The sequence below is a fragment of the Anarhichas minor genome, unplaced genomic scaffold, assembly GCF_050575085.1.
Source record: "Anarhichas minor isolate MPS153535 unplaced genomic scaffold, ASM5057508v1 ptg000045l, whole genome shotgun sequence".
Classification (NCBI taxonomy): Eukaryota; Metazoa; Chordata; class Actinopteri; order Perciformes; family Anarhichadidae; genus Anarhichas; species Anarhichas minor.
The window spans coordinates 2,177,454-2,249,542 of NW_027466491.1; the positions used below are offsets into that span (position 1 = coordinate 2,177,454).

The following is a 72,089-nucleotide window of genomic DNA, read 5'->3' on the forward strand; positions in this document are numbered from 1 at the left end:
TTTACTTGCCGTAACATGACAGTTCAAGGGTCAGAGCCAATTTCAAACAGCCAGACAGTTACAGAGTGGTGCTACCACCATGAGGTAAAAAGAGGAATTGCATGTTGAATTTGTATGATTTATTCATTCCGTTTTGACTGTGTTGGCGGGCCATAAATAATGCATTTTAAGACAGAAGGTGCGGGCCATATAAAATCTGACCTCGGGCCGTGATTGGCCTGCGGGCCGGACTTTGGACTACCTTAACTCTCTGTGTTGGACTCCATTCCACTCGTTTCTGACTTGATTTTGTACGTGGAGAATTTCCTCCACTTCCATATTGATATGCATCTTTGTTCAAACTGTTTCAACTTGACCCTGTCTCTGGCTCTGAGAAGGGCATGTTTCTCTAGAAAAGAAAACAACATCTGACATCATTGAAGTCCTGTTAAAGTGGTAAAAACTTCCAACAGTTGTGCCAAAAAAAAGGAATAAACCACAACACCGATGAAATACACAGTTTTTCTTGTTTGACATTACACACAGCTTTATCTGAGACAATTTCCAATTTATTCTTGGTGGATTTCTATTTTTGCTTTCCCTGTCTTGCCTCACAGGCTCATCAGTTCTAAAGTCTACATCGGTTAAGTAGCATGTATACATCAATGACCTCGCTTGCTGGGTTTTGCTACCCTCATGCAATACACCAAGAAGGATGATGCTGTCCATTTATTTGTTTCACAGTCAAATTCCTCCTCATTATTCTTCCACATACATTCAACAGTAAAAAAAAAAGAGATGGCAAGATACAAAAGCTTGAAGAGAACTTGAAACTGCCAGCGTTATTTCAGAGCCATTTCACTGGATGACTTGCAGTTGTGCGTTGAGGCAAAAAGCTACCCACAATATCGTTGTATTGATTCACCAGGGCCAGAGACCAGACTGTGACAAAAGGTTTTTTTTCACCATAAAGCTACTTGAGTATAAATGATGAGGGAGCAGAATAGCAAAGGTAAAGGGCTGCTGTTCAAAATATATCAAAGAGTATTAAAAACATGAAATTGAAGTGCTGAAGAAAATCCAGGAAACACAAGATGAATTAGTGTCTGAAGTCGAGCATAGAATTACAAAGTTTGATGACATTCGCGCTGTTTACTTCTGAAATGAAAAATAAAAGTCAGACTGGCAACACTGTGAAAGCAGCAACCCAAAGCACACTCAGTCAACCTAGGGAGGACGACAAATTAAACTCTCCAGTACACATAAAAACAGATATGGGGGGGGGGATAGCAATTAAATCAGGGTATGACACAATACATCGATGGAAATGATCATGCGGGGAAAAGAAAATGATTTGTTTGAGTCTGTCACAAAAGGTCTCCAGTGATGTTAAAGCTGCAATAATCAATATTTCATATTTACAACGTACCATATGACGACATGTATGCAAAACCCCCATTAGCTAGCTGCCTGGCACCACATGGTATGGTATGACCAGTATAGCTGATAGTGGCCATGTTAAGTCAACATTAGTAAGCTTTAGATACAACATGTTGGGTATACCTGACATTACTGAGTCATTCTACTTTTCTGCATTTATCATTATCATCAACTGGGGTCACATGGGCTGACTTTAAATTTAGAGCAGATAAAGGAAAATATGCACCAATTAAAAACTGGTGATGTCATGCAGAATTGGAAAACACCAGGTTCCAGTCATCTAATAATTACGTTGGATGTAGACATAAACTTTGACACGATGCAATGCGATGCTGCGTGTCAATTCCGCCACTTGCTTCTAGATATGGGGGTAGTTTGAAGACATATCTGATGTTTTCATGGCAGTTCATTTTTCTGGGCTCTAAGTGTTGAATGCTTGTAGACACAGCAGCATGTTATGACTCTCAGCACATCATGTGTACCAGGATCAGCACCGTGTCAGTCCTAAAGATGCAAAGTAGAAGAATTTCTTACTGTTTGCGAATGGAAAAAAATAGCTGAAATGATGGATTCCAGGACACAAACCATCTGAAACACACAGCAACAAATATATATATATATATATAGAAAAAACAGCATTGTTACAAATAATAACCATGGTGCTTTCTGCTTTAGTTTGGTACAGTTTGTTTACAGGCATAATTCCCCATGAAAAATACTGTGGTTGACAATATCTTGAGCTTCAAAAGTGTCTGGAAGGGAAAATAGACTTGCTAATAGACAGCAGCAGGGCCAATAGTCATTATCACAACTCATCAGACAATGATACGGAGGAAATTCAAAAGGCACTTTAAGCCACAATGTATTACACTAATAAGCTTCAATGTCACTTGAGCATCAGTCTATTGTACACTAACTGCAACTATAAAACACATCATGACGGTTCAATGACTGAAATGTTGTGCTGAACATTTAAAAAGGAGCTGTTTTGAAGATGTTGTACAAAAATGGGAACCTTTGCCCTCGGAGCAGAGTTACCATGGTGACGAGGAACTCGGTTGGCATGAAAGCTCCCAATGAGCCGCTGCATGAAGACTAATAATAAGTTAAAGGCATTTTCAGTCTTCATTCTCTAATTGTAAATAAAGCCCGGCACAGCGGTGTCAAGGACCGGTCAAAGAAATACTTACGTTTTAATACCGCCAATTTATTACAGAGGGATTTTATTTCAAAGCAGGGCTCAGAGTCGAAAAAGATGAAACATAAAATATACAGCCAATATAAAAATCAAACACAACAAATGGCATAAAATACACACACACACACACACACACACACACACACACACACACACACACACACACACACACACACACACACACACACACACACACACACACACACACACACACACACACACACACACACACACACACACACACACACACGTGTGAGAATCACATATAATGAAACTAATCAGAAACATGCTTCAACAGACAATGATCACCCTCATTAAACATGATATGATAGATGCACTCTGATCTATCTTCATCCCTCATTATGTAAGATATTACTTCTACATTATTCGAATCCATAGTGTAAGAATTTGTTTATACAGGAAGGAAAAAAAGAGGTTGAAACAAAGTTTATTCGATCGCACACGCATTGGATTTGCATTTCCCAGACTAATACTCAAACCAAGGAGCATGTCTTGTGTCTTCTGCGTAAATCAACGAGCATAATCACATTATGAGAATCAGGTTGATGAGGTGCTTCTCCCTCGCTGCCAGAGAACGCAGGAGAATGTGCTCCAGTCAGGAGAATGTGCTCCACGGACACACAATCAAAGCTCAGCTGATGTGCTATTTCAGGTGCCAGGAAATGTCGGTCGCGGAAAACATAATGAACGAAATCATAAGTCTCCGCTGTCACGTTGCCTCGTTCACTCAACATAAGATGTTAACCGCATCCAATGAGAGCGGGGCGCTCCTCTCAGCCAGTCAATGTGTCGCTATGACAACAGCTCTTGACAAGGGAAATCGGGTTTGATGTCTTGAAAAAAAAACAAACAAAAAAAACCCCCATCCTCTCAGCATCAAACGGGTCCGCTAACTGACCGAACTCCAACTGAAAAGAAGCCCATCCACTCTGCAGCATGATGGAGCTGGTAAATGTAATTCAGATCATCGGTTTCCACTTTGTCAAAGAGAGAGAGTTTATGAATAAGGAGTCTCGTTGCTTATTCAGACACGATGAGCATCAGTGTCAATGGGATGTCAGTGGGATGAGTTTCCCGTCATATATTAACCTCTGGACGTGTGTGGCAGTGAACCCGAGACCCCCACAACTCATCGTTGATGCTTTCTAATTAGTCTTTTGGTTCTCTTTAATCCCATATCTTGTTATTCACCGCTGTGGCTCCTGTGCCCTTTTGGAAATGATTTTCTTTTCATGCTGTGATTTACAGTTGTTGTGTGCCGAGGCCAGGCTAGGTAATTTGGAGATGAAAATGAGCCGGGACAGGAGGAGAGGTCCAAGTCTGTAACTCATTTCCACCTTCACTTCTTCCTTCTCCTCCTCCTCCTCCTCCTCCCACATGTGAAAGTAATAACTCAGTCTTTGTGTCCTCAGCAAGCCTTCGTTAGAGCGTCACATCGCCAGCCATGTTGGTCTCAAGGTTGTCCTCAGCGCAGCATATGAACCTCGGAAAAACAATTGGTCCGCGCATATCTCAGCCGAAGACAGCCGAGCTCTGGAGGATGCTGAGCTGAGAAATGTACACATTAAAAAAAAGGCATTGGAAACATTTCTGCTCAGGTAACAGCAGTGCGTTTGCACCACATTTCAGTCCTCACACCGCAGGCACTTCTCAGATGCAATTTTGCTTTGAAAACGTTAGTCTAATAAAAAAAAGATATTGAAAGTAACCTGCAGAGAAGATCAAATATAATTGAACCAGGTAATGCGACCATTTCCCAGCATGGTATTATTCGTATAACTGCAGAATGACCAAAAGCATATTTTGTCCAGAGCAGAATCACTGTGATGAAAAAAGAAAAGAAAAGCTATAAAGCCATGTAGGAGGTGTGCTTTTGTGTGCATTTCTTTGCATGTTTTTTCCCATAGATATTCAGTGTGTATAGTAACAAAACCACTTCTTCAATGGCTCCAATAGCTTCTCTTCGCCCTCTAATGATCCTGCAAAATCCCGACAGCTACCTCCCTGAAGTGGACATCAGCCTCAGGGCCTGTAAGTAAAGCCTTACACCTGGCGCGGTGGGGGCCAGTAAACAGAGATGATTTGCTCCCAAACACCTTGAAATCACCTGATCTCATCCCTGAGGCTGCCGAGGATAGCGTGTGTGTGTGTGTGTGTGTGTGTGTGTGTGTGAGAGACAGAGAGCAAAGGGTTGAGAGAAGACGAAGAAGAGGTGAGCGAAGGAGGGCAAGGATAGTTTTGGAAAATGTTGACAATTGTATGTTTTTGGGGGATGTCAAGAAGAGAAGGAAAGTGATGCATTCATCAGTGTTGTGAGTGTGTGTCTGTAAGAAAAAGGGCAAGAGAGAGTGGATGGAAAGAGGCCTCTACTAAATTAGTTTTGGTTGCTCACCCGGTTTATGTTTAGTGTATGTGTGTGTGTTTACGTATGGGTTGATTACTCAGCCGGTGAAGTGGTTCTAATCAAATAGTAAGAGGGAAGAACACCTGATCCTCTGTAATTGCATCAGCTTCTAACTGGGCTCGACACACACACACACACACACACCCCTGACTCCCCAAACACAAAACTTGGCCTCAGACAACCTACATCAGAGGATCCCAACCTTTTTCTCTGAAGTACTCCCAGAGCCGTGTCAGATGAACCACAGTACCTTCATAGACATCACCATCGTGTTCTAAATGTGTTCTTTTGAATTGATTTTTAACTGGATTTTATAGTTTTTTCATGCAGTTGAACTTCAAATGTTGGTCAGTTTGGTCATTCACACTTATACCACTTCAAAGACATCAACCATTTATTCTTATTCAAAATGTTAATGGTTTATCCACTACTTTCATCTTTTTTTATGCTTTTAAGTAATTATTTCACTTCAAGCAATCCATTTCCACCATTTATCTACCAGCCTACTTTAATCCAACAATTTTCAGCATTTTTTCCACAACTGTCAGTTATTTTGAGAATGTATCCACTACTTTAGCTCTTTCAGGATTTTTAGCTGCGACCAGCACCTCTGTTGGCCGGTCAACAGAGGTGCTAACCATTGAAATGGGTTAGCCCTGTCCCCTATACTGAAGCCACGCCCTCTTTCATAACTCCTGAACCGTTTGTCCTAGAAACTAGTGGGAGGCATAATTGATCTCAGCAGAGAGTTCCTTTTTCATTTTGCCAAAGAGGTCAAATGTCTGTGAGGTTGTGCGAAATGTGTGTGTGTGTGTGTGTGTGAGTGTGAACGCATGGATGCACGTGGTGACAGCTTTTGCGAAGTTATGCAAATTTTCTGACTCTTTTAAATTATCATTTTAAGTTGCTTTAAGCTATCTATGCTATTTAACTATTTATACATTGGCCTACTTTTCTCAATTATCAACCATGTAACCACTGTTATTAAAAGTAATGAATAAATGGTTAAAATAAAAGGTACATTTATAACTTTTAACTAACCTTTTCAATCATTTTCCTGTTACATGTTAACTATGGACTACTTTGCTTGCTTGTTACTTTTCACACACTTTTGGTCACTCTCAATCAAGTTAGTCAAAATCAGTAAGTGGATACACAGAAATGAGTTGAACTTCTCTTCAACCTTTACAAGCACTCCTTGGAAACTGCAGAAGTCACTGACCTACAAGGACGGTAACATAAAAGGATAGAGAAGAAATGTCAGAGGAGGGAAAGAAGCCTGTTGTGAGCCAGCAGTAACCTGAGAATAATCAAAGTAAGAGACAGCGTTCTCCTCACCTGGCTGGATTCAGGACAGTGGTCATGTCCTTATAAAAAACACTGATCCATCTACAGTGGAATTACAGCCTTTGCTGTGAAACCAAACCTGGCCCGTGTGTGTGTATTGGAGAGGAGCAGCCTGCCAATACTGCCATCAATATCCATTCATCTAATAAATGCACAATCTTGCAAAATAAAATTGAGTTTCATTCACCGTCGCCAGCGGGGCCATATTGAAACCTATTGATTGCCTCCGCTTACGCTTGCCTGCAGCCGCGGCGGCCAAGGTCTCATTGGTTTTGGGATAAGATGTGATCAGTGCAGCTGCCAAATGAGAGCTGCGACAGCGGCGACACCGGCAGCAACTCAGCAGAGATTTCGGTAGCACACTCGCTGCCACTTAACCTTGAAGCTGTGTTCAACTCACGATGAATAATGCCCTTGAGGGGGGGAAGGGGAGGTGTGGGAGTGCGGTGGGTCGGACGACAGGAGGTGTGGTGGAAGGGGAGGTAAGGTGAGAGAGAAATACAACGAGAGAGACACTGGCAGGGTGTGCATTTAAAGAGCCGCAGAGACTCTGGGAAGGTTCTATAGGAGAAATGTGTGTGTGGAGAAGGAGGGAGGAGCGGAGTAGGAAAGGATGCCAGAAAGGTCACTAGGCAAAAATGATGAAGTCATCTGTATTAGATTTTCTGTGGCTGCAGCTTGGATGAAAGCTGGCTGATGGCCAGAGAGGTGAGTAGCCTGTACCTGCCGCCAGAGCTCCTCGGGCATTAGCAGCTCATCAGTTTTCTGGATACACAGAGAATTTTAATCAATATCTAGAATTCTGAGAATTCATACTGCCTCTAAAAAAGGCTCCTTCTACAGGGCAATTTAAGATTTTTCTTGAAATAAAAGCTCTTAATGATACTATTTATGGTCTACATTTTTTGCTGCAAAAGCTATTTAATGTATTTACATTAAGTAATGATGTCTCTATATAGAGTTCTGCAGGGATGACATATTTTTTGGCTAACCGCAAAAGTTAGCATCGCACTGCATGGTTCCCTCAACAAAAAGCCAATGGGATTTTTTCATTGGATTATCACAGAAAATAGGATCTGTGGCAAACACAAGTTTATGATACTTTTGTTTTGTTAAGCAAGATAATCTTCACAAATGAACAACACTTTTATGATTTTGGAAACGTGAATACAATCACCGGACGTAAAAAGCTAACGATAGGCTATAACCGAACCACACCACGGTGGCATGACCTCACGACACCACCGCTAAGCTAAAAGGCGGACTAGTGTTTGGCATGATGATGTTTTGTAGTCTTAATTAGCCACTTGTTAGCAACCACCTTTTTTGAGACACTTAAAAGCTTCAAAACTTTCGAGAGGGGTATTTACAGATTTTTTTATGTCGAACAAAAAACGTTAAAATGTCTTAAACCTGTGTTTCAGGCACCAAAAAAAACATTCAAAAAACCCATTGACTTTGAGACAAGGGAACTGGAAGTGTAGCAATACTAACTAATTTCCGTGTTTTACGACCTATTACTGCAGCACTTTATAGTAGTTTTTATTAGTAGTGGCGGAGTCCACCATTCTTGTGCTGGAGTCAGGTTGAAATCAATGCATACATGTAATCCAATACAATGTTGTCATTGATATTAGCCTCAGTGTTTACTGTTGGCCAGCTTTGCAGGTTTGTGTCAAAGCTGTTTTAAGTTACATAATACAAAAGGAACTTCCAAATCCCCCCCCCCCCCCCACAAATGCAGACAATTTCCGTCTGGCTGTTCTCCATGTCTGTCTCGTATGTCCACTGAGCCACTTTGTAAAATTTCAATAATGGCTCCCAAAAAGTTTGGAGACTGTGTCTTCCTCCAGGGCCCTGCATCCACTCCCCCTACCCTCCTCTGCGACTGCTAAACCACTGATGCAACAAATAGGCAATCCACTCCCTGTGGCCCAGGACAGCTCTAACTCTGTAGCCTCTGCAGCAAAGTCCTTTTCCACTGCTCACAGATGCTTCCTCTGTCATAGACAATGAAGACAGGACTCGACACTCAACAGCGTCTGGATTTCAAAATAGATCAGATATTTCTTTGCTATTCCGAGGATGGATTTTTGGAGGATGCAAGCAGAAACCCACGCTCAGTCATAAAACACAATTTTCCCAGAGAATCAACAGTTTCTTTCAGTTGAAACCCCAAGTGATTTATTGGTTTGTGTTTAAAGGGGAAAAAAGCTTTTTGACTGAAGAAAAACACTATTGTCAATGCATTAAAGTCATGACCCCAGTTTGTTCTGTGGTGGAGTTTTCTTATTGACTGGACAAATGTGGACGACATGACCTCTAGTCAAAGTAATTACAGTGCAGATGCAACAAAGGTTTATTTCCGTCACCTAAAATGTCAACATCAGGTATGGCCTTGGTGCCAAACAATTGAACTACAATTTTGTAGATAAACTATGTTGCTCTGACCCTCAACAGCAACACAGGGGTAATTGGTTGTGAAAAAGAAAGAAACACAAATGTCCCATCTGACAGAAACCACAATGTGAGCAGATGATCATGAAACAAGACGTGTGGTCTGAGCAACTGGTCTTGGGGAGTATATGCACTGGGGCTGATGATTAACGGGGAGCAGGTGTGCAGACCAGGAGATGAGTTTGAGCTGCAAACACACTGAAAACAGTTGTTGGGCAAGTGAGGAATAGCAAAGTCTGGAGCCACAGGAAGTGTTAGTAATGCACAGAAAAAAAGAACAGTAGTGTTAGAGGAGGATGAATCACATGAAACCATGAGCAAGCTTTTTGGTGGATTTTTCTTTTGAAGGCCCTACACAGTCATAATGCACCCACACAGGTGTTTGCAGATTTTCAGCAGTTTGGTCAAATTTAGCATATTCTACCGCTGCTGTTAGTTCGTAGTTGGTTTTATTTTTTTTAGAACCGATGACTGTACATTTAGGTTGTACGGAGCCAGCAGTCGAGGTGACATTTGGAGCATGTGGCCAGATCTTACACTCCGCTTCTTTAAGTGCGAGCTCAGCAGACTCATCAACCTTTGGTCCATTTTGACCTGCAAATTTGCACTCAGCCAACAAAAACAGTCTTGCATTGCAGTTTGTGTGCGAAAATGGAGGAGTCACTCTGTTTTTTTACAGATGGTGCTCTGCTCAACATTTCTTTATAACTCACATAAGACCAATGACATTTTGACAGTGGTGGGCCGTCAGGGCAAAATATTTCCCCCATTATCTTATTTTCTCATTGCACAGCTCCTGTCTTCCTCAGTTGCTCTGCTTCCAGTGCAGCTTGTTTTAAGTAGAGCTTTTATCCAATCAGATTTCACCTCGGTGTCTCTAAGAACCGAGGCCCTAGGCCTGCAGACTCACAAGTGCATCCCTTTGCAGTTTAAGTGAATGGGGACGATATTGTTGATTGTCATAGTCTTCAACCAATCAGATCTTTAGTTTGACATGTTGAGCGTATTTTTTAACGTGCCAGAGCCATTATTACGAGATATTTCAGCTGCAGGACAGCAGTGAAGGCCCAGGTATAAAATGCACGGCCCGCCACTGCATTTTGAGCAGTAGAGTGCATGGAGTTCGGGGATGTCATGTACTTTCCTCAGCTGCACCAGACTCAACCTGAGTGGAGGTCTAATCACACAACTCAGAACATCTGTGTGGGTGTGCTTTGATGAGTTGAGATCTATCCTTGTAGAAAATCCAGTCCACAGCCCACCTGTCGGCTACCCAAACCTCAAATAGCAACTTTCCCCCTGTCCTATTATGTCAATGGGTCCAAAAAGATGTTTTAAAATCAACTGTCGAGTTGTGTTTGCGTCCTTTTTTTTTACAGGAATAGATTGATTTTGGGAAATACACTTCAGAGTTAGACGAGAAGATTGATGTCACTCTCACGTCTGTTCGATAAATATGAAGTTACAGCAGAAGACGGTCAACTTAGCTTTAAATAAAGGCACATCTAAAGCTCACTAATTGATAAATAGATAATAAATAGCTTATAGAAAAACACGCAGAACAGTGTGGCGACATTAAAATGTTTTCTCTTTGTTAACAAACATCTAATTTTAAAATGCTACATAATGAGCTTTAGATTTATTATATTTTTACTTAGAAGAGAGACAGGCTATCTGATTTCCCTGCTTCCACTCTTTATGTTAAGCTAAGATAACCAGTGATTTGTGATCATATCTAACTTTTGTCAAGAGAGAGAATTTACACATTTTCCAACTATTGCAAACTATTTGGTCTGTGAGTTTCGGCCTATGCTCACATTTGCCAATTTCAATGCGAAGAAGATGAGTAAAGTGCAGAGTAAGGACAGTTTTGTCCAAATGATAAAATAGATGTTGATGCCAATGCTATTATAGGAGCTGACACAGCATATAGCTTCTCTATACATATTTCAAAAGCGAGAGGACAATCGGCTTCTGCTTAATCACCCGTTTTAACACTCGCCCTTAGCTGTGATCAAGAAGCACTGCGAGGGTGTGAGCACGAACTGTTAGTGTACATCTGCCATCAGTCAGCTTACTCGGAAAATCAACGCAGTCATGCCTCAAGTGTAGCCTCAGAGGAAGAATATTTCAAAGTTTTAATAATTGTGATTCAACTGATCGCGACCTGCCTCCCCTACAGTTTGAGCTCTTCACATTTCTAAGAGCTCTTTGCATAACTCGGTGTGATTGGTTGTGATTTCTCAAGCAGAAACCCCGAGCGTCTGACAAGCCGGTGCGACATCATTGAAATTGTCACGGCGGGTCAATCAGCACGCTGTCAAATAGAAGCTACCAATTACGTCGCAACCAATCACACAGCGTGCAGGTTTGCATGCAGATTAGTGGAATTTTCTTTTTTTTCCCAACACCAAATGTTTTTTTTATTTGTTATTTATTCATTGCTGCCTCGGAAACTGAACGGGTTCTCGTGAGGCATTGCAGGGAGCGCAGGGTTGTCTCCCTTCCATATCTTAACGGTTCGGCTACTCTGATAGGCAGAGAGGTATATATATATATATATATATATTTGGCTGTGTCACGCTGTTGCTCGGAGTGAAAAGTACCCTTGAGAAAAAAAAAATTGTGAGAGCGAATTATTACAGTGCTCATAAATGCTATGTGCGTGGCAAGAGGGGAGTATCGGAGTGGAAGAAAGAAATGTGAAAGAGGAAGAATATGGAAATGCCAGTCCACCAGTAGACCACTCCATCATGCTGTTGGAAACCTCTATTACAAGGACTGCCTGGGATTTCTGCACAGATAAATCACCTCTCTAATATAACCGTAGCGTTGTGGTTGACCACAGGCAACTAACCACCACAAAAAAAGAGCAGAAAACACTTACATAGAAACCCCACCCTCCCCCATCCCACAGTCCAGTTGTACTGACCCGAAAGGCAGAAAGCAATTTCAGCCGCGAGTACAAGCATTATTGCAGGTCTTGATTGAAATGAATGGTGGGGTTGAGAGCTCGACAGGGTAATGCCTCACATTCGTTGTTACTGCTTTCTGGGTCAGGCGTTTCCTCAGATTACCATTCCGCATGTGGCACAGGAATACATGGCACACGTGCTCACGAGCGCACACATGCTGCTTGGTAGCCACGGGTGGATACAGTTTGTGTTTTGCGAGTGAGGCTGTTCGGTCGCAACCACATGGGTCGTCTAAATTCGTTATTGACTGATAATAAGGCTGCTGGCAAGGACAACTTGTTGGCAACATCTTGCCTCCTCACCATATTATACAAGAATATGATACAGCCTCTGAATAAATCAACTGCCGCTATGAGACTTTGGGGAATATGTTTATATCGGAGATATTCTATATTTCCGGCCTGTGAAATAGGGAAATCTGTCCATCGGTCTCTTTTGAGCAAAAAGACAATAAACACTAAACCTGCAGTGGTATTGACTGGACTAGAAATTAATTTGTGTTCCGCTCAACATTAATTAATTACTTTTAACAACGGTACCTTTTAAGCAGACTACACAGGATGTTTTGACATTGGTAGTCCTCAGAACATCCTCGTGTCCAAAAAAGCGTCCATTCAGAAACTAATTACAGCCTTGCCATGCCTGCACCGTCACTGCGAGTGCAAGCTGTTTTAATTAGCACAGTGAGAGCTTAAGTTATTCAGTCAGTTAATTCTCTGTAATGCAGCACAAGCCAATAAATGTGCACACAGTTCACCCGAGTGAAGTGTATGCGTGTAAAATTGGCCTACACGCAGATACAGTGCTGTTTGTGTGCGTGCGTGCACACACACGCACGCACGTGGCTTCACACACACACACACACACACACACACACACACACACAGTGTATGGTATGCACATAGCATATGCACAGCTTGAAGGGACACAGCTGGGCACACAGAGGACAAGAAACAAGAACAAAAGAGGAAGAAAACATTCATTTCAGTCATTTCCCGCATTGTTAACACCCAGTTTAACAAGGCCGATGCATTCCACAGAGACGGCGACCACAGCCGTGTCTTTTCGCCACCTGTGTGTGATTCCAGATCCCCTTCCCCGCCCTGAGACAATCAATTGAACGCTCTTTTGGCAGTGGACAGCCAGGCATACAAAGGACCCCCCCCGGCAAATAAATGTCAATCCCTGATGTCGCAACTTCAATCTCTTAGCTGCTGGTAAACATCATTGACGAGTAAATGAAGTAAACATGCAGCGGCCTCGGCAGCCACTTCTCTCTGCAGGTCAGGGCTGGACTTTCATTCGTCTTCTCCCAATTGTAAAGAAACATAATAAAAAGATCTCTTGCCTTTCCTCAGTTGCCATTGGTAACAAATGTAGGTCTTATCGTGACAAGCTGAGGGGCGTGCGGAAAAAATTGCAAGAATATTAGAAACATAAACTCTGGATTAGTGTCATGTGAGGTATACTATATTGTCATTTTTCTTTTAGGCAAGCCTCTCGCCCTTCACATTAAGAAGAAATACAGAGTACTCTACATTCAGGAAACAACAGCTCAGAGACATGTGTTTCCCTTGTGATCTGCGACTCCTTTGTTTTCTATTCTGCGGTGCGAGAAGCTGAGACATTATCTGATCAGCTCAACTGGCGGTCCATCTGATTTCTGTCATGTTTAATTTGAGCCGCTGCTTCACTGCTTCGTATTACTGTGGAACACATGGCATTCCAAGAAGCAGAGAAATGCATGAGAAATGACTCTTCTGGGGTAATACATGGTCTTACACATGTTAAAGCTACTGTATATAGCTCAAGCACTCACTTGAATTATTCATAGCTTCTTTACCCATCTCTCATATGCAGGTGAGGACAAAAAGTATATGAAACAGTACTCGGCATGCATAAGGCTTCCTTCACCTCATGCCGGTTTTCTTTTCCTTGCAAATGAGAAAGATAACACCTGAAGGTCATTCTTGCATAAATTCTCAGTGCACAGATGAATACGCATCATAGGGTAGCCATTTCCATTTGCTGTTTCAGTCAATTTTATTGAATATGCATCAGGTCATGATTTCTAATGATCCCCCGTTCCACGCAGGGGTTATTAAACCGAATATGATCAACGGCCAGGTGTTAAAACAGCTCAACCTGAAACGGCAGCTTAGCAACTGGAGGTGAAGCTGCAGTTATGGCTGCGAGGAGAGGAAGGCTAGCGGCAGATTAACGGTCAAGGAAGAGGGTAATGAAAAAGACCAATCAAGAAAAGGATAAAAAATAAACTGTTCGCGTAACAGTTTGGACACGGCGGTGTCCTTGAAGGCGTCGTTAAAGCGCCGCCACCAGGGCTGCTTCAGAGAGTTCTTAATCATCCTCAATGTTTTGAGCAAGAAAATATTCAATTATTTAGACAAACTTTATTTGTATAGCACATTTTGCACAACAAACAAATGCCCTTCAGGTGATGAGACAGGTTGACTGGTCTCATGCTTCATGCATGATTGTGGCAATTGTGGCTAAGTGGATAGCAGGGCTGTCTTTCAATCAGAGGGTCGGCGGTTCGAACTCCGGCTCCGCTAGTCGCATGTTGATGTGTCCTTGAGCAAGACACTTAACCCCAAGATTGCTCCCGTAGCTGTGCCTACGGTGTAGAAATGTGATAGACTCTGAATTGTAAGTCGCTTTGGATAAAAGCGTCTGCTAAATTAATGTAATGTAATGTAATGATGATCGATGGGGCAATTAATACACATGCTACTTTGAAAACAGGCTGTTATTTAAGAACACAGATGCTTTTAAATTATTATTCAGTGATAATTAAAAGGTAAGGCGATATCTTACACATTGCACCAGTTTGGAAATATATGCTGATTTTGTTTTTTTGGCAGAGACTTAAATGATAAGATTGATACCAGTCTCATATGTGTTTGTTGAAAAAAAAAAACATTGTTGGACAGGGAGTATCAAAATCGATTCAACAGAATCGGAGATATCATCTTTCTATTCCGTGCATTTCTCTTCGTTGTCAATACCTGGCGGCTACATTACCCATGATGCAACCAATCGCCAACAGTTCAATTGGAGATTGGGGTTTGTTATGCTCGTAGCAGCCTTGAGCTGCTCGCCTCAAGCAGAGATAAGCAGCGCGCGACACAAGTCTGGTACGCTCACTTCTCTCCAACTCCACACCCCCAGATTTTTTCATTTTAAAACATAAATTGCCTGAAGTGACGTTACTTGAGGCAATTTATTTAGACTTCGTACAGCTCACTCTGGAGTCACAAAATACCTTTTCACAACTTGCTTTCACATCGGCAATAGTTTGAGCCAGGAGATGGCTTGTTTAGCTTTGCATGAAGACTGGAAACAAAGGGAAACAGCTGGCTGTTCAAAACTAAAGAGACAAAAAAAAAACTACCCGAGATTCTTCAGGCTGTTAGAATCACACACACACACACACACACACACACACACACACACACACACACACACACACACACACGCACACACACACACACACACACACATACAAGGAGGAGTTCACTGACACTGTTGGGCAAAAATGTCACATTGACACCATAGATTACAGTTATGTGACTCTCATGTCACCCTGACACCCAAGGGAACAATTACCTATTTGATTTGACATTGTATTTAATGCAAATTTAGATCACATTACCTATTATTGAAGATTCTGAAGATAAAGATATAATCAGATTATCCTCTTCTCATTCAGAATATGGCACACACTCAAGTGTGCCTGTGTAGTTGGCTTGCACAGACACTGTAAGTATACAAATGAGTGAGCCAGAAAGCCTTTTTCATCCAAATGGAACAGCTGGACTCAAAACGTAGCAACAGGTTCTTCTTCACCCCTAACACATCACCTGGCAGCCAAAGAAATCACAGTCTACTTTTCTCTGTGTCCCTTTGTTTCCTCTCTCGTCTGTCTCTTTGTCTTGATTCCTCTCTCCCTCACTTTCTGCTCCTCTCTCTTGCCGCTTCGCCTCTCTAAACCCCCCCTCTCTCAGGCTCCGTTTCTTTCCCTGTGAATTTCTCTCTCTAAGCAGTCACACTTCAGCCAAAACAGATGAGTCTGGAATGTTCCCACACTGCACTCAACGATGAGTGACAGCAGTCCTCTGTGGGAGAGTTTTCTTCCCTCTATATGAGAGTATTTTCTCATCTTTTTCCCTTCAGCAATTCTTTTTCCCCCCCTTGTTTGGGCTAACGCCTATGGACGCAAAATCGTATGGCCTTCACAGTGCCTCCCTGCCTCTCTGTTTCCTCTGCACAGGGACATCCAGTCATCTGAATTAGGCTATTCCATGCCGTTGCCCAATTGCCCAGCAGCATGAGGCTCAGATCGCAGCGGTTAATCTGAGTGAGAGCATCAGCCTGCCTTTAAATCCCACAGTAAAACCCCGGCAACACCATCTGTGTGGACACTAGCATTTCGCTTGCACAAATAATATATGTGTCCAATGTTTTGAGCGTGCAGGGATATATCTCCTCGAGTCCTCGAGTGAAAGAGTGTATGTAAGTGTGTTTGATCATAGGACAGGTGTACTTTTTCCTCCCCACTGCATCACTCTGATTCACAGCCATGAGCACACCTGGCTGCCTCCATCCCTCCTCCATCTATCTTTATCCATCCTTCCTCTTCTTTATTTCCAACTCTTTCTCTTATCCTTGATTGTCTTTCCCCCTTTTTTTTGTCTGTACAGTAAAAGCTAAAGCCATATAAGTTGTCTTTTCTTCCCCCCCACCTCTATTTATCAGGCCATCCTTGCTTTTCATTCCTCAAAATGCTCTCTCTCTCTCTCTCTCTCTCTCGACTTGGAGCCTGGCTGGCTAACATCATGAGCCAGCTGTGAAGCTGCAATCAAACGAGCTACTGCTGGACCTCCTGTGGTTCTGCAGGATAGGGACACTAATAATGAAGCCATGGCCAAAGTTGTGCATCATTTTGGTACTGATTTGGCTTTGTCTTTTTTCACTAAAGGATTCCCTTATTATTCAAAGTACAAATTCCACTCGAATATCCTTTAAAATGTTCTCTGCCTCTGGGGAAAGGTCATGGTATAAATTCTGAATGTCTTTTGCACTGAATGGATATGAAATGAATGTGCAAAAGGCAGCACACACACACACACACACACAGGGTACACCTGTACAAGGCAAGAAGCGCAGCAGTAAACACAACCCCTGATAAACATGCAGGAGAGCAAAAGACCTCTTGTAAATCTATCATCTTGTGAAGCAGCTGTCCCTTAATCCCCCTTCAACCCAACCTTTCTCGATGCCTGAGCCACACTTAAAGCCATCTGGCTGCTTGTTACAGGCAGTAAACAGGTATGTCTCCAGTCAGTGCCTGAGTGCGTTGTTATGTCATGGTTGAGAAGAGACCCCCAGTGCGGCTCCATAACCCACTTACTGGCAGTCAGACGGACTGAAGATCGCAGGAGCAGGCTTAGGTGAGTCACGCATCAGCAGTGCATTAGCTGGAGAGAGAATTTCGAGGCAGTATGGGAGTCTATAGAGAGAGAGCACTGGGAGCTGGGCTAGCTTTTGGTCCGACTTCAGATTCTGCTCAATGAAGGGTTTCATAAGGACATTCAAACACTGCACAGACCTATCCAGTCCAGTCTACCACAATCCACCCATATCCATCATAACATACAGGTTGTTACAGCATTGGTGTAACTTCTCCTGTCGTGTAAACCTAATGATACCACAGCTTGTCCCCCTATCATTAGCAGTTTTACAAGCATCAAAGACGGAGTTACACTTTTTTTGGAAACACAAGTTCGGTACCACTCTCACGTCTGTACAGTAAAGATGTAGCTGGACTAGTTGGCTTAGCTTAGCATAAAGACTGAAAACAGGGGGAAACAGCTAGCCTGCCACTCAGAGGAAACAAAATCCGCCCACGAGAACCTTTAAAGCTCAATAGTTGACATGACTGGTTCATCTTGTTTGTTTGATCTGGGCATAAACAAAAACAGTTTCCAGTCATTATGCTAAGCTAAGCTAAACATCTACAGTCTCCAGCTTCATATTTACTGTACAGACATATTTGTGAGCAGGAGAAGTCTGCTGTGGCTGACTACGAATACGTCTGTGGTCCTCGTTTGTTAGGTCAGAATAGGGAACTCATCTGTTTCACTAGGCTATTAGGCTAGCTCAGCCTAGCCCCGTCCCATCTCAACCAGACTGTGACAACAAAGCTCATTACCGAGCCTCCGATCCCACAGTGCTGACAGTCTTGTTAGCCTCCGATTTACACTTTTAATTAAATCAAGCGTATCGGCATCATCTGGCTCATACTAAGTATATTTGGCTGCTTACAAGAGCCAATATCCAGAGCAGTTCAGTTTCATTAAGGATGAGTTTAAAAATGAGCAGTCCATACTGATGACACGACTCACACCTCATAGTATGTGATCCGATGTTAGCTGCGTTCATCTCTGTTAACCATTAGCCTGTATTTTTTTATCATCCAGATAAGACAGCGAAGGGGTTTTATGTGTTCACGGGGCCAAGATGACAATAGAACATGGCGGCCCAGATGTCCGCCCACACAATACTGTACAAAACACACTCTCAATTCCTTTATCCTGCAATAAAGTTGACATTCTCTTTACAAGACATACGTGTAATATACTGAAGCTACAATGTCTGCCTCACCCCCCCACTCTGCATCAGCTGGTAAACCCTTGCCCAAAGTAACTTCTATCCTTGTACCATGCAAAATCTCCTCATATCTCTGCCTTGAATTTGAAAATCTATACATTTCAGTTTATCTTGAGAGTGAATGTTGAGGGAGTTAAAACGTTTGCCCCCCCAGTTAGAATAGTTCTTAATCGCTGCTGGAAAAGCCTGAATATGCTCATATGCACTGTGCAAATAAGCATATTCAATTCATTGAAGTATCATACTGGCAGGAAGTTATTTAGGCCTGTTGTGATATACCAGTATTGACCATAACCATGATATACTAAATATAAGATATTGTAAATACTATGGTTACAGACTCTACACCTCTCTATATGTATTATTTGAGTGTAATTTTGAGTGTAATTTTTTTTAACTGATAGCATTATGTAATTATCTTTTCTATAAGAGAGATAATATTGTTTTCGTGAATTCTTTTCCAAGATAATCGTGTCGTGAAAACCTGATATTGTGACAGCCCTTATGTAGTGTCTGATGCAAACTATCGGATATGATATTACCATATGGGTTTTAGAGAGAGTGCGATGTTGAGAAGGAAACCTGCGAGCAGGCACATCTTGGCAGCCTCTTTCCAAATGATTGTCTGCATACTAGCGAGCGTTGCATGGTTAAACGGCCGCTAAGCGCATCCTCAACCCTTGTAATTTGAGATAATGGCTTTGACATTTCAATGTCGACCTACTGTGAGCCTCAGCCAGCAGGCCTCCTGAAAAACAGGGCGCAAAAGTAGGAACAGTGTTGCTGCTGAATCCGTAATCGCTCATCCCATTACTCCCTTCTGCTCCAGGATAGGAAGAGAAAAGGGGACATTCAAGATGCAACTTTGGCTCTACAAGCAGTTATTTCCCCAAATAATATCCCATGAAAGTGAAAGAGTAAAAGAGAAAAGCAGTAGAGAATCGGTGTGTGCGGTCGTATCTGCATGCATCTGAGTAAATGTGTGTGCTCTGACTCAGCACAACCTCATGGGCCTCAGAGGCGGCCGGCTCTTTTATTACCTAATCCAGTTTAGGAGATGAATCCGGCCCGGAATCTAATTTCCGCGCTATATACATGAATCCCTGACTTTAGCTATAACCACAGCTTGCAGGCTATGCAGCAATGAGGAGAACGCCCACACCAGATGGCATTTATACTCGTCTCCTCTCCACTAATTGCCGCTGTGAATACTCCTCTTACAGCTCATACCTGCCTAATGGTTTTGATATTTACAGCACCTAAGCACAGCAGGCTGAGCGTGGGGAAAGGCCGCTCCGCTTCTTGTCATTCAAAGCTTTTCTTTCGAACGTCCACTTTCGTCTCTCTAAAGTCTCACCAAACCTCCAGGCATGAGCCAGGCCACAGCCCTGCTTTCTGAAACTGGTAAAAAAATGTCCAGCCAGGCACCGGGACCAGCCGAGGTGAAAGCTCAGCGAACAAATCCCTCAGAGATACTGTGTCATGTATTGTTTCATTTTCCCTTTACACTGATTTTTCTTCAGCTCACAAACCTAATATTTGCCAGGACAATGCTGGCGTTTCCACAGAGCAGTCTATATTTGTTCAGTGTCTGTAAAGCCATCCATGTGAAATGAGCCGAGCTGATTGTCTACCACCGTGTCTTACTTTCTAAGTAATGAAACTCAAATGTATTTTATTCCCTCACCTACATTTCTCATACAACTAAATCAGGCAGCGATGTTTAATCAGTTTATTATCAGAGTTTAATGTTGACATCGTCAGGCATAACTCAAGAGAGGCACAAGGGGAATGAACATGTGGCCACTTGACACCATTAAGGCAGCAATCCACTCCAGAGTTTAAGGTTGTGTAGGAGCGAGAGCCAACAAAGTAGAAAATAAAGGATAGTCAATAGGAGTTCTTAAGGTCAGTGCACCAATAAAAAACATTGGGAGCTTCTTGAATTGTCGTTATTCGTGACAAGTCACTTTTTCAAAGCGTGGCAAGGACGACGGCTAGAAAACTTGAATGTGCTGCGTTTGTACGGAGCGAATGACTTCTTCAACTTGAACTTATTTGTGTAAATTAACAGGATGAGGCACAGTACAGGGACAATGTCTAGCGATAATACACGGCCTCAAGACGAAAGCATCTGTCTTGGTCCAATTCAGGAATAAATGCGTATCTGGAAGGTTGGAAAGTGATGAAGGGAAAGATCCCACAGCAAGAGTGTCAAGTCGGCCTCGAGGTTCGACTGTCCTGTAACCAGAGGGTCGTTGAGTTCAGCCCCACAGCAGCCATCGTTGGTCTATTCTCAGATACAAACAAGAGGCACGGAGCTATACACACATATTTGCATGTACCAAAAAAAAAAAACAAGGCCACCATATTAAAGATCAACCCAAATCCATCTTCAAGGCACTTTAAGACGCTGTGATTTAGAAAATCATCAAACTTCGTAACAAAAAGAGATAACCAGTAAACCTTTCCCAAAAAAAAATAATTGTCCAGTATTGGCAAAATAGTATTCAAAAACATAATATATCACACAGCCCCAAGATATCATCATATATTAAGAAATCATAGTTCCGTACATGACATAGTTCTATTCACCATAATTGTGATATCTCTCACCATAAAAAGCTTTCTGTGCTTTTTCATTCCATCATTTTGGGTTACACAATATAATATTGAGCCTATGTTTGGACATTAAATTATCAGCACAATATCTCTGCATTATAGCAATTAAACATAATGCAAAAATGAATTTGGAAGTTGTTGAAGGCCACATTGTACTCATGGGGTAAAACCTGTGTGCATGTTTGTGCATGAGTATCATAGGTGTACTCTTTCCTTTCTATAAACACATCGTACCCAGCTGTTCAAAAACAAACTACCAGCGTCACAATGTACATGTCAATCTCTGTCATTACCTAAGAGTGCACTAGTTTAATGCCCTGCCCAGTGTCCAGTACAGCCGGTGGGAACCAAGCTAGCTTACACCTCCTGAAGCAGCGCAGGAACACGCTGCACACCCAGAACAGGTTGAGGCCACAGCACCAGTTGGAAAGGTGCACCATGGGATACGTAGCCTTGGGAAAGTGGGTCTTCCAATGCTTGGCCACATCGCTTCCAGTGGGCAGGTGAAGCGTGTAGTCGCTCCAGCGCTTGGACACGCCGTATGCCGCCATCACGGTCCTTCCCTTTTCCGACCACTGGGTGTCGCTGTCTGGGTTGCAGTTGAACTCCACCCATTCGGCCGTGAAGTCCCCGAGGAGGGGGACGTCCCCGGGCTCTGGGTCCACCCTGGTGGCGGACAGCTCGGCACCCTGCACGGCTACGTAGACGCCGTCCACCCTGCGGATGTCCTTCACCCAGGGGAGGGAGTTTTCCGTGTCCAAGACGAGGATGAGGCGGGAGAAGTGGCCCGCGTTCTTCTCCTTCCACAACTCCAACAGCTGGGCCATGTGGACGCTCTCACCTCCTGCAGGAGAGGAGGTTAGATAGTGAGACGGAATAATAAATCGTCGCTCAAGTTAGTATCCCTGTGATTTGTATATTAAAGGTCTTCTTGAACCACATATGTTTTACTTTGCTAAAACTATATTCAAACTCACTTGTCGAGATAAACAGCGGTGGTTATAGAACCAGTGTTGTGTTCAAGGACATTTCAACAGGACACCTGGCTGTTGATGGACACTGTGGCTTTGCAGGGATCAAAGCTGTCAACTTTCACTTGAGGGACTGTCTGTCTCTAACCGGCCGTCATCACAACCACACAAATTGCACGAAGATGCTGCTTTCCAGATGGCAGAGTTCAAATATGAGAGCTGTGTGGTACCTCGCCAACAGATGTACCGAATCATTTCCTCAAAATCATCACTTACTGTAATAAAGTGCAAGGTGAGTAAATAAGAGCGAAGGAGAAAAACGACTCCTACTGTTGGCCAAAGAGCAACTTCACAAAGGACTGATTTATATTTGGGTATGAATTTGGTCTCCTTCCACCAACAAACAAGCCGATTTAGAGACACTTCTGCTGCAGGTAAGTATCCACGAGTAAAGCCAATCTAGTTCTTTCATGGATCTCTGTATAATTGAGGACTGAACAACACTGTCGCACAAAGTTTTCATGATTACAGTGATAATACGACTTGAAATCAGCAACTTTTCTGCCAAAACGAGCCCACTTTTTCAAAATGTGTACAATTACCCACTGAACACCGACTGAAAAGGTCCATTCAGGATGGTGACAGAGGGAAGTGATTATCTTTTCAATGGGGGATTTTTTTTTTGTTTTCTTGTTTGCAGCATCACGCAGAGATAATGCCTCAAGTAATCTCTGAACAGAGGTGCTGGAGCTGACACGGTGTTAACCTGCTGCGATTCTCATTTCTGTCGAGGGAACGTCGCAGCGGACCGTCTGGTTCCAGTAGAGGAGATTCTGTGACGGGTTCAAACTTCTATCCGTCACGGCCATTTTCAACCCTTTTGGCTTACTCGTCTGATCTCGGCATATTGGACTCTGATTAACAGAGAGGAGGGGAAATGAAAAGAATGGAAATCAGACCGTAATGATAACCGAGTCTGCACTCATTGCACATCACCGTAGTCTTGTGTTTATGGTCATTATCAGAATTTTGGGGGAGTGGCTTTGGCCTTTGGAGAGAGGCCTGACGGGACGGGCTGCCAGTGTTGCAGACCTGGCCATTTATGTAATACTTTTACCAAACAATTTCAACCTGTTTATTTGATATTTTAACTAGCTTTTCACTTCTCTGCTCACTTCCTAACTACTTTTTCACACACACTTAATCTCACCATGTAATGTTCGGCTGCTGCACCTGACTCGACATGTGATAATATGTTTTAATCAAATTAGAATTTCCATTCTTTCAAATTGGATATGCTACAGTCAATCTCTGGAATAATAGGTCAACTCTACTGGCGGTAGTTTGGAAGAGTAGAATGGTTTGTCAAAGGATTTTGGAAGGTGGGTGTTCTTATATCTTCATCTTATTCATTATAATCTCATGTTACTTATTGATAAATGCGATTTAATGTAAGGCACATTGAGTGTACCTGTAATGAAATATGCTACATAATTAAAATAGCCTGGCCTTGCCTAGAACATTAAGCACATGGTGGTATTGCAGTAAAATGCAAAATATCAGTGTCAGCTGAAATAAGCATAAAAATCACTGGTCTAAGTAATACATCCCTAGAAATTAATTGCGCGAATAAGAGAGGGGAATTAACCGTGACGACTGATCATTTTTACCAAGAAGGTAAAGTAAAAGCAAAAACAAAACGTGGGGGCTCTTACCAGCCAGAGCCCAAGCACCGGTGCCTTTGTGTGTATGCCCGCTGTAGAAAATCAGATAGGTGTCATGACGGGGCCCGTCTTCTGTACGAAGCTCCAGGAAGCTGCGTAGCTTCGTCTGCACGGCCTCCAGCGTAACACCGCTGGTGGAGTAGTCGCAACCAAACGTCTGGATCATGTGGTGGGAGAAGAGGCGCTGCACGTTGTTCAGCATACCCGTTGAGCGCATGTTCAGCTGTTGGACCTGCTCAGGTGGTAGGAGAGTGGGCTGGCCGTCGGCGCTGGACGGGAAATAGAAATGAGATCATGTGAGAAATACTCTGATTTAAATCGTTTCTTTTTTTTTTTTTTTTTTTAAATCTTCTCCGAGAGAGACTCAAATTAGGTGGCTTGTCGAAAGCAGACAGATGGGGCGCTAGAAAAAGAGACCTGAATGAGTGAGAAGCTGATAGTTTGACACACCCGAGGAGAGGAGACAGAGAGCGGAGGATGAGAGCGGAGGAGTAGCATCAGCGGGAGGAGAGGAGACAGAGAGCAGAGGATGAGAGGAGATGGGGGGGGGGGGAAGGAGATGGAAGGGGTAGGAGCGGTAGATCACTGCTGAAGGAAATGACATTAGCCTCAGGGAAGTAAAGGAAGTCAAGAATGGAAAAAAAGGAAGTAGAGGAGAATTGAGCAGGGTGACAAGAAATGAGAATGGGAACCGAGGTTAAAGAGAGTTGAGGGAAAAGTGATTCTCTTTTAAAGTGTGTGTGACTGATAATAACAAGTGGATGATAACAGAGGGGGGCACACCCACAAAGTCAAGGCTAGCATCTCCTCAGTGCAGCCATACATTTTCTTCCCATCAATAGGCTTGATGTTATTCATGGCCAAGCGAATGGCAAAGCCATTCGTCACTCTTCCAGACATCTGCATAACTCACCGTCACATTGTGCTCCCATTATCACCTTCAACCTCCCCCCTTGAAGAAGGACGTGCAGAAGTCTGTCTTCATCTCAATGTGGACACTCCTCGTGTCAGCTAGCTTTCCGTGCTATACGTCTGCTAAAATAGTTACAGCACACTTGGTCATGGTGCAACCTCTGCATGGCTTGCCGAGCTCACCGTTCACCTAAACCCATCTAATCTTTTCAGATCTCATGGCGCCCAGGGGAGTGAAGGCTTGGAGTTTGAGAATTCAAACCGCATCTCCCCCCCCTGTTACACTCTCTCTTTCATCATGTCCTTTCCTCCACAGCTCTCTCAGAGCTCCACCCCTCCTTTCCTCTTTCACAATTCCTGTCCGTCTGTCCCTTTTCGTTTTTTACCGCCAACCCTACTCACCGTTTACAAACTCAGCCCTCTCCTCGTGTCCCAACCCCCCCTCCTGTCATCTCGCCCTCCCCGTTTCAGCCAGCACACCTCCCCTTCTCACCCGTATCCCTCTGATCTCCCTGTGGGGCTCTTGTCGTTGTGAAAACATGATCTGCAGCCATCAAACAGCCCATTATTCACGGCTGCATTCTCATCATGCTCGCAGTCCTCCCAACGGACCCTGCACGTACAGCCACGCATACAGAGCGTCTACAGCTCCAATAGGACATGGGCCTGCATCCAAAATCACCTGGAGAGTTAAACATTACAGCTGGCATCCCCCTCTGAATGCTAGAGCTAACCATCAGCTAAAAGGTTCAATATCCAGAGTGTGGTCATATACATATCAGCCAAAAATCTCTAAAGGCAAATATGGAAACACTCATGTATAATTGACGGCTAGCTCTTGCTGCTTAGGAGGAGGAGATGTGTCGGCATCATCAAAACTATGTCGGCTGTTGAAGAAAAAAAAAAAACCACTTACGCCAACTGAAAGGGTAGTGGGAGAGTCAGCAGCAGCTAATGGCTAACTGCTCCAACTGAACAACTTGGTATGCTGCGGAGGGAGCACTGGGATGATCCCTCAAGGGCCCAAACATTAGCAGCATGTTTATGCACAGTTATTGGCCTATTTATCCAGTTGGTTTTGTGTTAACCGAGGAGGGAGTTGGAATGAGCGATCATATTTACCCGCGCCTTGTGATGCCAAGAAAAGGCTTCGACATGGGGCAAATGTTTACGTGTGAATGAGGTGTGTTTTGTGGGCCTCACTACTCACTCGAAGGCTATGCTGTTGCTTGCTCGCTACTGCGTGCATCTCTACATTCCTGTGTCCCTTCTCTCTTCAGTACCTGGAGTAAGCAGTAGGTATGACCAGGGCGTAGCCAACACAGGTTCCCCCCAGGCAGCTGCCCAGCTCGTGGAACAAGCCGTGGGTCAGAGACTCCAAAGGCAGCACCACCAGCAGAGCGCAGAGAAAGAGGCCGTTGGAGGGCTGCAAGAAGCAAAAGCATCACGAGTCACTTTCATTCATCACTTACAGCTTTGTACCAAAGCAAAACACACCCAGCTAATTGGTGGTGACACTTTGCGTGAGTTACACAATATGGGACTGACAGCGTTATTACGGCAGGACAAAACATGACAGGACCTAACTAATTGAAGGCAAGATGCAGAGTATGACAGCAGACTGAACATACATCACAAGGATCCATCCATAACAGAATGATTACTGCAGTGTGTGAGCCTGCACTCGCTGGGTTGCCTTAAATCTTGTAGTTTCTATTCTTTAGATTTTAATGCTTGAAAGTCAACTTGCAGATACACTCAAATACATATTACCAAGTGGAAACATAAAGCAGATTTTGTGCTACAAAAGCACTGTTAGGCAGTCACTGTGTTGGCATGCAATGCAATACAGCATCCTCAAAAAGCTACTCTGATTTCATAGCATGGCAATCAATCCAAGAATGCAAATCAATACCAGCATGCCTAAGTGGAACCATACTTGAGTTTGCATAATATATTGAACTGCCCAAGGTATGCCCGAAGTGAAAAATGGGTTACACTCATTCATTTAACTTTTATGAAGTTTGTTTACTGCTTAAATGCAAAATACTATATTCTCCAACGTCTGAATATAGTATTGAAAGCAGAGAAAGCACAACACGGTACAAGAGGAGGAATTCAAAATATAATGCAAACGAGTAGAGGTTCTCACAGAGAGAGAATTGGTTTGCAGCATTGTCGTTATTTTGTGTTTCACGTGTATAATATTACTGTATTCCAACAGCAAAGGTAAATAAAAAAGCTGTAAAATATTTAAAAAAAGAATATATAACAGGAGCTAAACACAAACTCATATACGAGTGCAGACAGCCCACTTACTCTGGCAAATTTGCAACTGACATCAACAATGTGCAGATTTCAAATTAGGACTCGGGCCCATGAGGCTCTGACAAGGTAAACGTCTAATAAGGCAAAATAAGTTATTGCGGCTCTTTATTCAAGTAGATAGGGATATTAAAGCGCTAATTAAATTGGTTCTGCATGAGAGCAGAAGTGCCTCTGCTTGGGGAGCAACTACTAACCACACAGAGCCACGAGCATCTCTCTTCAGAGTTTATAACGTGGGGTAAATGATACGTTTATAGAGAACTTGTCATGAAACTCAAAGTGCTATAGCTGTAAGAAGAAAACAGGACCCTCGCCTTGATCTATGATGTTTTCTATGAAAGACTTGCTAAATGCACCCAAGAGGTTTCTTTACAATATGACACGACTAGAATGATGCACGCATAAAACCAACAGTGAACAAAATACCTTTTTAAAAATCTTTAGACGCTTTGCAAACTTTCCTAGAATAGTTTATGATGATAATATTTATGATATGAGTTAAAGTAGTAGTATTCCCTCTTGTGTCTCCTTACCTGCCAGGAAACTGCTCCCAGTATGACCGTTGACAGCATACTAAAGAACACCAGCCGTTCTGAAATGAGGCAGAAGTGTCGGATGCCCCTGGAGGCCATGACTTGGTTGAGACTCCGGCTTCTGGATCGCTGAGACTGCCAAGCCCTCTGACACTCACTCAACTTGGTGTGGAAGCCCCAGATTGTCATCAGCAGAATTATGTGGCAGATGAACCAGAAAAGGCCAAACAGACAGAAGCCTGGAATCACCAGATACCAGAGCTCCAAGTGGCCGAGCTATGTGAGGCAAGAGAAAAGTGTGAAACACAGAATTAACATTTCTAACTGAGTAATACAAAAAGCTGTATCATCATTCAGAAACACTGTGGAATAAAGGGTTACAAACTGTAAGACATCATTGAGTTTGAAAGTCACATGAAAGCTCTAAAGACTCTCATAATGGAAATGTCTGAGTGTACCTTTAAGGCAGCCACGACGAAGAAGGCCAGCTCCGTCAGACTCAGCGGCAGCAGAGACAGCCTCCTCCACACCGTCCCAAGGGAGAGCACTGGTGTCCAGCGCTCGCTGGGCCCCAGCCCACTGAAGTACACATCCAACACAGGCTCACACAGCAGCCTGCCCATGTAGCAGCCTAAAGCATAAGGGTTGGCTGTGATGCCTAAGGCCTGGAAGAACACCAGAGAGGTGACCAAGGCAAAACTGACCAGGTTAGGCAAAGCCAGGAGGGATTTCATCCTCAGGTCCACTATGAGAGCCCCCAGGGCCACCACCAAACCTACAATGGCCACTGACTTGTGAAGAAGCATGGCAGTGCTGGCAATGCCAAATCCCAGGAGCTCCAGTAGCTCAGTTGATGTGAGCAGGGTGGGTTTGTTACGGATTGAGCTGCATAGTCGCTCAGTTAAAGCCCACACTGTTTTCATGATTACACTGGACAACAGGAGATAGTTGGCGACCAGCTCCTTGACATTTGAATTCAAGCTGGAGCTGTTGAGGAAGCAGAGGAGGCCAAGCAAGAAGCCGCACCACAAATGGAACAAGCTGAGGCTAGCTTTCTCCATAGCAAAGTAGTAATAGAGGATGCTGGCAATCCCCAGGACAAAGAGGCCAAGGATGAAGATGACCAGGATCATCGGTTCACTCGTCACCTCCCAGCGCGCGTACATGCCGACGCATACCGCCACAAGGAGGTTGACGCTGGACAGGTAGCCCAGGCAACGCACGGATGTAAACATGTCCACCTCCTTGGGCTCCTCGACAGTCAGCTCCTCTTCATCTTCCTCCCGAGCCATGGCTGATTTAAAAAAAGCTTAACCAAATACAGTTAATTTCTTCCAGTCACCAGTCTGATTTGCACAGGTTTGCATATGGAGGACAACGCCTCTTGATGACATTCTCCAAAATCAGCCCCTGTGAACAATTCAAAAAGTACTGTTACTTAAGTTACTAAGTAGCTTTAAATCCAAATGTCAGGCTCATCAAACTGATACATGTTTCACCTCTTAGCTACTCATGTCCACACGATTTGGTAAACATTACATTGAATCAAACAATGGACAAACTCATTGAATAACGACAATGTTAGCTTCATTGTTGTTCTATAATCACTTTACATATTCCTGACTTTATAAAATGGCTTGATACGAGATACAATGTCTGAATATAAGCTACAGTATGATTTTCTCGATCACATAATGATAATATGCTTAACGTTAACACAATGATAAACAGCAAAATAGTCAACGTATCAACCAAATGAAACAGTGACTGAGGCCCTGCGGTGAGTTTGTGACTATGTGGCACTGCAGCCGTGAAGTTTGCTAACTTGCATAGCTTCCCTGCTGACTTTTCGTTTCCTGGTCAGCTAACTTAACGTTTTAATGCCGTCTCTTTGACTGTTGAAAGAAAACGTAGCGGCCCTTGCACAAACGTCCCAGTAAGTACTGTAAAAAAAAAATACGTAAAGTCTTTATTGTCCAAATGTTACTTACATGTTGTTTATTTAGATGACAGCAGCAGTGCTTCCGGATTCTGAAGTACGGCATCTCGGAAGTGTCAAAACACTCGAGCTTCGTTTTTCTTCAGTTTTTTTCCTTTGCGCTTTAAACGACATCTGACTACACCAAAAACGTAACCTTCTTCCAACGATAATGCACTGACAGAACATTCTTATTTCTTTTGATGAGGCTTCGCTCAGTTTTTTTTTTTTTTTTACATCCTGCTTTGTTTTGTCAGGCGTGAAGAAAGTAGACACTGCATGCAATGTGGAGAATGTATGTGGACAGAAATGATGAAATAAATACTGCAATAGTCAGAAGAGCTGATTGAAATATTTCACAATATCAGAGTTTGGTTTGATGTTCGTGGAAAATGTGACAATGAACTGCAGCTGTTTGAAATTCAGTCATCATACTGTGATAACTTTGCATTGTTATTTTGCATTTGTTAAAACTGTGGTAGAAGGTTAATGATAGGAAATATAAAATAATATTGATATTATATTGGCAGGCCCAAGCATTATCAGCCCATATCTTCAAACAAGATTATAGCCATTGTTACTACCATTGCAGGAAATGAACAGGTGGAACTGAATGAGGGCTCAACTGAAGTGTCCCAGTGAATTAGCATGCACAATACCAGTACTACTACTAGTGCCTTAATGTAATGCAGCAATAATCAATGTAATTTATTACACCTGCTTTTTCTGTCAGACATGTCAGAATGTCTGTGACAATAGCAGATTGATGCTTATGCTAGAGAACCTCAAGCTTTAGACAGATTGCAAAAAACTCATCAGATCAGAGATCTTTTTTTTTCAAACGTTGTTACTGGCTTGAGTTATAATATTTTTTTAATTAAATCACATAATACAACTAAGGAAATACACTATTCATGAATCAACATTTCAGTCATGCACTGTATAAAAAACCCAGTGTATAACATATGTTAGAAGATTTAAAACACATTATTATGAAAACTGTTGTGGAAAATAATCTTTTTAAACTCCCGGTGAGAAATAATCGAGATGACAAAACTCTTAAAATACAAAAACATATTTATTAAACAGGCACTTCAATAAAAATTCAGCTGAATGGATAGAGCTCTTTCCCCACGGATGGTTCGGAGGTCTAACAACAATGAATAGACAAAACAGAGTATAGATGCGCATTATCTCGTCTGCTCTCCCTTTACCCCCCCCTCGCAGATGTCGTCCTCCGTCGGCCGCTGCACCCACCAAGGCCAGGTTCCCAGCCTTTTCGTGGGAAGAGGGTTAAGATTATATGCAGGTTTAGTGATACAAGTTATTACTAAGAACGGTATGATACATTTCTCCAACAAAAACAAATCACTGTTTCATGAGTAGCATAATGTCCACAATAGTGATATTCCTGTTTCTGACTGCGTATTTCTGACTATTCATACCAATGAAAAACCTTTTACTTGCTCCAGTGCTGCAACTCGCACCCCAAACGTCTGTATCAGGGGCTTTGTAGACCAAGATAAACCCATTGGCCTCTCGGATAAGAAGCCCATTTACTGCATTACTGAGGAGAAGCCTGTTAAAAGGTTTATTTAGGATTTTCTACTGATGCAATGTGATCATTTGTAACGATCAGGGAACCATCAAGCTGGCTTACTCAGTACCCTGGGGGTACACTAAAGCAACCCAATGCATTCAGCTGTGTGCATTTTTTATGCTTGTGTTTTTCTTAGTGTGAGTGTGTGTGTGTGTGCGTGCTTTGATCAGATGTTGACATAAGGCACAACTGGGAACACACAGTGCTTTAGCCCCCTCAACTGCTTGTGCACACAGCCCTCTTTTAGACAATGGCTGAGAGTAAGATGTATGGATATGTCTTAAGAAAGATCCTTGTTACCGAAACGTTGACTTTTATAAAAATATAGATCAATGCAGATACGTTTGTACAGGAACTTACTTTTTTCTTTGGAATGAGAGTAAAATGTAAACACTGAAATGTATAATAATATATCTGTCCTGAGCATTGACGATTTCAACTAACCAGAAACATTAACTTAAATCCATTATGAAGTGAGGATCTTCACTGAATTATGCTAACAATGCTAAAAGAGTTGATTTTTTTTTTTTTGCCCAACAGAAAATATTTCCCCACACAGGTGTGATTTATAACATCAATTATGGCTCTGTTCTATTTCGGTAGGCCCGGTGCCTGGTAATGTGCTGCTGGCTCACTGGATTGACTGTGACACTAAATGGAATGGGACCTTAATTAGTTTTATCAGTTACAGCTGTGTTTACCCTGCTATGACATGTCAAAAATGGCTGCTGTGAGGAGGACCGACTGAAGGGTCTGCTCTCAGTTAATTACTGTGAGTAGAAAATAGTTAAATCTGGTGCCATACAGAATATTTGTGCTTTAAAATGGCACACCACCTGGACCACAACATCCGTTTACTCTGAAAGGCCTTTGTGGTGCAGCTACAGAAGTCTATATGAAGTGTGTAATGCTTTTAAAGAGAACAAGAGTGGAGCTGATTGATTGATCCTCATCCAATCTCTTTTACAACTACTTTTACAGAGTAATAGTGTCTGTTGGTAACCTGGAAATGTAGTTACTTTGGTCCCAAGATTACAAAAACTATTCTATTGGTCATGTAAAGATACACCAGTGCCGTGAACATGCACTAGCAGTTGCAACCTAAAGAAGTGGCCTACAGTATGTGTGTATATGCATGTCCTCTGAGATAAAGAGCAGGTGGATAACCTCTCACAAGAAGAAGAGGTTTTCAAGGCAGCTACTAATAGAACACCAAGAGGTCATTAGAGCCTCTGTTAATTCCTTCCATCATCCATTTATTTCTGGATAAAGGACAAGATAAGTAATACGATGAAGAAGTCAACACATTTATTTAATTAGGGCTTTAACGTTACATTCATGCATAATTAAGGAATCCAGTGTTAAAGTCATTTCCCAAAACTGTGGTGTGTGTGTGTGCAGGCCCGGTATAATGAGCAATTACTATGAGGAAGGCAACCCTGTCTCCTACAAAATTACATTCCCATACAACTAAATTGCACTCTCAATTAAAGTTTTGAGGGAAACATATTTTCTCCCGGATTACGGTCGCAGTTTGTGAAAGTTTGAACATTGTAAATTGAAACAAACCGCAACGAAATTACTTTTTTTTAAATTTTAGGCAACAAATCTACTTGGTTAGGTTCAGGAATAAACTTCATGGTTTGCCTTAAAGTTACTATAAAATTGAAAGAAATCAAAAACGCAAGTAAAGTACTTGGTTAGGTTTGGGCAACAAAAGTAATTGGTTCACAATGGACAAGAACAGCAGTCTCCTGGATGAAGGTCCTGTCATTTTTTATCCCAACCACCATTGACCATCCCGACTTCCTCCTCAACTCACGCGGACTCATTTGAAACTTATTTGTGATGCATCAACATCAAACCATATGTGTTTCCCCTTATGGTCTTGTGAAGGTTAAAGCTCTGAAAGATCTTCATACACAAACACACATACTGAGGGGGAAGGAAGAGAGAGACAGATTTTAAAAGGGGAGGGGGTTACATGAGGATAGGAGTAAGAGAGAGACGGAGCGAGAGAGAGGAGAGAGATTTAGGAGACAGGTTCAACTGAATTATGCACAGGCTACCTTCATTCTAATGTCAGACACCTGCATGTGTCTGAATGTGCGAGACTGGCGCATTCAAAACACGCGCACAAATACATCGTAACACTCATGTACACACTAATGCTAGCCTGAATTTGTATTCTAATATCAAATTAGTTTTCAATTATTCTGTTAAGGAAGCTACTTTTAGGGTCGAGTTTAGGGGAAGATCGCGGTTAAAAAAACAACATCAATGTTTGTTCTGAGATGGGATGTGAGTTCTGGGCTCTGCCGTGAAGGTCGAGCACACTACACTTATTCACCACCCTGACTCCCTTAGTTTTTGCTTCATTACATAGAGGGCACATTGGTTCCTGCATTGGTACTAACCGTTGGCATTGGAGGTAAATTGTGTGCTGCCCAATCCTTGTCCAAGTACAACGAGGCCTTCAAAGAGTGGAGGTGAAAATAAAAAAACTCTATTTCCACTCTTTCGGTCACTTGCGATTTTATCGAGCAGACTTTGTAAGCATCACCGAGCAAATGTCTGAGCTGTAGCCATTTAATTACACGGTACATTTCTGTATCCTTCATCGTGATGGTGGGATGTTTGGTTCAGAGGAATTGCGATAGAACAAGTTTTACATAAAAGAGTCGTCTCTGAATGTAGGTCGTAAGGTGCAGCGATTCCTTGGGCTTGCGTCGTTTGCCAGTCCAGGTAATAGGGTGCATCAGCGTCCTCCTTCATATGCTGTAACAGTGCAAGTCACACGCGGGGGCCCTCGGCCGCCAGGAGAGGTCTGTTCAATCACAGTTTCATCTTCAGAGAAATCAATGTGATGGAGCGCTGCACCCAAAGTGGATGTTAGGAGAGGCAGACAGCATCAGAAGCCTAAATCAAAAGCCGCCGGTGCTTAGTATATCCATCAAGGCTGAAATAAATTTCGGGAAAAAAGGCCTGTGACTTGAGTTCGAGGGAAAGGAATGGGTACAGGGGGTTGATGAGGGAGAGGAATCGAGGGATATAAGCAGATAAGGCCAGGAGACTTGTTGACTTTTGCTTCTCCTTCCTTTCCTTGGAAGCAGATTCAAAGCTAAAGTTTCATTGGTTGGCGGTGTCAAAGATTTTATGTGGGGGAGACAGGGAGAGAATAAGAAGCATGACAACGTCTTAAAAATATTATAGTAATTTTCCTTCCTTCCCTCATTCTTCCCCTAGCGGCAATGTTCATAAGGGTCTGGGACTCCTGGGAAGACGGGAGGCACACTCAATATCGCAAAGAGAGGATGTAAAAATAAATCCCCCTCTGGTGATTAATGCTGAAAGGAAGAGAAATCCACCACTTATAGTCACTTCCTGCTCAAAAAGGCAAACCGTCTTCGCGGGACAAGGACAATGCCTCAACTGCCAAGACGTTGTGAATTTCGCACGGATCCATTCAAACCTTTACGCTGCTTCTGAGATGGTGCCAGCGCCGAAGATGAGACGCACAGAGAATACGTTCTCCATGCGACAGTTACAGTAGATGAGGAAATTGTTTGGATGAAACAGCGTTTTACATGTGAGAATGTGTCTTTGATGAGCGGTTTCATAACAGAGGGAAGGTTTGTTAGTGAAAAAAGAAGCTCTCTGTTGAAGGTCTGAGCTTGATATTAGCTTACAACTGAAAAGAGACATTCTGCTCCTCCATGAACATGAACGTTGAATATAATGACCAGTGAGGGCAATCATACATTACCAATCTAATTTAGTCCTTTGCCTGAGATCGCGGAGTGAAGCCAATGACTTTTTAATAACCCGACCTGTTCAGTCCCACTGAGCTGTGACGATGAAAAGTTTGATTCATTAATCGTGCCGACGGGGGGAAAATTACCATTCAAATAATGAATCTGTTTGTGCCATTGTGAGAAATGCAGTACACTCCCTTAAAGTCGCCTGTGCACCTCTGCCGAATGGGTTTTCAGTCTGTGATCAACGGTGCTGATGATAAAGGCATTGTTCATTAAACACACACGGTTTCACAAATGAGGGATTTGACTTCTATCTGTGTCAGCGAACGTTCATGCGCCTGTGTTGTAATTGGCCTGGATTAGTCAGCGGTTTGTCAAGTGTGAACACAGTCCAGTTGCCCTCGCCTCCCCTCGGCAGATGGATCTGAGACAAAGATTCGGTCACATGGTTTCCCTCCACTCGGTTCTGCAGTACACCCACACCAGCACAAAGTTGGCTTGGAGAGGAAAATCTGCAAGAGAATTGGAGTCTCACTGTGCTTTCTCAGGTTTAACAAATCAGCATCTGTTGGCCAGTCTGCAAGCCAAAAACCCATTGACTCCAACCTGGATAACAAAGAGGAGGAGGGAAGGGGGCTGAGGGTTGGGGAATGGAGAGGAAACATCACAGTGCTGAAATGTTGTTTGCTGCAATGTAGGATGCAGCATTAAAACTGGTCAAGGTACAATCTGTGAGTGATTCTGCTTGGCCTGTCCTGATATGAATTTTTACTACATTTTTTTTTGGCATACTAGGACCTCTAGGAATGGCAATGTTATTTGGTTGCACAACCACTTATGTAGGTCAAACTATCGGATGGATTGCCATGAAATGTTGATGCCTATATTTCCGGTAGCGACACCATTATGTTGACATTTTTGGATTGAAACTAAATTGAAATCAGATATTTAAGGTCCCTAGAGGATAAATTATAATGACTTTGGTGATTCCTTAACATTTCATGTCGCACCATCAGTTCAACATTTGACCAATACTGTGTTTAGTGATAATTAGCAAATGTGAGCATGCTAAAAAGCTAAACTAAAATAATAAACATCACACGTGCTACACATCCGTACATTGGCATTGTCACTGCGAGCATATTAGCATGCTATCATTAGCATTAAGCATCGTCAAGCACAACCTCACAGAGCTGCTAGCTTGGCATGTAATGCAGCATTTGAAGCTCAGAGTGACTGCCACCACGTGAGCAGATTCAGGCTGTCACACAAATATTGCATGTTGTCATTTATTAGGCTACTGAAAGAAAAATATGGTCACATAAGGTCAACACCAGTTACCCCCGCAGTTGTCCGTACACCATTGTTTTGCAAACTTCACAGGAAATGCTGTTCGCCTGATCATCTGAAGTGTGATAACTGAGCAATGAGTGACTCATATTCAGAGAATTGACTAAGCGTCAACACTCGTCTTGGTGGGAAGAGGGTTTGAGTCATTTTCAGGAATGTCGGGGAACAGTTAGTGTATTTGTCTGGCAGAAACCAAGCGACTGGAACACATAATCTGCAAACAAAAGACCGAATACAAATTGTTTATTGCTAGAGGCATAGACACGAATGTGTGTGCAAATGTTGTGAAAATGCTGCTGTAAATGTGTCATCCACAACTAGTGGCAGCATTAGGTGTAGGACACCTTCTGTGCACTCGCTGATGATTCACTTCTAGCTTCACAGAAGATACTTACAGTGCTCATCATCAGCTCTCCGTCTCTCTCTATCACACTCCCTCTCCGTCATCGTGTCACTCTACCCCTCGCTCGCATCTCCCTCAAATCGTTTGCTCGCTCTCCCCGTCTTTAATATGGCACACGTACACGTACGCTTACACAATGTCAAGGTGAGAGAGTTAAGCACTTTCATGCATCATTAGAGCAGTGATAACAACACAGACATGAAGAGAGAGAGATGCCTGATTGGCCTGAAAATGACTTCTGAAATGAATTAACCGCAATGGATTATTGAGGAAATGTCCTGTGGTTGTGTGTACAGTATACGCCTATTTGACGTATGAGGAGCAGTGAGTGAGTGTGAGGAGGCCTGTGTACAGGTCATTTGTAGTCATAAATTCAGCAAAGCTATGCGACGCGACAAGCCTTACTGCTCAGTTCAGATCCATCGTTTTGATCATTTGTTTGGCTGTTCACATTACTTTTTAAATGTGGCCAATATAAAATGATTCCAGTGTGAACTGGTCCCGATCCTGAGCTGACCAGGACAGAAGAAAAACTAAGACGTCGCATGCGGCACGCTGTCGTACGAAAGTAAACATGGCGGCCACCAAAGTAGACATGGAGTGGAAGTCAGCAAACTTATGAGCAGATGATGACGAGGGCAAGGATGTGGAGAAAGACAGCTACATTTTTAATTCTGGCATTGTGCGGAGCAATGGCTGCAGTCACATGCGCAAATAAAAAATTAATATGTATATATATATAGATTTGGCCCACTTTTGCCTGCAGTGGAACATGGCCATGTAGGTGACAAAATAACCTGCCCAAACACAGGTGCAACTAATGAAGTTCATAACGGCTACACTCAGAGTGCTGTCTTACTGGTATGGGTTACTGAAACGCCTAACTGGAGCTGAGCAATCGTTTACGTTATCAGCTACACCTGTGCTTGTCAGTGACTGAAGTATAAGAACAACACAAATACAAGCATTTCTCATCGACGAAATGTTGATGCCTTGCAGCAGGAAAAGCACAGGTGTAAATAATGATATTGACGATATGATTCCAGTCGGCTGCTTTGATTTCATGGTCCTGGAGCTGGCTCACTGTCACTCTCCCATGGGAATAGAACGAAGACGTCGTTAGTGTTATTAGTAACACCTGTGCTTTTCCTACTATGGCCAGTCAAAAAATGTCTGCTGTGAGAAAGGTCTATCGAGGCACAAATGCAAAACCTGGTTAATATCGTCAAAGTGTAGTCATTAAGCTGTCAATGAATCAGACACATGACCCACGTGACAATCTGCTAAGTCAAGTGTTCTGCTGCCACATAAATTTAAGTAAAAACCACTGGTGCAGCAATACTTGTATAAATGTGTCCTTATATCATTTTCACAGCCTATTTGATAAGTTATGGCTTGGAAGTTGCATAACCTCACTGTATGCATTTATCTAAATTTAGTTTTTTTTTAAATTTATTTCAGCTGGTGTTGCAGATTTCACTACAACTGCCCACTTCAACAACACCCTAACACTTCACAAAAGACACACGAGCTAAGACCTAGACAGGAATCACTTCAAGGACAGCACCTATTAAATGTGTTCTGAACAGAAATAGTCCTCTCTGCTGTCGCCATGGGACATCAAGTCCCATCAAGTCTGTGATGAACTCAGTTATACAACATGAGACACTACCACTGATGTTCAGCTACATCATTTAATTAACTAGTTGCATTTCTCTAAACAATGCCCTTAAATGGCAGTAACATCTTCAATTTCTGATATTTTTGTTAAATATCATTTCAGTGTAAACATTCTTGCTTCCTGCTGTTTAAAACCATGCACACTCACACAGGTGCTTTCAGTTGCCCTGCTGATTATGGAGATTGGATTTGGGCAGACCTGGGTTTGAGTTTGCAATATCTACTCCACTACTACTCCAGACATTAAAAAAAAAAAAAAAAACTAAAGATGTGAGTTTCCTTACCAGGTGCAATAATCTAAAAAGAGAGTAATAGAGATGTAGAAGAAACACAGTCTGTACACGTCCACGCACTCCTCAGAAGAGGTCTAATTAAGCAAAATATGTGAAAACTATGTGGGTGAACAGAGTAAGCCATTTGCTCCAGTATTGTGAAGATTTAACCTTTTAATAACATAACTGTAGTGTGCATTTACACACTTTAGATGTACATTTCTCTCAATTTATGCAACATTGTTTAAATATATAGAGAAAAAAAGGGGTAAAAGTTGTTTTGTATCCGTTTGATATTTATTTATAGCGTGATGTTAAACCTTTCAGCAATATGGTAATAGTTGACACTACAAAAACAAAATTCTGCGCCAGGCTTGATATTCTATATTTGCTAGGTATAATAACTCCTGATAAATGTTTATGTATTTCATGCCAGCCCTCCTGACTGGAGGGCCTGACAACCAAATGCACACCTCATTTGCACAACACAACAACACACCGACATGAATGTAATATCGAGAAATATCAGGCAAGCATTTGAGAAACACAGTGAATAATAGCTACTCGCTCAAAAGCTACACCGGATTAAGATGTTCCACCAGTGAGTGCTCTGATCTTAAAGTACGACAGAAAATGAGCCTTTAAAGAGCTCTGAATTCCACACGTGTTGCTTTGCTTGAACCCTTGCAATGAACCTGACATGCCAGCAAGCAGTTACTTTTCAAAACAAGATTAATGTTACTTGACTTATATCAAGGGACATTAGTCCCCTTTGCTGAGTCTAAATATTCCAACACATGCACACTGTATAGTGCATAACTTTCCACTTTTTGTGTAAAGTCATTGTAAACATCAAGACGAAAATGCCTACTGGTCTACACTAGGCTGCCCTTACATCATGCAGATTCAGAGGGAATGCTAAATAAGGTTATTAGGCTTGGCAACGGGCTACTGAGTGTAATTATTTTAAAAGAAGGCTCGCATTTAAATGTGTCCTTTCTGATACAGTACGTAAGAATCATTTGCAGACAGACATTGAATGTAGATAAAACTTTAGTCCACTCCTGTTGGGGACTGAATTATTGCACCATAATTGTAGAACAAAACAAAAATTGCTGTTATCATTTTAGCCTTATGTGTTATTTCTCAATTGTATGCATTCATGCTGGTACTGTATGCATCATTTAAAGGTCTACATGTGACCGTTGTGCAACCTCCTCTTCTCTGAGTCACCAGCACATCATAAAATGCTCAGATGTGCTGTCAGAGCCATTTTGACAAATTGTCCTGAGTCATTCTCTTTTCCAAGCTACGAGTGGCATTAGAAAAGGGATGCCAATCACCAGAGAGAGAGAGAGAGAGAGAGAGAAGAGAGCAAGCGCCATGTCGAGCTGTCGCCAGGGCAACCTTCTATCACGAAAAACCTTCCTGAAACAACTGCTGTGATCTTGTGCGATTAAGCATGTGTTTTAGTCATTGTGAGCTCTCAGCCTAATAACAAGAGGTGGAGGGTATACAGAAAGGAGGAGGAGGAGGATGATGGAGAGAAAATATTTTTATTTTTTCTTGTGTGTCGACTGAGAGATCACTTCTCTTAGACTAGATTAGCAGAGCACTTAAAAGAGAACAGGGATTTTGCCGGAGAATGAGAGAATGAGAGGGATGGGGGCGTCTGGAAGAAACGAAAAGCAAAGAAATGAAAGAAAAATATATGACGAGCCCCGGAGCTATATGAGGATTTATTACAAAGTCCAACCCCAGTGAGCAAATAAGAAACTGCAGTTAAAAAAGAATGCTTGGTGTATTACCTCACATACTGACGGTACTTTGAATATTACATTCTACTATATTGCTGAGTCAGAGCATTCAGAAAAAGGCACAAACAAAGTATGTGTCTGCAAGAAAATTCCTTGGGGGGGCTTCGAGAGAGAGAGAGAGAGAGAGAGAGGTGGCATTAATCGCCCCTAGTGAAAAAGTCTTTTGTGGAGAGGTTGGAGGGTGACAAACAGTAAAATCAAGCCTCGTCATTATTCAGCACTGTTTTGCTTCCCTCTTTCTCTCTGTATCTCCATTTCCCGGCAGAGCTATCACCGGCATGGTTCATCTGCTGCAGAGTTCTCAGTCGTAAAACTGCACAGTGTTTATTCAGACCGGCTTTCTCACTTTTTACGAGGAGCTCCCGTTCCGTATAATGAACCAGCACCAGCGAGATTCACAAGTTTGTGGAGCGGTCGGATGAAAAAGGATGGTTTCATTTTGAATCTTTTGATGAAACCTTTTCAATTGGATACAAATGGCAAAGGGCCCTGCGGCAGCCTCCAGTTGTTGCTTTCAAACAATAACGTGTTATTGGGCATCGACTGAAATGGGCATATCAAAAAACTGTAAAAGTGTAGAAGAATAAATTTGCTCCTTGTCTTTATTCAGGATCACCTCAGTTTTTTTTGGAGTGCGCCCCATGTAGGCTGAGTCTTTGGCAGCGGCCATGTTTCCATTCTATCCCGCGGCGCTTTGCTTCGTATCATTCCCTCTATCTCCCCACTTTCCTGTATTTCACCAGCTGCACTAATAAAGGCAATAAAAGCCCTAGACAATCTTTCAAATACAGCAACAAACATTCTGATACATTTCGGCATAGTAAGAAAAAGCACAGGGGTAAACAATGAAATTAACAATGACTCAATTCCATGCTTTATCGCTTTCAGGGGGGTTCTTTAATGGCGGGTCCATCTGTATTATTTTCTGTGGTTTTCAAATGGAGACGCTCTCACAGCCATTCGCAAAAAGCAGTGACATAGCTACCAAAGCTAATCGGGGCTTACTTTGCCATCAGACAGCCGTTTCCGTAGAGGACTTGAAGCCGTTAAATTGTTTTCTTCAAAGCTATAGAGTTGCTGGTATATCATTGCATCGATCGGTTCGTTAGTTTGTGTGACTTAAGGGTCTGGCGTCCACACAGCTTTACATTACTTTAATTCTGTGCCGATACTCGTGTCCGCTTTCCCAAACTGGGAGCATGCTGACAATCCAAGTTACTGTGAGTATGCACACTGACTATGATATACGGTATATGTATAATATATATGCAAAACCTTTTCTTGGGGAATACCAATGTGATGCTAAAACATGCATACTTCAACAACAATCTTCTCTACCAAGGCCCATCTTTTGCTGTTTCTCCTCTGCCCTCACCCCTTCCATCATCCTTCCTTCCAGTTTTTACTCCCCATCCCTGGCACCCATCCGTTTGTCCCTCTCGTCTTCTTCACAGCCAGAAGGCCAGTGTTTGATAGTGACATATCAATCTGTAATGTACTCTGGTCATGACTCACCCACAGATGGCGGGGAGAAATACATTTTTTTTTTTTCCCCCCCGCAGTGCCCCAGTTACCAATAAAGAACCGTCCGAGGCTGTCAAGCTGTGCTCTTTCTTGTGGTGGGATATTGACATTAGGTGATTTAGATGCAGTGGAGCAGGGTGCCGGGGCGCTGGCGACCCTCACTCATAATTTAGAATGTGGGGCTTCTGATAAGTCATGATTATATGCAGTGCCCAGGAAAAACACACACATGGAGAGAGCTGGATTTCCTGCTGGTGTGCATTAAAACTGGCATACATTACAAACGAAAACCTGGCACTTGTTGCTAGGGCCTTAAGAAATGTGTTTCTCTCAGAGTATGTTTTAAGTGTTTCCTCTGATTATATCCATACAGGTATTTTTGGGGAATATCTGGTGGGTAAAGTAGGAAATAATCCTCTGCAGAGATGAATGACTGTGATGCAGAGGAGTGTGCGTTGGGGCTATCAAAAGGGAACTGAAGCATGATGGGAGATGACGAAGGGCTGAAGAGAAGATTTAGTGATAACAGGGAAGCAGGAAGCAGTAAAGCCCAGCTCTGATGGCGATAACGATGACACTAAGACGAAGAGGAGGCTGAGAGGAAAAGACATTTGACTATCACCAGTTTAGCACATTTCTCGACCTTTTTTCTTTTTTCAAAGCTGGTGTTCTGCCTTAGATTTTAAGGTGCTAGAGAGCCGGAAGAAGACAAGGACAGGATGCCACATGACACTATTTGTGTTGAGACATTGTTCTGATCTCGTCTGCATTAGAACTGACAACTGCTAATGGTCATCTGCTCTCACCGACGTAGCTGCTGCACAGATTCACACCAGATTGTTATGGTACTAATAGTATTATAATTACCTCAAAGTGCCAGAAGATTGTTTACTCGCCCGTGGGTGGGCTGACACTGTGGGAGTTTAACGAAATACGACTAAAAATTTATGCCATCCCTTGGAACCCCCCCAGCCACCCGACTATCACCGCTACCCTGCTGCTGCAGCTGCTGCCACTATACCTTCAACATTTCTATGTGGTTCTTGCATGTTTCTCCACAATAAATTTGCAGTATCTTAATGTCCAGACATTTATTATGCTTAACCTCTTCCTTTCTGTTGCGCACATTCAAATTGTGATAAATAGACCAACTGTCCCAATGCCGGACAATGCCGGACCACCAGCTGGTGGTCATAAACAACTCAAACTACGACTGAATGTAAGGCAATGCAGCAAGTCAGCAATGCAGGTTTAAGCTCAGGACTCATCAATCAACATGGTACTGTAGAGTGGAGGCTGTCACAAAAAGCATGGTTAGATGTTTACATTCAGTCTACATACAAAATGAGAAAATCATTTTAAAAAAGGCTACATTTGCGTTTCGAAATTGATGAAATCAAATTATGGGACTTTTTAATTTACTGATTGGAAACTTTTTAGCTGTTGATTTTCAAAACACTTGCTTTCGTCACTAAATTGTGTGACGCCAGCGATGTGGCACGCGTGATAAGTGTGTTTAGAGGGAAGCAGCCAGATAAGGATTTGAACCTCAGTTTCATTTCCATACGTGATGATACGTCTTCATTCAGTGGGAGGACAGGAAGACTTGACTTGTTCATTAGGTGGCATCCAAGACTTTGTTAATGACGACAGTGCACATACATTAAACACGTATGTAAATCAGCATAAGCCAATTGGTTGAATCTGCAGAGGAGGATACAGGCCTCATTGGACACTCAGCATTACTGTTTCCTTCTGTACATTCAGGACAAGTTGGCTAAACCCCTTTTCTTACGCAACCCCAGCTTCTTGGATTTACACAACTCAATTTGTGGATAACTTACATTAAATCTTTATTAGTCTAAAAGCCGAGTGTGTGTGTGCAGCGGACTGAGAGAGGCCGAGAGGAGGAAAGAACAATGTTAGAGAGGATCTACTGCATGCCTCAGACTGCAGAAGGCTGCATTAACTTGCTCCTGGGGCAAACACTCTGCAGTGATGTAGCTGGACCAGACGGTAGCAGGCGAACTAACAAACGAAACGAAATGCGCAAGCCAGAGCGCTTAGCTCTGACAGCCTGAAATCCTCCCATCATGGCTGCGAAGCTCTCGTTTAGCTTCAGGAACGATGTGGGCCGTATCACTGGAATCTCTCCCGGGCTACCAGCTATCACACTGATGTTCTGAACTGGGGCTTTCGCAGTAAATACGGCTCCAGTAAGGCAGCCCTTTCTTGTCACATCGTTACAGCTGATATATTTGCTAGCGAACAGAAAGGTTCACCGAGGCCGCAGGCTGACAGCGCTAATTGGTGGATTGTTTGTTCTGCAAGCATCCGTGATAATAGAAGTGAATTCAAAAGGAAGGGGGGTTGGGGGTGGGGGGTGGTAGGAGTGGTGGACGTGGGTTGAGACAAAAGCATGTGTCACAGGGCTGCAATAAGCATGTTTAGGTTGAAGATCTCGGAGCCAGCTGAAAAGAACCTGGACATAAGGGATGCAGCAATTCTGCTCTTCCGTCTGTTTGTAGAGGAAAAGAAAACACACTGAATATGATAATGCATATGTATTCTAAATGAAAATATGTATTACAAAATCCACCAACACACCGCAATGAGCCCCAAAAACCCAAAAGCTGATAACGTGATTGTGATAAAGACTGTTTCCAAAGGCTTATGACTAAATTTAAAAAGCTGTATTATATCAAAGGCATAGTTCAACAGTTGGGAAAATTCACCTGTTGGCTTTTTTAACGAGCGCTATGGACCCCATTTACATTGTTACCAGCCTTTATGCTAAGCCAAGCTATCCTACTGGCGCTAGCCTTACATCTAAAGAGCAGACATGAGAGCGCTATCTCACCTTACGCTCTGCAAAAACAAACAAGCATATTTCTCAATGTTGAACTATTCCTTCAAATGAAAGCGATGAGTGTATTGAAGATGTATATGACAGCATTTAACGGTTTAGCTGTTCGTATACAAGGAAAGAGAATTAGGGGGCCATCATTGATTCCACAATGGTCTCAAGAATAAAAAAGTTCTTTTATATGTGTAAATTCATCTTCTTCCATGCCTGCAGGGCTATGCCATCTCAGTCACATCTAGTTTTAGACTTTCTATTTGTTTTAGTGCCAGCCAGTGCCCCAGGGTTGAGGCAGAGGAAATAACTCGAGCAGAGTCCAGCAGAACAAAAACATTTGGGTTAAAGTGACACGGTGAAATTCTGTTGGCTCTATGGCATAATACCACCACCAAACTACAGAGCTTTCAGCTCACAGGGTGAGGCCTTTTCACTGAGAAGAAACCAAAAGAGGAGGAGAGAGGGAGGAATTTCCTTAAAAGCTTTGAATCCACTTTTTCCCCCCCATCCCTCGGCAATGTATAGATGGTTCATTGCCAGAAAATCTGAATAATGGTTTTGGACAGCATCTATTGAGAGCGCACTGGAGGCCATGAGTCCACCAAACTCAATCACCAACTGTTACGAAAATGTTCTGTATCAGTAATAGTGATAGTAGGGAACAGGATGGAAATGGTGACAAATCTTTTTTTGCTGGCTTCCTTTCCAACGATTCTGTGGGACTGACACTGTGTTATGTGGCTGTTAAAACACACACACACACACACACACACACACACACACACACACACACACACACACACACACACACACACACACACACACAAACATATAAGAACCTGCCAGAGATTGGAAGTGAAATCAACCACTCATTTTAACAAAAAGAATATTCATTCTGCATGTGGAAAGCAAAGCGCCTCTAACGGACTGGCTGCAGAGAAAAGTGTTCAGTTCTTCTACGTTTCTCTCGGCAGCCGATTGATTTGTTTTCCAAGCAGAACCATCATTGACTCTGCAACTCTCCCAGTGAGGGGAATGCATCTGATGTGATTTTACTGATTCGAGACCAGTAACTCTTTTGCTCATGAGTGTGATGAATGTCGATGTACGTGCATGTGCAGGTGCCTTATGTATCAGGTAATTTGGTTATTATCAGGCTTGCATGTTCACAGTGTGCCTTGCTGTTGCAAACATTTATTCCCCGTCGTGCTTTGATGTCATTATAGAACAGCGGTGGCAGATTGTTCTGATGAGCCCGAGGATACTGTGTTGTCTGCTGATGTGCTGCAGCGAATGCAAATGAGGTCCCAGTGCAAGAAGCTATATGTCCATTTTGGGAATAAATTTATGAAGGCTCCCCATTTGAGATTTCTGAAATGTGAAGGATCCGGTTTAGTATAAAAATATGATGAGTCATAATTCATCTAATTTATTTGACTATACTCTGCTTCAAGAGTACTGTCCAGCTGTATTCTACTGTTGAGTATAAAGAGGCATGTCAAATGGCAGGATAGACTCAACTGAAAAAATATTAGTTGTATTTAGAGTTACGGGAGTTACGGGTTACTACAGATTCCTAACCCAATTTATTCCCCAACAAGAAGGTCTACATTCTGTTTCAAAGCCTTAACGTATTCAAATGCAACCAACACTCCACCAATACACAGAAGACCTTAGTGCCCTCAGCGGTAGCTACAGCCCTGCCCCTTTACCATGTTAGCGAGGTCTTACATGAACAAAGCCAAGCTAAGCAACTGAAATGTGACACAGGACTGAGACTTGCTTCTCATTGTTTGGGGCTATTGTGAAAACGATGTCAAGTTTAAATAATTAAGTGAAATGAAATGGCAATTTACTCCGATTTATTATCATCTCGTACCAGGTTTGACATTATTTGACTGACTTCTGTGGGGATATTGTTTTGTACTTCAACTATGTTATGAAACAAGATGTCACTGCGGTCAGATAACGGTTATGTAAGTAATATGTTTTTAAGGTAACTGGTCAAAATGAACTCCCGCATTGTATCATTTCTCCTGGAAGAAAAGAGCAATATGTTTCAGAAAGAAACAAACCATTGCCTTGAGGTATTTTGAACATTCTTTGAGGTTATGAAGTTGAACATTTGTTACTTGTGACCTACTTTGATGTTTCTTCACCTGGCTGTTGGTGTGACTCTTTGCAGATTTTACCTTGGTTACAGTAATTGGGACCGACATTGTTGAAAACCGTTGTTCTGAATATGATTATGTTGATGATTTATGTGTCAGACAAACCCCACACACACATATGAACACTCACACAGACCCACACAAACACGTATACTTACACATGACACAGTACCTGAAGGAGACGTGGATAAGCACAAAGAATACTTTGTGACATTTTATCCATGAATCAAGTTGCAGTCGGGCTCCACCTGTCACAGCCTAGAAACAGCGCGGCGTTACCTCCCACTGGGCTCTGGGGAGAAGGACTTACAGCAGGTGGATGGGCTTTATACAGGAGGGATCTGGTTCATTGGATGGGTTTTCTATATGTGGGCTTAGAATATAGGTCAGTAACACATTTACATCTTTTATAATGTTGAGCATTTACACCAAGCGCTCCAAATTACGACTCCCACTCTGCCATCACGATCACATTGTTGCCAAGGCAATGAATCAGAAAAACATTTAGGAAAAACCCCAGGGGAAAACAAGAACAGCAAAACGAGTTTTGATTGCCTTTTGTATTGAAGTTTTTCAAGACACGGGCAACGGGTGGAATAGACACATCATGTAGGTTATTGATTGTAGAACCAAAACAACAGCAACCCTGTTTTGTTTCTGCCGCTTCCTCGTCTCTGAGTGCTTTAGGAAAGGAGAGAAGACAATCCTTCATTTTTTTTATTTTTTTGTCAACATCTCCAGACAGTGTCACAATAAATCTCACCCCCTCTCCTCCTGTGTGCTGCAGGAGGAGGCTGTTTTGCCGGCTACTTGCTGTGCCACTGAACTTGTTTATGCTGTACTGCGTGCTGTGCTCTCCACAGAAAAAGGGAGGATAAGAGACGAAAGAAAGGGATGGAGAGAGGGAGACATAAATGAGAGGGAGGGAGGGGGGGGGTTGACAAAAGGAGCAAAGTGGAAGAGAGAGGAGAGGCGTGGAGGGGGCCATGCTGCAGTCTTCTGGCTGCTTTCCAGGGGCCGTGTTGCTTCTAGTGAACAAACAAAATACTGGTCTCAGCTAAATATAACATTTCCCTTCGTGCGCAAACCTTCAGAGAGGTGGTGGAGGCCAGAGAGGGAGGATGTGTGTGTGTGTGTGTGTGGGTGGGTGGATGTTCTGTCCCTGCACGATGTCCCCTGACATGCGAGATCCCACCTGAAGTGTGACGTTAACACGGAGGTCAGGATCAGCTCCCCTGTTTGATTACCTCTTGAGTTTTCCTCCAGCATCACCACTTTCTCCTCTTCCTCCTTGTGTCACTCTGCCCCCTCTTCTGCCACTATCTTTGTATTATGCTGAAATGAGCAGGACTTCACCTCTCCCGTCCCCCGTGTTCGTCGATCGCGCATGACAAACAGCACAGATGACTCCCCCTTCGCCTAATCTCAAATCTCATCCAATTTCACCCCACACTCCCTTTACATCACCTTCCCCCCCACCACCCCCACCCCTCTCTGTCGCGCCTTTCTTATCTCAGTTTGCTTCTTTTTTTTTTTCATCGACACAAATTCAGAGCTTTGAAAATTAAGTGCCGCCGCCGCCGATGGACATTAATAATTTACAGGGCAGCCAATGCGGCAAGAGAATGGAAATTAAACATAGGTCTTAACCCATGCATGAGAGGCGGTGAGCCAGCCATGCATGACCGGACCAGTGTGTGTATGGTGTGGGATGGTGGTAAAATGAACACAAGCACATCCACACACACATGCACTCAGTCTGTAATGTTTTATCTTTACAGAAAACAAATATTGCATTTCATCTCCCTGCAGGTATTTGTTGGAAGCCAGGAGCAATGCTGGCAGTGGCTGCTTTCTCAGTTGGTGAATAGACAAATGCTCACAGTATATTTTAATTTCAACTGCCCCTGAAAAGCAAACCCCTGCCAATTTACCCAGACCGTGTGCATCTGTGTGTGTGTGTATGCACATTATGTGTAATATATGAGCGCATCCTGAGAGTCTTGCCCACGCATGTTTGTACGTTTCCTCTGAGCTGTTTTTCAAAGAACACAACATGAGAAGGGAGGAAGCCTGAAGTTGGTGTGGCTTGAAGGCTTGGAGGCTGGGTGTTGCTCGACACAGGCAGAGGTGCAAATAAAAGTACACTGGAGGCTTTGCCTGGCTAAAACTCAGCACCACTCCGCATCGCACAACTTCACTTGCGTGGTACAGAAACCTTCGGGTGAGAAACAGCAAAGACGATGAAGGTACAGCACCAACAACAACACAGATCAAATACAAATCCTTGCAGGAGAAGAAGACTAGGAACGACAAACATACTTAGCATCTTTTCACTTTACCGTCAGCTCAAAGGCAAGTCTTACACGATAAAAAACCAACAAAGGAAAATAAACACGCTGGTTTTCGAGGCGTTATCAAGCACAACACGGGTGTAATTTGTCAGAATCGAATCACCAGATGGCATTCACTGTGAATGTGTTGATCAGAGTTAAATTGAGCCCAGGAAATGTTCATGGCACGCTGCCGCCACAGGAAGGGCTAAATTAATCACGGGTAGGAAATTCACACCTCCTGTATGTCAACCACTTCCTGTCTTTAGACAAATACACAGGGAGACAGACAGACGCCCCGCCACCCTCCGGCTGGCCGTGACAAGCTATGCAAATTGACATTCCTGCGTGTATAATAGACTTAATGATGAAATACTAATGGTATTTTGAGCTGCCGTCTCTCCTTTTGATGTGCTCTGAGCAGACAGCGCAGAACCTGTGACCTCCAGGTGTGAACGGTGATATTTCGAGGAACAGTGCTAACCTGCCTTCAAGCCCGACATCCTGGATGGAACAAATGTCTCCAGAAAATCCTGAACACTAGGGACATACCTCAGGCACGATCAGACATGGCTGTCATGAAGTGACAAAGGATGTAGACAAATATAGTGCATTTTAAAGATAAAACCCACCGATGTATTCCAATTTCATGTGTTGGTAGTTCATGACTCCTAACGCGTAGACTCACTGGATCCTCTTTCAACTCGGGATCATATGTACTTGTTATATATTGACCCCAAGGTTAACCAGCAAGGGTTTTATGTGTCATACTGCTGTCACACATTGTCTCCATCCTCATTCACATAACCACAGACATTCTCCCAGTGATGCGGCATAACATCCTCACCATGGATCTCTGTCTATCGAGCAGGATGACTGCAAAGAGAAATCACTTCATGCTGACATCCTCGGGGATCCTTTTGTGATGTAATGCACTTTGTGAGATTGGAGAGCCTTTCTGCAAAAAAATATACTTGTCCCAAATGTCTTATTCCTCTTCATTTTGTAATATCTTCAAGGAAAAAGTTTCTAGAAAAATGGCTGTATGTTAAATGCCTCTTGTGTGAATGAATCAAGCGTGGTGATCAAGCAATCATATATTAGTAAACGTAACTAGACAGACATGATCCGTCAAGCTTTGGATTTCTCAACGTGCCAGAGCAGTGTGTATGGGCGAAACATTCTCACTCCCAACTAGTCAAGTGCCTACGCTTAGTCAGTGGCTGTACACTACTGTGATGCTCTATATATCCACATAGCGCTAGGTTTGGACGCGTCAGGGACGTCGTGTTTCCGCTCGTTAAACTCATACAGTGTCTGATCAAAATAAACCTCCAATGTAGGTTTACTTGGTTGGGTTTAGGCAACAAAAGTACTTGGTTGGGCTCAGGAAAAGATTTTGGGCTGGGTTGAAATAAGTACATTTGTGACAAAAAATAAGTATGCTTGTAAAGTAACTTACGTTATATCGTTGTTATAGTTGCTAAAAAATTAAATAAGTTGACGTTGACTTGGTTTCACACAGGATACAAACAGGGCCTGTGTTTGTTTAACCCAACCGTCCACTCAGACCTCCTCCCTCGGCAAACGTTCTCGCTGTTCATACCACGTCAGTAGCTCTGACCGTCTAATAATAGCGTGAATGGGTTTACATTGGAGATAGTTGAAAGCCTGGTGCGTCTCATACAGACACTAATGAGTGCGTCGGTAGGCTGTCAGACACTGAAGGTCACTGACCAAATGCCAGCATTTGACTTTTTGGGACTTGGAAAAGGTTGGTATGGATGAGGGCAATACGTAAGGCTTTGTAGGATGGAGCAAATTTGTAAGCAATATATTACTTAATTTCAGGATTCGCATTTTAAAACGGGTCAGCTGTAAACGTTTTAACCAACTCACTGTTGTTATAGCTAAAGCTCACAATCGGTTTCCTCTGATGTGTGTGTGTGTGTGTGTGTGTGTATGTGCACACTGCATATATCCTAATACAGGTTTGTGCCTATAATCTGCATGTGTGCCAGGCTACACTATGGGTTCATTAACCATAACCTGTTTGAAATCAAAGAAGTCATGCAATATGGGACACTTCATGCAATATGGGACACTTCAAGGCAATTCCTGGAAAGCGATCAGGCTGAGATTAATGAGTCAATCTGATGAACACATGAAAAGCACCTGGAAAAAAACACTATACAACTTATTATATGATGATGCTTATTATCATTATTATTATCAACATATTTTTTATTATCATTAATTGTTTTTTAAAATTCCTACCTGAATATTTGATGTTGAGGGTGGGGGGAGGGGTGTTTACGAATGTTTGTCAGACTGTATGTTCTTTTGCTGTTAAAATAAACCTCAATAAATATGATATAAAAAACACGTAGTTTGTCTCTGATGGTAAAATCAAATAATGAAAGTGAATTATTTATTGCCTGTCCATCAACTTTAATGCATACATTTACGGTAGACTGTATATATGACTGTATCGTAAATGATACATAAGTGGGATTATCTCACCACGTTTGCAGAGCATTTTACAGATCCGAGGGAAAATGTAACAACTAAATATGCGACTAAAGGCGTTCTGCTGCACAGAAGGCTTGCTATTTGCTAGCTTCTCAGAGGGACATCTTGGAGACCTACACATCGCTTGGGTAGTGTGTGACATCTCCCGGCGCTGCTCAGTGCATGGGTGCAGTCGACAGCTGCACACACACTGCAGTAAATGCTCTCTCTTACAGTTCTCTCTTTCCTGTTTATTTCAGGAGCACTTTGACATAGCTTAGGGAGTTGCAGCCTGACAAGATGAGGCATCTGTACAAATTAGCGAGGCAGGAATTTTCATACATCAGATTAGAACAGGAACATAAATAGAAGGTTGCCGGTATAAATAGGTAATGCCAAATAAATGTATTTGCATGAAACAATAACAGATGAGTAGTTGCTGTTATGTTGTTTTCCCGTCAGAAGCCAATTTGTCTGAAACATCCGCTGACGCTGATTCATTGATTGTGTTGTTGAAGGTGGTTGTTGTGGAAAGGTTAAAACGTGTTACAAAGCATATATGACTCACAATATATTGAAACAACAGCTCCATCTTCAATATATTGTTTACTGCCTGAGTTGTGTAAACATAACTGCCATAAACAATGAATATTTCATAAGATTTGAATGGCTCTCCATCAATTTAATTGAGTTGCGTCAGCCACAAAGCAAAGCGCGCATTGCAAGTCTATTAGAATTCCATTCCCCATTTTAAGAGAGTCTATTAAAGTAAACAAGGACTCAAACTTCATGCTTTCTCACAATGGACATCTTCATGTTTAGCACTTCCCGTAGTGCCAGCCTCATTCTGTCTCTCCTCAGGTCTTTGGCCTCAGCCGCAGTTGCGTGGAGAATAACACGTGCTTGGCTTCGTTTCATAATTCATTTTGGGAAAAACAGGTGTCTGGCCTGGTGTTCAACCCCCACAATGGGGTGGCTGCTGCCTCTAGGCTGAGTTGCTGCACTTCCATCATCTTACACACACACACACATACACACACACACACACACACACACACACACACACACACACACACACACACACACACACACACACACACACACACATAGTTGTGTTCTCATGAGTTTTGGGGACAATACATTGACTTACATTCATTTCCTGAAAAATCTACCCTAACCATAACCACTACTAGCCTAATCCCAACCCTGAGCTGAACCGGACATGCATTTTGTCCTCATAAGAAAGGCGAGTCCCCACGATGTGACTGTGTAAACAGATGTCCCCACAAGTCATGAAAACACGCCATACACACTCATGCTCCAGCACATGCACATGCACACAATTTGGGATTACTGCCAGCATTCACACTCATACGCAAATATGTAAACATGCACAAAAATATACACAAGTACCCACAAACACATTTCTTCGTCTGGCACTAGGCCATATTTTTCTGGCAACAAAGGTTATTCCAACAGATAAACACATTTTAATTACCTGGCCTCCTGTCGCAGAGGAAACAAACATATGCAATTATAGTAGAAGAAAGAGATACTTTAGGCCCTAATCAAGTTTTCTAAATGTCAAGATGTGACTCGAAAAATTTCCCTCAGAACATATCATCTCAGTTTATGTATGTATTGCCGCCGGGTAATCCATAACTGTATATCACAGGATACAATATCACACGTCATGTGGCAAATTCCACAAGCCATATTTTTATGAGATTGTAAATAACATCCCCGGTAGAGAGACAGGCCAGGTACATTTCATCTACATCCATAATTCATTACCAGATGTTGGTTTATATTAGTTTCCAGGTATCTGCAAGGACTCTGTGGAGATTGCAACATCCCCGTGGTGTTTGGAGTCATTTACTCTGCTCCTCAGCAGCAGCAGTGCACAGCCGCTTGGAGCACAATATCTATTAGCTGCCAGAATCACCACTGAGAACATGCTTGCTTGGACAAGTTATGATTTTCATCATTAGTGCCGAAGCGTGACATTGGCGTCAGCTCTACACTCCTCTTCATCTGTTTGTTTGTCCCGTTGTTTAAAAGCAGAGATCAAAGCGAGAAGTAGAACAATGCGCTTGTGCAACACTGGGATTAGGGAGTGCAAAGGAGAAGCATCCCGACGGTATCAAAATGTCCCTTAACCAGCCAGACGGCAAGATTTTGGCACACCACAGTCTTATTATGAAGTGTTTTTGTCTTTGAAGGGAGGGATGGGGTGAGGTGCGTTGGGGTGGGGAGGGGGCGGCATCGACAGTGAACATGGAAGATCTGTGAAGACAAAGCCCTCAGTGACAAAGTGCATTATTCTAGTCGAGCTTTTCCCGAATCCATTTGAACGCCCACTCAGACACCTATGGGCTGGCTCATCCATAGCCAGATCAGGTCCCGCGCTCCATCCATTACCTGCTGCTTGGAATGGATGGCGGCAGATTCCTGCACTGAGGCCGCCACTATCCGAGAGAAATGGAGGTAGAGAGGGACAGGAGAGATGGAGGGATAAGCAAAAGAGCAACTGGGGTATAAAGGGTGACAGCAAGAGAGCCCAACGGATGGAGGGCAGTAAGATAGGTGGTGAGGAGGAGAAAAAGATGGATTAGTAGATACTGGAACACAGGAAAATCTGGAGTTAGAGAGACTGGCTAATAAATAGAGCAACAACAAAACTCAAATCCTTCTTGTCATTCTGTGTGGTTCAAAAATGTATCATGATGTTTTTTTTTCATTGAAAAGCTATGATTTGGGGGTAATTATGAATGATGAATAAATGTAACATGTTCCCGGTACTGTATGACAGCTGGGCTATATGGACATATTGGGATGGGATACTGTATGGGCCCAACCTCACCTAGAACTACCATGGCTCCATCACTTGGCTGTCTGATCACACTGAACCACTATCTCAGACGTGATAAACCAAACACCCACACACACCGGCGCTCTGACAGGGAGAAGCTCCAGTATTAGCTGTGTTCCCCTGCGGTGCTTCGCTTTAATCTGTGTTTGGCTAACTGTCTCTGCAAGTTCAGGTAGCTGCTTGCCACCAAACAAAGTGGATCAAATGAAGAGGATGAATTAAGTGAATTTTGAGGAGCAATGGGAATGGAGTTCCCTGCCCATCTTCTTGCATAGGCCTTTGAAAGGGAGATATAAATGGGAGCATTAGCTTGAAGTGTCTTTCTGCAAGGCAAGGACGACGGAAGTCTCTCTTTCTTTTTTTCTGTCTGTCTCTTACCCTCTCACTCAGAATTGTCATCCTCTGTCTTTTTCTCCAAGCTCTCCAATCCCCTCCCCTTGACTGCCCCTGTCACATGGGATTATGGCCACATACACCACTGGGTGTTTTTGTCGCAGAGAGACTCTTGCGGTTGCTGGAGAAAAATACTCGGCTCGTACTTTCCCCCGGTTTGCTTGTTGAGACAGCAGTTTTTTGTTGTTCTCGTTTTAGTGCTGTGCGATAGAGCAATTATGTTGATGGAAATTTCCACTTTGCGATTATAACAGTAAGAAACGGGCCACCTGATCTGTGTGTTTTGAGTTTAAACAACTCTAGGATTGCCATTAGCAATGCAGTGAACTACTTTGAGTGCTTTGGTACAGCTATTTGTGTCTTAGGGGACAAGGATGAGTAAATAGATTAGATTAACACTGTAGACACATATAAGAAAGAAGTAAGAGGATGGATGGAAATGTAAAGTTAAAGCAACTTGTGTGCCAGACTATGAAAAGCCCACTAACAATGGTTCCCTAACGGCTTGAATACTTCATGCTTTCTCCTCACGAAACATTTGCGTGTACTGTTTTCCATCTGAGCAAGCATCAACCCTACCTCAGTGCAATTTATACTAGTACTAGGTTTAATGTAGTAAGTGGGGGAAAAACAACAAGGTTGGCAATTTGAATTTCTTCAGAGACTTATGTTTGCTTGCCCGAAGCTCTAATAGAGTTGTTGTATTGTAAAACTGCAGAGGACTTTGTGTTTCCACTGGGCCAGGTGCAGCTGTGTTGCACGCTGTGAAAAGCAGGATAAATACATGTAAGGACCATAATGTCACAGGTTATAAAGTCATGTTTGATTGTCAGACAATATGAGGTTTCAAGCCTGTGCTCGTCCTGTATTTCTGTGATTATGTAAATGTTAGGTACTCCAGTAGAGTAACCACAGTAATGGATAAAAAAAGATAAATGGCATTCTTGGTCTGCCAGCAGTTATGGCATAATGAGGCTGGAGGGAGTGACAGACAGGGGTATATTAATGTTGCCCTAATTAGGCTCTATGCTTTGAATGCTTAATATTAGTGTATAACTATGTGAACCGAGAGGCCCTTAAACTCTTCATCAGCAATCCTGTAAAAAAACGTTTGTGATGTGCAAGTATTCTATATGAGGGAGTGCTTCTCCCCCCCCCCCCCCCCCCCCCCCCCCCCCCTCTCTCTTTCATTCCCTGTCTACAGCGCTCTTTCTATACTGAAGCTTGGCTTTGTCACTGATTGGCTTGGAGCGGATTATTAGCTTGCGTCTCATCATTGCCACAACGACTTATTTACCCTCAAATAGCAGGAGAAGACAGAGATGTCTTATTGAGTTTGGCAGCTAAGACAGCTTGAGGTCTGTTATTTATGTGTCATATAATTTAACACAAACGTGATACATGAATGAATAAAGGGGGTTTAGGGGGTTGATTAAGGTTCTAAAAAGGTGCCCTCTTCTTGTAGCATCGTATTCAGGCCCCTCTGCATGGTACTTTTCTGCCTTGAGACATTGAGGAGACATTCTGCAGGCCTCTGACAATGTGCTATGGTTCATGTGGTTCCAATAGTAAGGGTCCTAACCACTACACTATCTCTAGACACATACAAATACTTTCACATTGAACCTTGGCTGGTGCATAAAGTTATCAGACCTGAATATATGCTGTCAAAGGCGAAAAAGCAAAGGCCAAGCCCTGACATTGTACAGGCCAATTCAATTACTCCAGGCCATTGTCTCATGGAGAATGAACTAACCAGGCAAGGGGTTACTTTGGGATGGCTCTGCTGACTACTGCCTCTTGTCTACATGATCTAATTTACTAAGACACACAGCTATTGATTGGCTCCTGCATGCCAACAGAGGAAAAGCTTTTCAGATGCACTTCTGCAGTTTCGTCTAGCAGAGGTTAAACAATAAGCGATCGGCGAGCAGGCACGAACATTACAAGACATGCACACATACGAACACGAGCAGGAGCACATGCATACACACCAGTTCTGCACACGATGCAAGGTCATTTTCTTATCGCTGTAAGCCATGACCACCAAATTGGCTGGGGCTTCAACTACATGAGTCAATAAGCCCAATCAATGGCCTCCACTGTGAGAAAAGAGAGAGGTGGGGAAACAGATTTGTGCATTTCTATAACTATGACTTCCCTTATCTGTGGTCGAAAAAGGGCGAGCACTAGCATCTAAACAATGTCAACACCATGCATTCAGCCCAACGATATTTTGTTTACCGTCTCCTTCTTGCACACGATTCCATTCCTCCATTGTTCTCCCCACTTGCAGCTCAAAGCTGTGGACACAGTCTTATCTAGCGCTGCCTTGCTGTCAGCGAGAGTGGTCTATTTTGGGCTTTATCTGTAGCAGGGGCCGGAGCGGAGCTCGTGGGTTTGAAGTCGAGCCGGTGCACCGGGAGATAAGGCGGACAGGGACACTGTAACCTGCGTGTCTGTGGTCAGGGCAGGAATGGATGGAGCCCGCTCCACAATCAAACAGCTTCCTCTTTGCGCTCGATGGATCGGATCAAGATCACACAGCTGTGGAGGCAGGCTTACAAGTAGTTTAAAGACACAGTTTGTTCGAAAAGGCCAGGGGAAGGTTTCCTAGAGCCTGCAGGGATACCAGAATAGTGTTATGCCGTGGTGAAGAGTTTAATACCTTCACAGATCTCGATGCAGGATTGACTTCCTTCTCAAATCTGGACGCAGAGTATTTACTGAAACGCTATACATCAAAGTTATGCCTATGTTTCCTGAAAACAGGATCTGTTTGAATGTGGCACGAACCGCCCTCCTCTTCCTCTGATTGCAGAGTGAAAGTTATAGGTTGAACAGTGTGTTTGGCCTTAACTAACATGGCCTGCAAATGTTAGCATGCCCAGCTAAGTAGCTTTCTAGCTACAAATATAATTTTTGGGGTTTACGGGTAATGTGTTAAAATACAAAATATTCCTTATTTTACTTCCTACATGAATTGTTGAAAGAGAGAGAAAGTTAGGATGGGTGGTGGTAGTGTTTGGGAAAAACTCAGGACTTTCACCCGTTTGAAACCAAGTCAACATTTACTTTTTTACTGTAGTTTTGTAACACAACTTATGACTAATGCTACATCACGAACATACTTGTTTTAGGGAACAAACATACTTTTTTAAACCGAAACCACGATCTTTTCCATAGCCTAACCAAGTAGTTTTCGATGTTGCTCAGTCTTTCTTTTGTTTTCTTGGGTCTTTTCTTCTTCTTCTAATAGGTACCTGTTACTGCGGTATGTCTCCCCGTCATGCATCCTAAGCTCAACAAAAAAGGGACATAGCCAGCCTGTATGTCACTGATGAACCGGAGCAGCTGGTGTCTGCTCTCTCTGTTGTGTACTGGTGAAAGTCCTGTGTTTTTACTCAACCAATATACTAAGTAAACGTATGTTCGAAGTTTATATTGAAAAGAGACTGTATCCATGTAAGGAACGGAAACTGTAGCTTTCCTGTGAGTAAAAAACAGAAAAAAAACACTATACATGTAACAAGTTGATACTGACATCACTGACACCTGGAGCTTCATAGTTTGTACATGACCGCCTCTGGACCTGGCCTGACATTGGAGCAAAAGAGCAACAAAAAAAAAGAGGCCAAGTCAAAAGAGTAAAGTCCATGGAGACACTCAGGCAGCCTCAGCTTATAGCTTGCACAACACAATGCAGTAAGACTGCAGATGAGAATATGTCTGTCTGAGGAGAGGGGGGGGGGGGGGGGGGGGCTTGTGGTAGGGTAGGGTGGCAGAGAGAGAGATGGAGAAGGAGAGAAACCAGATGAGACTAGTCAGAAATACTCAAGCTCTCTCTCTCTCACTGATCGACACACTACCTCAGCCTGACAGTTTCATTTTAAAAGCCATTCTGTGCCAATGTGCCAATGCGCATTATCAGCCACTGTATGTTTAGGTATAAACTCACCTCTAATGAAAACCAGAGCCGCAAATAAATAGAATACCCTCACTGCCGATTACATTGGTTTTTATATCATTCAGTACTGTGGCTTCTCAGTGGTGTTCCGTATGAATTCAAATCCGACATTCAGTCTGAATGATGATGTCTACATATATATATACATATATCCTTATCATAACTGTGTATTACTACCTACAGTAACTTTGCAAATTTTTTTTTTAACTTACTATGTGAATGACACCACGCAGTTGCTAAAATTGCCACTACCACCGCTTTATTTTTATGAGACGTTTCAGGCTTGTAGTACAGCGACACCATCTTGTCGCCCTGAACTGACAACCACCGCAAACCGTGTTGGTTGTAGCTAATGCGATAGTGGACCGATCACACAAAGATTGAACGCAGCCATCGTTTGACTGGAGAAGTTGCAATACCACTTGGTTCTGGGTACCGAGCCCTACACGACCATGTTTTGAAAGTTATCACTTCGTGAGCTGACATGACATCTCCCTTTTGGCCACGCTCTGTGATCACATTCACAGTAGCCTACCTTGGAGGATTTATTTCCCCCACTGAATTGATAGCTTTTTTCAGTCAAGATGACTCAATTATGCATGGGCTTTATTTTCAGTGTTTGCTCAGTGGGTTCGAGTAAGGACAGACAACTTCAGTCTACAAACAACAATCAGAAAGCATACACTGTATGTGTGTTCCCAGAGAAGTACCAAACAGAAGCAAGCGAGGGAAGAATTCCCCGCCATTTAGCCCAGGGCTCATTATCTTTGTTATCAGTCTACAATATACTACTGTACAATAAAGCACAAAGCTTTGTAACGATATTCTACCTCAAGGTTCTTAAAGCTTAGTTCATGAGAGTGGTTTTCTGCTCTTGCATTACAGAGACACAATACTGGGACCTATAGCTTTCCAATGCAACTGAGCCAGATGGGTCCAGTTGAAATATAGCTTATAATGAAAACAAAATGAAAAGTTATTACCCCAAAAGCACCATTATAATGATCCACTACTATGCAGCGTTGTAGATGAAGCAATGCAGCTACCGGGCTTCAGACCTGCTGTCTGAAACAGTCGTTTAGCTGTCGGAAACTTTACCCGAAAGGTTTTCAGTTTGGCAAGGGAATCCAATTTTGCTGTGAAAAAACTGTCACTGTTGCCGCCTCTTTTACCAGTGAGTCTGACAGGTAGGATGGCATTTTGCATTTGTGTATTTTCTTGAGGACTTTAACTCCTTTCATGAATGTGCAGGCTACAGCTACTCAATATTCTTATTTTCTTAAAAACTCACTCAAGCCTCTCTGCATTTTCATCTCATTCTCAGGAAAGAAAATGGGGATGTTTGCAAATTTGGGCCGTGGGCTACAGTGAAGAAACTCTGTTTTTTTGTGTTCATTTTCCTTCAGTTTAGGCTGATATACAGAGGACATGCTTTATTTCAGCAATGCCACGGGCCATGCTCATGCATATTTATATCTGGAAGCTTACCAATTGAGCTGCGGTCGTCTCTTATTAGCCACTGTGCAACACGACTGGAACAATTAGGTTACACATCAATGAGGATTCTGTCTTCACCACGCTGACCTCTTTATCTCGTGTTTGCGCACGGTGAGAACGTGTTGTTGTTGTTGTGGATTTCCAACAGTGCGCGGTGCTTTGAGGATAACAATATTTCAAATTTCAGAAAAAAAAGACGGCGCGCTTCAAACTGTTTTTCAAATGTTGCTAAGCAACAAGAGCCAACACCAGCGCTACCCCTGTTTGGTGATGTTAGCTTGAAAACTGATCCCTTGTGGAAAAATACATCTTGGTATGTAATGCACCATTAGATGTTTTTAAACCTTTACTAAATTGATCTGCTACATGCTTTCACTGCAACCACCGAAGCGTTATCTGCAGGACGCTGCTACATTATCATCAATGTATAATCCGGTCACCTGCATGTCAGGGAACAATGAGATGAGAGCTTTTGGATGAGTCGGTAATCATATCAGTGACACGCCACGGCCCTCAGCTGCAGAGCAAGCTGCTGATGGAACTGATTATGTTAACACTACAATCCCCAGAGTATTTTGTGTAATGTTTCCCAACTAATCTCATACATGCAAGTTTCATTGTCTGCCACCTTCACTTTGGCAAATTTGTACTCATCATCACAATTTGCTGTTACAGTATGCACAAATACATAGCTGGAATCCAGACGTTTTGTCACTAAAACCATGAGTGTAAAGCCCTGCTAGCAACCTCTCTCTCTTGATAGAAAGATGGCCTGACTGGCTAACATTGCCATCAATAGGCTCTGCCAAATAGCAGAACACGAGGCGATATATTGCAAAAGACGAGGCCTCAGGTGTAGATGGAATGTGATGTATGAAAAATACTGCAACAAGAAAGTGTCACTAGGTTCTTTTATCCCTCCACACAGAGATCAATCTTCAGCTGTCCACTCACCAAAATGAACGTTGACTTTTTGCTTGCTGCTAGCGCGGACGTGTTCACTGAAATAATTGGAGTGAGCGATCAGAATTTTGGATCTCATTTAAGCGGAGAGAGCTGTTGACCCCGTAGATGCAGAGAGGCTGCCGCGCTGCTTTGCACCCACGGAAGACGGCTCAGTTAGCTGGCGAGGGAGGAGCCAATAAATGTGCCTATTGAAAGAAACACAACTGCACTTGGTTTGAAATAGTCCAGTACTTCTGACCATTGTATGATTCTACATCATGCTTTGAATTAAAAATAGAGGAATTGTATTTCATTTAGTTTTAAACATAGGGACATAAAGTAAAAGCAATATCTTACTGATCATTTTCAAAAAGTTTTAACTGATGTAAGAGCACAAATAAAGAGAAAGCAGGCTTAATAGAAAATCTGGCATTAATGTGTGCTTGAACTGTTTCCCCAGATCTTGATGACATTATAACTCTAATAGGCTAGCAACATGTTCTGGATGATATAATTTGGCGTATTTTCACTATCAAAATGACAGATTCTACAACCAGAAAGCAGGTCATTTTAATTCTAATCTTCCTGCTGTCAGGTGAATCCGATTGAACAGCCAGTGACATTGTGACATTATTTTATTTAATGTAATAAATGAGCCATTGAAATTGTAAATTTGTTCAAAAGAACATTTTGAAAAGAATCCTGCTGTACTGAAAAGAAACTTATATTTATCTTATCATGATATTTTATATGCAATATCTATTTATCTATATGAGTATTTGATTCATATTGTCTTATTTATTTGTTTTATTCTGAACACTTTGGATGTCAACTTTGATTTAAAACTACGACTAATAAAAGCAACAAGTTAAAACAAAGATGAAAGTCCTTGCTGACAAAATGATGCTTATTTAGTCTGTAATGTGTTTTATAAATACTGAATGGGGATTTTTTTCATTAAATAACGCTGACAATGTTTCATAATAGCAATTACTGCATCTCATGTTGGAAAAGTGGAGCACTTGAAGATTAAATATGAATATTAAATAGCCAATGTAACCAATTACCAAATGGAAAACATCAAATCAGACACTTTGGCTGAGCAACAACAAGGACTGTGAGAAGTCATGACGTAAACCTGACCTGACCCAATCTGTCAGACAGAAGCATTTATTTAGTTTTTCCTGGTATGAAAAGACAACAAAAGACATATGCAACGGTCAAGTACATTCACCCATCTGTTTTGTAGTTCATCATTTGAGGTCAGGAGGCTGCAGTCTATTCCAACATGCTGTTCAAAGTACTGTATAAATGGCAGAATAATGGGCTTTTGTTTATGCCAGACCCGGCCATGCATGCATGGCTCTGTAACAAGGTTATATAATGCGTAATTACAGCGCAGCAATCTGATTGTTTAAAAATGCATTACCATTAGGTTAAGTCATTGCTATGCTAACTCATGTGGGAAGATGTGAGTGGTGAGTTCTGGTAAGTAGGGAAGAAAATCCCGGCAAGAAAACCCTTTTAGTAGTTATTTGTAAAACATCACAGTAAGTTCATAAATGTCACACACAAGACTGTGGAGAGCGGCTGCCTGGCAGGAGGGGAGTTGGCTAGAATTGAACATTTGCTGTTTTCAGCTGCTTCTGCCTTCAGCTTGGGGCAAAATTGTAAAGTAACATCTTCTAAGAACTAATCTTAGACTCAAGACGCAACGAGGAAGAAGACGAGGAGGAGGTTCCTTTTGTGTGTTGGTCAACCAGAATGCGTGTAGTTCACAGCTCTGTGTCTTCAAGCAAAAATAAAGATTTATAATCAAATAGAAACATCAATGAGAGGTTTATCTTCTTACATTAAGAGTCCACAAATGACCCCTTCTTGTGTTTCTAGAAGGGAAGTGGATCAGCAGGGAAGCAGAATGCAATTTAAAGTCAAGTGGATGATAGATTAAGTATATAAAAAAGAATCACAAGGGAGGAAAGTCCCAGTAAATGGACGTTCATCCTGGGTCAAAGCAGATGACAGCTCATATGCCTTCATCGTGTGGCTTTTAAGACTTAAGCATACAGTTGTAGGGACCCAATTTAAGATTAAAATATAAATGGGTCACATTTACAATATAATCCAATTATAGAATTACATGATTAAAGAAACCCAGCAATGTACAAGTAGATTAATAAATAGAATAATCTGCATATCACATACAACGCACACAACTTTTCATTGTTTGTTCAATTGCAGGTGTGTACAGCTAAGTAATACAAGCAGAGTGTAATTCAATTAATACCAGCTCAATATCATCACAAACCTGAATTCCTGTTCACACGCATGTCATGTAAACTACCAGAGCAGATGCAATAGTGCTGCAGGTTGAGTTGCAGGTTTTCCGTTTGCACTGTGTGCATTTCGCCCACGGGGATCTGGGGCCGAGTGGCTGCAGTGATTCAGAAGGAAACTTTCACAGCACTGTGCTTTGAGGGCCCATGTGCTGTTGTTGGTGACTAATGATGAAGGCTCTGTGCTGCTTTGCTCAGGGACTTTTTTTGTCTGTTTTTAAGACTATTTCACTGCTCTCCGAACACCATACAAACATGCAGAATGCATCAGGGAGGGTTCAATGCACAGTGAGCAGGTACACCTTATCTCAATTAACACGCCGTGCTTGTTTTCAATGTGGACTTTGCCATCTAAGATACATCAGGACATTTAATGGTACATTATGTACATAAAGAACGGCCTCATATAGCATGCACTATGTGTGTATAGTAAGCCTTTAAACTGTGCAAATACCAACAGCATAATCAGTCCCTGAGATGAAAGCTATTATATCTCAGCAGCAAATATATTTCTTCATGAGGAAAATTGAATCCCTTGGACGCAGAAGTTAGAAAATTACTTTTTCACTGTGACCATGTTTACAGAAGAAAGACACATGTTTTTTTTAGGCAAGCTGCTGGGCTTGCTTTGTTTCCGAAACATCACATTAGAGGTTTGTGGTTACAATGGAAAAATACTTTAAAACAATTTCAACTTATTCTAAGAGAGTTGATACATTTAGAGACGATGCCTGCAGATATGCATCCACAGAAAGTTCCAGTGAAGTCCCCAGGGAGGCTCACCTAAGCTCATTCTCTTGATCTAAATGTTGCCCATACGGGCAAACAAATAGAACAACACAGCAACGGCAAATAATGAACACATTCAAATAATGGTTTAACACTCAGCTCTTGGCTATAGCCAAATTAAATCCTTATTATTATGTTTTTGTGCAGTGCAGAGAAGGTTTGATTTGTTCCAGCAGGTTATCTCTATAATTAGCACAAAGAAAGATGAATCATCCCGTTCCCACACGCACACAAATATTCTTTTCTGCGAATGATATGAAACACAAAACAAGTCCATCTTGATGAGCCATTAAATCCAGCATTCAGTGCCCGAACTCAGCCAGGATGAAGTAAGTGTTTTGTTGTGTAATTTTAGTGTTTCCAAGGCAACTCAATTCAGCAGATTTTCCTCGAAGTGATCTGCCTTATTTGCATGAAAACTCTTCAAAGCAATGACTCTGCATCGCAGACATGATAATTAGCTATCGTCAATGTGGCGCCACTGCAGTTAAAAGAAGAACTATATACATGCGTACGTGTTTAAAACAACAAATGGACAGCAGAAATGCAGGCGACACGACTATCACTCATGTCAGGTATCATCGATCAACACGGCCATCACATGCTCTACAAATTAAGATGGATGCCAAAAATGTGCTTGCATCATCACATTGATTTTTGTTCCACAAATGGAGCATAAATGCAGCAAGTTTAAAATTTGCAGTCGCAGGATGGAAATTGCTGCCTGTCACCTTCTCAAGGCCCCTTTTTCAGCCTGTTATTACACCCGTGATCGCACACATATCCATCCATTACCTGTCACCGAATGTAAATACGGTGAATTAAGAATTCACAACGCATTAATTCCCCCATCTCCCTCCCCTGTCTGAGAAAGAGAGAGATGGAGAGTTCTGTTTCCTCCCGCTCGGCTCCCTTCTGTTCTAATATCATAAACGGCAGAGACACGGGCAGAGAGGAGGCGAGAGAGCTCGCTAGACCGAGCCTTTGTGAGCATGACGGGCCTGACTCACGAGAATGAGATGTTTCCAAAAATAAAGGAAGGAGGGAGATAGAGTGTGTGCTGAACAGGCTGGAGCACAAGACAACGAGTGGATTAACTCCCTCACAACCCCCTCCTCCCCCTCCCCCTTTTCCAAAAGCCCTTGGATTCATCACAAAACATGCCGAATTAGTGGGAACAAATCGACTGTATAAACACACGTAAACACTTTCCCCAATTGCCGTGATGCAGGAATTGGATAAATAAATAACCAGATCAATCCTCACAACAACATTGGATCCGAGCTTTAAAAAAAGATCTCTGAATGCGCTTATCAAGTCTTTTTTTATATTTATTTTCTTTGCTCCTGGCGGGGAAATCGTGCCCCACTGTGAGCAGATGTAAGCAGCTGGTTGCGTGTTGTAAATAGTTACCATAATGTACATGTTTGGCTTTTCATCGCGACAGATTGCCCTCCGCAAATACAGTGCTATGAAAATATGGCAGTCTCAGCCTCCTTGCTGCGAATCGTAATACTCTGAAAGCCTATAAGCCAGATAGCAGCTTCTGAATATTTTAGTCTGTTAGGGAAATGTTTGCAGTGCCTGCTAGTTTTGTCAGTTTTATCCTACAAGCTTGGTCTAATTTGAGTGGAATAAAAGGACAAGCCTGCTCATTGGTGGAGAGGCATTTTTTCAGGCAGACCGTCGCTAGCAACTGAAATCATCGCAACACTATTCAATTTGCATGTGACCCAAATATTTCTTCTCCTTTCTGCTGACTTCTGTAGGTACGTCATCCAGATCTCCTCATTTCAGACTCTCTGTATGTGTGTGTGTGTGTGTGTGTGTGTGAAGCCTCTGGTGGGTAAGGTGATTATCTCAACAAAACTCGCAGAGAGACACAGACAGCGAGAGAGCACTTGGCTTGCAATTGGTCAGCTTCCCCAAATCTAGAGTAATGAAGAACGAACAAAGCCCCCCAAATGACAGTCCTTATAATAAGATAAGAAGACAGGATGTCAAAGATGATGACGCTGATAATTTGTCATCCAGCGCATTGATTCCCCACCAGGACTCGGACAGCCGGACAGGGTATCATGGGACCCTTTAATCTAGCATGAAAGACACGGGTAATCCTTGTTGGAGGATTACTCCCGACCAGTACTCTCTCTTCGCATACTCCAACTGGTGTACATGAGCTTAAGTACTAACCCACCAATCGTGATGTACCCGTGGTTCCATCACTCATCCTAAAACGAAGGGGACATGTTTACTCTTGACTCCCAATGAAACCAAGAGGATTTAAACAGTAAAGAAACAGACCCTACGTGAGCGTACATCCTGACCTGTACTCAAAACACACTGCAGCTGGCTCAAACCATCCATTCACAGGTTGGTGACATTATGCTGCAACATTTCCATTCCAGCTCAATTTCTGCATGGCTCGTTCTGCACAACACAATGTACATACAGATATCAAAACATTGTTGACGTTTTTTCTTGCAGGAATAACCACAAACCCTGCATGTGTCCTGCATTATCACAACAACCTCCTTTTGTAGGGTGGAGCAACAGAGCAGCAACAGTGCAGTAGTCGTATAAGAAGCAGGGATCCTTACCGAGTTTGATGTTTAGCTTGAAGGAGGAGTTAGCGTATTTTGAGAATACACTAACTCACTTTCTTGCAGAGAGTTAGATTAATTCAACTATCATGCCTGTATGGTAAACATGAAGCTGTAGCCAGTAAGCACCTAAAGCTAAATAATAAACACTATTTCTCGATTGAGACTAATTGCCAGCAAATCAGCGGAGACTCCAAAAAGAAATAGTCTATCCACCATCAAACAACGCTGAACTTTTTTTAAGTACAGACAAACAAATGAGATATAAAGTGTTCATTAGCTAGCTTTAAAGGGGCTTGTCGGTAGATTTTTTTTGTTGCCTTTGGACAGAGCCAGGCTAGCTTTTTCCCCCCTATCTCCAGTCTTTGTGCTAAGCTAAGTTAGCCGGCAGCTAGATTTGTTTTCTCGGCAAGAAAACAAATAAGCATATTTCTAAAAATAGATGATGAAACTATTCCGTTTAAACAAACAGTGCAATGTCAAAAAGCAAAATTTTTGTTGATTCTGCAAAAATTCTACTAAGACAGCATCATCCAAAAAAAGCAGCAGCAACATTTAATGTACAGAACATTTGAAGAAACCTTAGCATAGCCCAGAGATACCATCTAGTGCATACAGGTGTGACGCCAAAGATAGAACTAGCTCCGAGCTAATTTCCAGAGAAATGTTTCAAACACTGAATCTCACTTCACGAGAGAGAGAGAGAGAGAGACTCTGTTTAAATATGCACGACGGAACCTTTTGAAGCTCCATCCGCAATTTAATCAGTTAATATTTAAAGCAGGGATATTCTTTATATAAGGCATTTGCATGATTGGCTGCAGGAGTTGGGAGGGTGTGCGTGTGTTGGGGGGGGGGGGGGGGGGGGAATTAAGACATAAAGACTGGGATATTATGAGGAGGTATCTTTATCCACTTGCACATTTTTATCAGGCATCCCGTGGATCATTGGTATGCAGAGGTCTGCACTGGCTGTCAGACAATAAATGCAGTAAAACATTTTTTTTCAAGGGCCGTTCCCCCCCCACCCCCCCCACCCCCCCCAGGGAAAATAAATCCTTATTATGTTGTGTTTTATTGCACTGTCTCTCCTCCTGTATATTTACCTAACAACATCTTATTCTTCATTAACATGGGGCCATCCTGTATTATCAGAATATAATGCAGTAGGTGATTTACGCACATGTTTTGCAAAATGTAAGTTGTTTCAAATTCTGCACATGCATTTGTCCCCTTTAAAAATCCCTTTTTGTAGAGTGAACCAGCTTGTTTTTAAAATGATTTGCTTACTGTCCCAGATGTTTTGGTGACAGCGGTGGCCTCTGGATATTGTATCTAATTGCTTTGGAAAATGACAGACATTTATTTATTTACTCTAACAGCAGCAGCAGCAGCAAAAAAAAAAAAATGTTAGTAACACCTACACATGTAGACACACGGTCACACATTTGTGATCATCGCATTATCATTCATTTGATCATTACCAATTTGCTGAGGCACATTAGCCATAAAGCTGCAAAGCCATTAGAGAGAACACTACTGCAGCTCTGCAGTTTGATGACTGTTAACCATGTAGTCTGCTGGAAAGAGGACTGTTCGGCTTCACAGCTTGTTCTGACACGCTGATGGTGGATTGACCTGTGACTGAGGACAAACACGATTGCATGAAAACCTGCAGCCACACAAACTGTCAGGGGGGGTCACTGAACCTCACTCCTTGTACCGACAACACACACATCTACACACAAAGAGCAGAGTAAATCATTTGACCAAACATCCCACGTAAAACTCCACCAAGCACACATTGTAAGTAAATGTCATTTCACAAAAAAACGCCCTGGAGAAATTATGCAAAGCATATTGAACCATTACTTTACCAGCTCCGTTCTCAAGCGGTCACACAATCAAACAAGTATGCAGAGGAGGGTGATGCCAAACGCAGAAAGCAATTCTTCCGTTATCCTGAGTAGCTTGACAGAAGATTGAGTCGTCCACTCCGTTCCATTCAAGGCAGCTTTTCATATTTGAGTGCTTCTCGGCACAAGGCCCTTACTGCACTTTAATTAAGGTTTGACGTGCATTATACAGATAGAAAATGCTTAAGAATGCAGAAAGACTCACATTAGATGAGCTCCCCCCCCCCCTCCCCCCCTTTTTAGAAAAAAAGCCAATGTTTCTCAGTCAACAGATGGTATTTACTCAAATTATAGACAGCAAATGAGGGCTAGGGTGAGATGCTTTTTTTCAGAGCCCATTGGCAGTCCATTAAAAAACTGAAACTGTTTGTGCAAATCCACTGAGATACAAGGAGAGTGACATGGAATTAGGGATGGCTGTGTTATTCATTGGGATCCAAAATCCAACAGAAAAGTCCTCTGATGGTGAAATGAAAAGTATCTCCAGCAAAGCCTTATAATTGCCTCACCAAAAAAAAATGATCCATTTTCGCTTTCTTCCACGATCTGAACACCAGTGCAAAGAAGCGATCTCAGTCAGATGGTACAGCACACTACCAGCAGTCCTAATTGCTTTGATTATGAACAATATGTTTCTCGATGTTTCTCAGGAGACATGTTACCTCGGAGGTAAAAAAAAAGAGTTCAATGTGAGAGCTTGTCTGGCAGAACGAAGCGCTTTCAAGCCGACCACCTCTGCCTGTCTTCTTCGCTCAGATGTGGAGGGAGACAGAATTACTGGGACACTCAAAAGAACATGCGAGGAAATGGGCCAGTGCTCAAAAAGTGACACACTTTGTGATTTGCATATGCTGAATGAGGCTAAAGTATACATACGTGGGATATTAATTCCCGCTCTAGTCTCAAGAAGCACAGCGTCAGCCCCACTTTAAAATCCCACAAAATATAATGTTTAGTTTCATCATCATCATCATCATCATCACCTCATTCATCAATTTCAAGAGGCATTGTACAAAAAACAAACAAGAAAAAGACAATATGTGAAACCAGACTAGAGCATTTGCAAATATCTAAACATTCCTTTAAATTTCAATAAATGCTCTCACAACATCTCACTTGGCCTTAGTGGGTCCGAACTGGAATGACCAAAGTCCAAAAATAAAACAGTAATTGAAAATATCGTAATGAAATCGGATCCCTAATAGATATTTCTCATCGGTGGAACCTGCATGCAATACCTGGAATGTTTACAAGCCATTTCAGCACCATATGTTGTGTTTTTCAGGCACTCAGACTCAGGTCATTACTTATTTCTGGGTTTCTTTCCGAAATATGAAATAGGACAGTGGAACTCATTTTGGTTAAAAAGCAAAAAAGCAACAATGATGTCTGAATCGTACACAACTGTCATATAATCTTGAATTATTTAAGTTCACACTCTATTCTTGCAGATGCACATATGAGCTTTCAGACACTGTCCACATACTGTACTCACTTTCTTTTCCAGAGAAATACCACTCAATTTAACAGTAAGTATGCTTCGGTCTTTTTAAGCCTTTGGTTTGAAACTCAAATGTTATTCAACTCCAATGGCTGTCGTTTTTTACATTCCACTATTTATTTGAACAAAAAAAGGGTTCATGCTGTATCCTTGAATAAGACAATGAATCCTTGCATGGAAAGTATGTAACAATAAAACTTTCCTTATAATTTGGTAACATTTATTAATTACTGGGGCATTCAAGGTAACAAATGTCTTGCAAAATGAGTATGCATTTGAAGGAAATGGGCTTCATTTGTTCATATTTCCATCGTTCTCCGCTCCACATTTTCGCCAATTCATTTGTCAGTGCCGCTGCACATCAATGTGACCTTAAAGATGAGGGAATGGGACAAACCACTATGTCATTTGTGGCTACAGGGCTCAGAGCAAGGGTATTCATTAATCCAGAGTGCTTTGCCATTATTCCATATGGGAGTCGGATATGTTACATCTGAAATTCAGTGGTATTCCCCTTTAACACAGAGTGAAACACTGCCATGGTCAGCATGCCCTGGGATATATTGATGGAGATTATTCCCGTTAAATGTCAAACACACTTCACATTCAATGACAAGGTTTGGCATATATTCTGTTTTGACAAGGGCTCAAAGACAGAGACGACACATTCTCATACAGAGAATAGCGTGAACATAAGTGACACATCCTTGTAGAAATACCAATCACCACTGGTCACTTAAGTACCAAATATGGACATTATAACAGCAGTGGCTTCAAAATATTGAGCAATCACAATGTAATGAGTGTTCTGCAATGAAGCCTTATGAATTCAAGTGACAAAAGGACATTTTAGAGACACAAAGCTTTGACCTGCAGGGGGTGAGGATGTTGGCAAATTCATCACTTGACCAAGCACCATTTTAAAACACTACCATGACAGCACCAACCTCTGAGGGGTTTCCCCAGCTGTTAGCATCGCCTAACATGATCTCCACCCAATGAGAGGGATGAAAACGAATGTTGTAAAATGGAAACTTTTTATTTTCAAAAAGCAACAGATTACACAGTTTAACTTTCAGCAAATGCAATCCTAACTGAAACTGTACTCACATTCGGGACTTCAAACTGAAAGACTCACATACTTACACACAGTCTATCTATATTATACAAAAAAGAATACATAATAAATATTAAAATGGCCACAAGAGAAAGAAAGTAAGTCATTGAAAACAATCAGTATTGAGCAAATGTAGGGAAAGTAGAAACAAGACGGTGTGCCTTAAATGTCTTTGTTGTTTTGTGTTTTTTTTGTTGTTTTTTTTAAACATTTTTTACAAATTGTGCAAGATTTCATACTAAGGCTCTGGTCTTGAAGTGACTGTTGTCTGATCCACGCAGCACACGCGCTCTGC

General features: G+C 42.4%; 1 protein-coding gene across 1 annotated transcript; it reads right to left on the reverse strand.

Moving 5' to 3' along the window:
• Positions 1 to 20,229: 20,229 nt before the first annotated feature.
• Positions 20,230 to 29,730, reverse strand: tmem168a (transmembrane protein 168a). Its single transcript, XM_076111673.1, has 6 exons — positions 29,593 to 29,730; positions 28,060 to 29,011; positions 27,602 to 27,877; positions 26,024 to 26,166; positions 23,820 to 24,097; positions 20,230 to 21,977 (listed from the first exon to the last, which is right to left on the reverse strand). The coding sequence occupies exons 2-6, from the start codon at positions 28,891 to 28,893 to the stop codon at positions 21,427 to 21,429; spliced, it is 2,082 nt and encodes a 693-aa protein (XP_075967788.1). The 5' UTR covers positions 28,894 to 29,011; positions 29,593 to 29,730; the 3' UTR covers positions 20,230 to 21,426.
• Between the last annotated feature and the right edge of the window lie 42,359 nt (positions 29,731 to 72,089).

What these genes read in the sequence shown, in the direction of transcription:
- tmem168a (XM_076111673.1), bottom strand. Translation starts at nt 28,893, where the DNA reads ATGGCTCGGGAGGAAGATGAAGAGGAGCTGACTGTCGAGGAGCCCAAG. An exon ending in TCGTCGTGGCTGCCTTAAAG is followed by an intron (nt 27,878 to 28,059) that starts GTACACTCAGAC and finishes TGCCTCACATAG; the next exon opens with CTCGGCCACTTGGAGCTCTG. An exon ending in CGGTGCTTGGGCTCTGGCTG is followed by an intron (nt 21,978 to 23,819) that starts GTAAGAGCCCCC and finishes CCTCTCCTGCAG; the next exon opens with GAGGTGAGAGCGTCCACATG.